The following is a 72,089-nucleotide window of genomic DNA, read 5'->3' as shown; positions in this document are numbered from 1 at the left end:
AAAACATTACATGTGATCATTTTTTTTTCTAGTCAAACATATTTTTAAGTAGTTTGACGTTTTTGTATTATAATATTTGAATCATATGATTATATTTGAATCTTATGTTACATCCAAAGTTCCAAACCAACTTTCTTATTAATATTTGAATACTTTAGTTTGTCGTGCCTCATTTCGACACCAATCATTCTTACTTGGTTGTCTCTATTACAACATGAAATGAAGTGGGTTTAAACATTTTTATCAACATTATTACATTAACAAGTCAGAAAATGATATAATTAATTAATTAAAAGATTCTTTTTTTAGAAAAAACAAGATTTAAAGGGGCCTTTGGAAAATAAGTTATTGGGATTTGGGTAAAAAGAGAGGATAGAAATGTGATTTTCAGTACACTTTCATAGTTGAGTATTTGACCAATAGTAATGTTTTGACTATGTTAAAGTCATGTTTTACAAGTCATCCAAAGTTCAAGTTCGTAATTGGCTATGCATGACTTGTTAGATTATTAAAAAAACATTGTCCTGCCGTTAATGGGTTAAATTAAAGATGGGGAATTACGAACACGCTCACGCGTCAATCATGTGAGTGCATGAAAAACATGATTCTTTCGTACTTAGGAATATAAGACAAGGTTAGAGGAATACATTCAACAACCAGTCACAACATCACTTTATAGAAACCCTTGTAAGTTATTCTCATCATATGTTGTTCAATACACCATACATGTGTGCAATCCTGAAGTAGTCTCTCATGATCCAACACCCATCCCCGGTTGAGCTATCCATCGATGAAGATTATGAAGGTGTTTTCTCTCTCCCTGCCACATACTAGACTCATAGCCTAGTATGCACATAGAGAGACCAAGCGTCAATGTCATACTTGTGTGATTTATGGTAACAATTTAGGGGCTGTTTGTTTACCTCTTACTGAGGCTCTTAATGGTTCAGCATTTAATGGTTCAGACTGTTTGTTTCACGCGTAGATGTCTGAATGGTTCAGACATTTGCCTCTGAATGGTTAAGATTTATACAGAGTCTGAATGGTTAAGACCTCTAATCTGAATTGGTCAGACACTTACCTCTGAACAGTTAAGCATTATACAAGCTCTTAATAGTTCAGACCTCTTACTGGTTCAGCACTTAGCCATTCAGCTATTGCCAAACAACCTCTTAGTCTGGTCACCAGGGATTGATGATGTATCATCAGTTGCAATGCATATATTCCATTATAGAAACACTAATACATTGAATGTATAAGTGATTTGAGGCTATATGATTGAGCATGCATGCAAGAGATGAATGTCACAAGTTTTTTTTTTTTTTTTTTGTTTGTTTGAAATGGTTAGAACACTAGAGCATTCACATTGGAGCTTTTATCTCCATCTATATAATTTAATTAAAAACCACATATTTCTCCAAGTTATGTTTACTTTTCAAAAACCTTTCACATCCAACTCTCTATCTATATCTTTATCATAGTCACAATCACTTATTTTATTATTTATTTCTCTTTCCTACACACTCACAACAAAAATATAGAGGCTTTGATATGAGCCTTTAAATATAGAGGTTTACTTTAATATCTATAAAGCTTTCTCTACTATTGAGATTCCAATGTAGTTGTGTTTTTGTTATTTCCTCTATTTCTTCCTCTATATTATATAGAATGTATTAATATAGCCGAAATAAATAATAACAAAAAAAGAAAATCAACATAAAAAATTGTCTACACCACCTTAACTGATCACTCCTAAAGTTTCCAAGCTAATAATGAATAGACGTCGTTATTACAATTCAATAGTCATGAATGCCCAATCAATTAAAGAAAATTGTTGTTCAACTATGACACAACAAGGACTAGTCATATTGTTGCAATCCAAATGGTTATTTTTTATTTGATATGATTTTATAACTAGTTAAGCATTAGACCGCCCGTAGGGGCGTTCTTTTCTAAATTGCCCAAACACGACCAAAACGCTCTTTCGCCGCTCCCCTCAGCGTGATCGGGCGTTATTCGCGAAAAAATTGTTTGTGGCGTTGTTTAAAACACGCCGAATTGATGCCTTGGGTTGTGAGTTTACCGTTCAACGGTAACTTTCTTTAATGTTTTTTTTTAATTCCCATTTAATACTATAAAAACCCCACTTTACATCCACTTTTTTATAAAAAACTCACCCTCCATCAAAGTTTCTCTCTACTTCTTTTACATTTTATAAAAGTATGAACCTATTCTGACCCCCATTTGGTGTTCCCTCAAGACCCGGGAACCCGAACACCACCCAACCGCAACAAAGCTTTAGCCTTCAAGACATGGACCCGAACATATTATCGTACGCAACTTACTTGAGTGGCTCTACTCCTTTCATGCCACCCACTTTTGGCTTTGGCCAAGCCGGCGGCTCGCAACCATAACAACAACAACCCGAACCCGATGTGGATATCGTGCCGGAGACGCAACCCAAATCGGAGCGAGAGACATCGAAACTTGGCAAAAGGTCGCATAAAAAGAAGGAACCAAACCAACCTTGTCGTAAGCATACTTACGTTAATTGGACGAAGGACGAGGAATTCACGTTGGTTCGGTCGTGGGTCGTTTCGGAGGACCCCGATGTTGGTAAGTTTTTTTTTTTTTTTTTTTACTTTTTCTCCTACACGTCGATATTATTTTATTTTTAGCGTACACATTTTTTTCTATTTGTAGCAAATTTTCAAACCGGACCCGAATTTTGGAATAGGATTCGTGCACTCTTTTATAGCACGTGGGGGTAAGGGTGAACATCGTGACAAGGATTCCATTTCTGGCAAATGGATCGACATCAACAACAAGTGTCACGCCTTCCAAGAAGTTTATCAACGTAACTACGATAATCGGCCGAGCGGAGAAGGTGACGTAGAGCTAAACGGTCGAAAACGTCATCCTCCGTTGACCCTGAAACACCAACTTCCGATGCCCACAACGTCGATCTAAATGTTCTTGTGGATGTTGACGAGGAAGTTGGAGAAGAGTTGGCCCGACAGCCCGGTAGAAGAAAAGATAAGCGAACCGGGAAAAAACCGGTGGAGTCGTCTTCCGATCTCGATTTGAAGCAAGATTTCGAGGAGATGAACCGTCGTCTCTAAGACATTCGTGACCTCAGCCACCAACGTTTGGACTATGAAAGAACGAGTCGCCGAAAACAAAAAGTTTAACGAGATGCAAGCGGGGAGGCAAACGGAAAAGGACATTGAGCTTTTGTCCAAACCGATCGACCACCTCCAAGGCGACCCGTTGATCGTTGGGCAAATGCATCGCCAAAAACTTCGGAAAAAATACAGGCTTTAGATCATCATCTTTTTTTTTAACTTTATCTTTTTTTTTATTTCCGTTTTTTTTTTTATGCGGTTTTTTCTAGTATTGTAATTTTTTTTTAAATTAATGAAGTATTTTAAGTTTTAAATTTAAAAAAGCAAATAATTGTGTAATGATTGGATGGGTGTTATTGGGTATTATTCCCATTACGCCACTTTTGTAATAATGCCCTCATGCTGACTGGACTGCCATATAGCAGAAAACACCCCAGGGTGGGGGCATTATTCAACTACGACTACGCAACAAGAGGTATTAAAAGATACTCGTATATATCCAAGAATCTGATTCAGATATGCAGCTTTGGTTATTTAACTTATTTCTATTCAGATAGTAATTAAAAAAAAAAAAAACAAATCATATATTGATACTTGAAAACCCGACATTTTTTTTATTTATCTTCAACACTTTAATAGTCGAATGTCTCAAAGCTTAAACTAGATTAAACTTAACTGTTCAATCTTATTGTCTTGATTGTATTTTTTGTTAGAACTTTGGAACATATTTGTAAATTTTGGATAGAAAATGTATCGTGTATTGGATAATCGGATAATCTGGTATACGTATGCGATTTCAACAGGGCCGGGTGGACGACGTCTCATGCCCAAAAACCTAAGGGGGGGGGGGCGAAATTTTTTTAATTTGATATGTATGATTTATGAATTTATATAATAGGACGGGTAGGACCCAGTTTTTTAATCTCGCAGAGGGCCTAATTTTTTGTTAACATTTTTAGAGACGGGCCTTTGGCCAACGGCCTGGATTTCAGTTATCTGGGACTTGGATATCTGAAATTATAAACATGCATTTTGGATATTAATAATGAATCCACGGTATAAAAATCAAATATTGAAATCCTAACAATTTTTTTATTCTTAAAATTATAAACCTCAACACCATTATATTATATTATATTATATTATATTATATTATATTATATTATATTATATTATATTATATTATATTATATTATATTATATTATATTATATTATATTATATTATATTATATTATATTATATTATATTATATTATATCTATCTATACTTTTTATAAAAGGAGAAATCCAAATGACATAAGAAAAGCTGATATGTCAGCAAGAGAGCATGTCCAACAATGCTTTTCTTATGTCATTCGCGATGAGGTGGCAGCGATAGAGGAAACATAGTGACATCATAATTCAAAGATCTGCCATCTAAATCACTGCCCCAATTTTTATTTTCAAAGGTCTGGCCCACATTCAATTATGAAACCGTTGATGTTCATTGAAATTTCAAACCACTGATGCTCATTAAAATGGGAGGGTAATTTGAAATTTAAAACTTCATAGGGATATGTAATTTGCATTTAAAGTCATCAGAGCTTCAATTATTCTCTCTCTCAAATATAAATTCAAATCCAAAGTCGATCATAATTTCAAAAACTCATTTCAATCTCTCTTGCTACTCTCTCTCAACTCTCTATCTCTAAAACTGTAGATACAGAGAAGAGGATGAAGACGACAGTGGCATTGCATTTATCATCAATTTGAATGGTAGTTTAAAAATAGATATTTTTTGATTTTTTTCTTTTTATCACAAACTGAAGTCTTGAGTTCGTTGGCCGAGCTTCCGAATGTGATCAAGGTTATAAAATGGATCTCAACTTTATTGATGAAGAGGTAATGTCTGTTTGTTTTTAAAATAAATCATGATCCTATGAAATTTGATTGATATGTTTGTAGCTTTTGATTTTATCCATGATTTGTTATTGTTTATTCAGATGCTTGCATTGGTGTACCATGTGATTATGAGTAGATTGATTTTGATATGTCTGTAAAAAGGAGAAATCTCAATGCAAATTAGAAAACCTGGTGATGTCTGTTTATTCATCATGGTTAATATCGATTTGAATATTATGCAGACGAACGGTAGTTTAAAAATAGATATTTTTTGTTTTTTTTCTTTTTTTCACAAACTGAAAATTTGGATGCTAAATGTTCTTCAGGTAGATCTTGCTGGATTTGTTATTTGGTGTTGAAGTCTTGGGTTCTTTGGCCGAGCTTCCGAATGTGATCAAGGTTATAAAATGGATCTCAACTTTATTGATGAAGAGGTAATGTCTGTTTGTGTTTAAAATAAATCATAAATCATGATTCTATGAAATTTGATTGATATGTTTGTAGCTTTTGATTTTGTCTTTGATTTGTTATTGTTTCTTCAGATGCTTGCATTGGTGTACCATGTGATTACGAGTAGATTGATTTTGATATGTTTGTAAAAGGAGAAATCCCAATGCAAATTACAAGACCTGGTGATGTCTGTTTATTCATCATGGTTAATATTGATTTTTTTTCTTTTTATCATGAACTGAAAATTTGGATGCTAAATGTTCTTCAGGTAGATCTTGCTGGATTTGTTATTTGGTGTTGAAGTCTTGTGTTCGTTGGCCAACCTCCCGAATGTGATCAAGGTTACAATATGAAGAGCATTTAATTTGTTTGATATGTTTGTAGCTTTTGATTTTGTCTTTGATTTGTTATTGTTTATTCAGATGCTTACATTGGTGTATGAGAGCTGTTAAAGAGGAAGCACTTATGTACTTAAGGCCTGATCAACCAAAGGAAACCACTGCTCAGTAACAGCAGTGGTCCAGTACCTACAGCGGATTACATAAAAAGAAGCTGATGGTGACATCATAATTCAAACATATGCCATCCAAACCACTGCCCCAATTTTTATTTTCAAAGGTCTGGCCCACATTCAATTATGAAACCCCTGATGTTCATTGAAATTTCAAACCACTGATGCTCATTAAAATGGGAGGGTAATTTGAAATTAAAACTTCATAGGGATATGTAATTTGCATTTATGATCGAATTTTGATTTGGGTTTGAATTTATATTTGAGAGAGAAAAGAATTGAAGTGGTGGTTTAGTATCTACAGCGGATTCAACATCAGTATTTATGTATCAGTTTTTCTTGTGTAACAGTGTTTAGTGTATCGGTGTTTAGATTTTGTTACAGTTTGAATATTATTGTTATTATATTATCATCTGTTGATCGTGGTCTATTAAAGCACTGCTCTTAAACATTCTTTGTTGAACTGCATCATCTGTTAGTCCATAGGAGAGGTTCTCTTTGGCAGACCTTTGCTTGAACCGTCTCGGTATTTATCAGCAGATGTTCATCATGAGGCGTGTGTAAACAGATGTTTGAAATCCTCTGTTGAAGTGTATCTGTCACACCCCAACCGATGGCGGAATCATCGGGGCATGGCACTGAGTGAAACAGATTGTCCAGAAGTTTCCATAACAATTATCATTACTATTTAATTTAAATAACACGTCCTATACCGTATCTCAAACAGTAAATAAATTATTACAGACAAAATCCAGGCAACTATTTATGTTCCACAACTCAGATTTAAATAAATAGCAATTTTTTATCTACTTCTAGAGACCCTTAATTTGACTACTACAGACAACTATTTGTTGGGCTCTAGAGCTTTATTTTAGCCTCGCTTTCCTAACAGATAAGCATTTTAAGCACCTGTCACATACGTTAAAATAAAATCAATACATAGAATGTAAAGGTGAGCATACAAGTTTGATAATAGCATAATAGAGTTCGAAATAGTTTACGCATAACCAGCACGTACACAGAGGAAAACGAAGCATGTTAATTATCGACATGGACCTATCGATACCAATGACTGCGGGTTGACTGCCCGAGGCAGTTCGCAATACACGATTACCACCGTAATCTATACAAGTAATTGTCCTTAACAACCCCCGTGTGAACGGGTGCTGAGTCCAAACTATAGTACTATCGTCGTTAAGGCAGGTAGACAGCATTCCACGTGTAAACATAACAACAAGCATTCATTTAGTCACGTAATACATGTGATAACGGTTAGCGTTTAAAGTACCGCGTAGTGTGTTCGATTGTGATTTAGAATAAGTAACGTATGTAACACCCAAAAGTGCGAAAGCAAAAAGGGATCGAGTATACTCACAGCGGTTGATGGATTGAAGGGAGCACTTGAGAGTAAGGTTAGCCTGAACAGTTCGATAGTATAAAGATAAGCAATGCGTAAAACGGAAACAAGTGTCGATGGATCGGACAGCCGGTCGATCGGACGGTAGTCCGATCGGACGGCTGGCCATGCGGTTGACAGTCCGTTCGAACAGTTGTCCGGTCAGATGGGAGTCCGATCGGATGGCTGTTCGAGTGGATTGTTTCTTCCTTTGAGAAGGATGTGTTTGTGTATGATGGTTTGACTTTTGAAGTTTCGTTGTAGCATTTGAAAACCTTGAAGTATCTTTACCTTTCAGGTTGGTCGATTGTACAGTCGTTCGATCGGCCGGCAACCCGATCAGCTAGGTACCTCAGCAAAACAAGTTCTGAGCAGGGTGTCACCTGATCGGACGGCTGTTCGATCGGGTGGCACTCCTAGTGCATCGAACATGTTGAAAAAACGATTAAGTGTTGAAGTCAAGTATCTCATGATCCGAAGAGTAGTCCAATTGGACGGTAGTCCGATCAGTTAGCCATTCGTTCAATACCCAACTTCAAGTTGATTAAGTGTGGGACCATGTGTTAGCCGATCGGCTGGCCAGTCGATCGGCTGACTGTCCGATCGGCTGGCTGTCCGTTCGGACAACAGTCCGATCGGTCAGCACCCTGACCTGGTCGGCCTGTTCGTCTAACACTTGGTTGTTCTGACTGTTTGTCATTTTATTGAGGTATTTTGACAACGAGTCAAACAACAGAAACCTCGTCTTTACTTGGTTCTCCTGTTCGGACAGGAATCACCCAAATTCGGTCGGTGAACGGTTCAAGGCGGTGTTAACGTTTAACCCGAAATTGGTGAACCTCATGGATAGATTCTGGATCTTGAGTCACGCAACCACCGAAATGGTTAGTAAGTCGGCACAAGCTCCGTTTCTATCGGTTTTGGAGGTATTGAGTGTAAAAGAGTTGAAAGAAAGTTGGAAAACCATCTTTCAATCCCTTTTTACCGTGATTATGTTTAGATCCGTGAAGGATCTTTGTTTGTTTATGTGGAAATCGGTTAGATTCAAGCTATTCTTGGTGGATTGAGGCCAAAACATGAAGTTCTTCAAGAACCCATGATGACATCATCCTAGAACACTTGAATCTTGATGATTTCACGGTTAAAAGTTAAGATTTGAAAGATAAAAAGGTGTAGGAGTGCGTGTAGATTAAGAAAGTACAAGATTTAGGACGAAATCTTATCGGAATCGAGAGAAATCTGAGAAAAAGTGAGCTGAGCGTGCTGGTCGGACAGAGGTTTCCAAAAGTAGAAAGTTTGACAATGACAGGGGTATTTATAGGATGCCAAAAGAGGTAAAGGCTGGCCGATCGGTCAGGCAGCACGATCGGCAGCCTGTCCGATCGGACAGCAGTCCGATCGGCTGGTAGCCTGATCGATCAGCGGCCTGATTCAAGTGTTCGGTGCGACGATTTTTGATATTTCGATTTCAATGGCGAGCGATGCGAGTGCGATAGAGTTTCCTATTCAAATTACTTTTAATCCCAACTACTATATCTAACATACAAGCATCTATATTTCGCGCTGTCTTTTCGCCACCAATTATCATAATTCGATTTCAATTGAGTTCGATTGGGTTTCGATTGCGATTCGATTGATTACCACACATAACATAAAGTAATCATGCACAAGTAACACGTAAGGCACGCACACACACGTATAATAACAACCAAAATTGCGTAATTCAAGTTTCGAGTTCGATGATGATTAGATTAGTTCGATTATTGGTCACTTGACTTTATCGCATTGTTACTTCCTATTATTCACAGCCGTAAAGCGTATCGTAACAATAAACATTCGATTACTTCAATTTCAATTAGTTACTCAACATAATACAACTAACGTAAACATAAAATAGACTAATTACAGTCAAAGAAGTCAAAACAGTAGTTGAACAAGGAGTGATAGATCGCAATTAGCGATCTTTTCTTACTTTGACTTCAATCTTGACTTTAACTTTGACTTTCGAAAACACAGGGTGTTACAGCCTCCCCTTGTTTAGGGAATTTTGTCCCAAAATTAGGCTGAAAGCTGCACAACACCGTGAATCACATTGGAGAACTTTCTCTCTCTAGACTTTCACTTAAACAACTGCGGGTACTTCGCCTTCATGTCGCTTTCGAGTTCCCAAGTGAACTCCGCGCCTCGTTTGCCTTCCCATCGGACTTTCTGTAACACCTCGAATTTTTGTGTCCAATAATGTATTGACACGTGTCTTAAGTTACACGTGGCGTATTATATTCAATAAAGGGCTAATGTTGACAAACCTTGAAAGTATATAAATTCGAGGGTTATAAATGTCAAACAAGGGTAAGTATACTGTATAGTAACCCTAAATGATGCTCGTACCTTCAAACGAATAAATCATGGATCGTACGGAAGCGAAACGCGGAAGAAAGTGGGAGATTACAAGCCGCGGGGGTTAACTGTGTCAACATGTTTAATTATACCTCTGAGTGACCCTTTGACGTACCCGAGGCTTTGTAACAGTAAAATACGCTCACTAGAATATACTGTATAAATTCCGTGAAGTTCCGTTTTAAAACGAGAAAGTTATGATCAAATTCGTACGAAAAGGGTTAAAAGCGTCAACACTGAAAGTTAAGGCTTTCCAAATAATTAATAAACTAACCGGGGACTTAACAATGCGGGTAAATAACACGAGGCCCTTAGTTGTAAATAATCAAGGGACAAACCGCAAAGTTACCCCTTCAAACCCGAAAGGTCAGGTTAATAATTACGAAAGATTTCGTTATTAATTACCAGATCATGATTACAAAAGATTTAAAAATCTGAAAATCTTGACCTCTCGCGGGCCGCGTAAGGTTTTAGAGTAAGTTGAAGCGGGCCGCGAGCCACCTCTTTAATCACGTCTGAATTTAAACTTCAGGCGGCCCGCGTTAAAATGTGCCTAAACTCCCATGCGGGCCGCGTGGGACGCCCAGATGCAGAAAGTTTGGACTTGCATGCCTTTTGAGCTTGTGAAGGATCAAACATGCAATAAGTGAGGCATGGGCACCCTCTACTCGACCCATAGCAACTAGTGACACCTGCCCATCATCCATGATCAGTTGTAGGGTGTGTTGTGATGATCTAAGAGCATTTCTTGCACTATAAATAGACCTTCAATGTTCACAACTTAAACACACCTCAAAAACACTCTTCTGATCATACTTGGAGCTCTCAAAGCTTTCTCTTATCATCCTACCCGTGTTCAAGCTTCTGTAAGTCATTTATATCCTTTGTGGGTTAGTTTTTGCTTAGTATATAGCTAGAAATCAAACCGTCGTAACTACGGTTTGACTTCAAGATAAATCCTTCATGGCTCAGTCTTATGCCGAATCAAAGGTAGTTATTTGTTGGTGTTTATGTGGGTAATAAACCTCTGAAAGGGTTCCCCATGATCACCACTCTAACTATGTCAAATGTCGAGTCAAACGTGCACCCAAAAAGTCAACAGAAAGTCGTTTTGCAACTTTGTGCATAATCTTTAATGTATATGCTATGAAACCTGTTTTGATGATCGTAAAACATGATATTAAGTATATAAACTTGTCTAAACTCGTTTGATTCGGCCATTGGCTATATTGACCCGGTTCGGAACCGAATGTCGCAAAAGTTTGACTTTTGTTTTGACCTCAGTTCTGACCCGTTTTAGTACAATGTAGATATGCCTTAGGACTCTCTTAGGACCAGGTCGCGTGATGGTATCACCCTCTGTGACCGGTTCGTTGTTTGTCCGAGTCTTTTACGCATTTCCGTTAATTACTTAAAAGTTGACCGTAACGCCCTTTTTAAAATAAAACGAGTATTTCGGACACGTGAAGGGACCATAACCTTGCTTACTAAATTCTAAGCATGTCCCTAAAGTTTCACGCCAATCCAAGGTCTAGAATGGGAGTTATGCTAAATAGCGCATTTATAAGAAACTTTTGTAATAAACGGCGCAATTAGCATAACGCCTACCTAAACCAAGATTCCGTCACCAAAACTTTTACCCACTGTATTAAAATAATATTTTGGGATTTTAAAAGATTTTTAATTAATTTTAACCTGCTCATAACCTGCGGTTATGGCTACGGTTCGGTAAATACCGAATATGCCCTTTTCGGCCAAAACTTGAGTTCTACAAGGTCTTTTGACCCGATTCCAGTTGCTACTGATTTTAAATAATAAATAAAATATTTTAAACTTATTAAACTGATCGGGAAACTCAGGTTCCCCGTAGAACTCAAAAATCCCTTTAAAAGTCTTTAAAATGACCGGAAAACCCCTACGGTGCGTATAATGAACTAAAACTCGTTACGGGCATTATGGAAGGTATCCTACTGATACCACAACCTCTTTAAAGTATATTGACTTAGGAAAACAGTGTAGGACTCCTACGGTTACCCGTTGCGCCTATTGCGCGCACGGTTCGACTTATGTAACTAGTTTACATAAATTAGCCGATACGGGTCAAACCATATCGTTTCGACCCCAAATCCAGAGTGTGAATATTAAACCCATATAAAAAAAGTCTCCGAACTTGTTGGGTCAGAATCACACTCCATTCTCGGTTTTCGCCTTTCACACGATTAAACCATATCTATCCCTCGAAACTAACCGGTCTAGGCTACGGCTAATAAAAAGACCCGTTAGGATTCTAATAGGTTATTTTAAAACCTTCGTTCCAGAATAAGGAGCCCCAGTAAAAGATATCAGTGACTTAATTGATTAAGGAATATACATTGCAAAGTTAAATACTTTTAACTTATTTTCCCTTATACGGGCTTGGGTTACGGTATATAAAATACCGCTTGATTGAGCATCAAATAATTCCATCGTTTAGGTGGTTAATTGAATAGTTTGATCGGCTCATTTAAACAATCTTGTTACTTAAAAGCCTTTGGGGGGTTAATGACCATGTCCCGGATATCCTTGGCATCATTCGAAGAAATGGCCACGACCATGACTCTCGGGTGTAGGCGTACACCCGGTATGATGTCTATACTATTAAAAGATGTAGCCGATGGTTTACCCGCCTCGGTTTTACGCAAATGTGGTGTGTCTATTGATCTTTAACCCGGCACGATCCGGGCTACTGAACGCAAAGAAGGAACATGTAATTCGTTCACAAGATTATAATATTAAATAATTTTCCCAAGTTAAACAAACATGTTTATGCCTCGTGCATCTAAACCAATTTTCAATCATTTACAAAATGAGTCAGTTGATCGTATTTACCAGTGTAAACTGACGTATTTTCCCAAAAAGATTAAGTGCAGGTACTACACGTAATTGGCTGGCATTAGCTCCATAGCATCATTAAGAAGTCTCGCAAGCTTGATGTCTTATCTATTGAACTACATTTTTATTTATTTTGATCCATCCTGTGGATACTATTCAACTACTTGTGATACATTGATATTACAGTAAATGGTTGAATTATATTTATCTTTATGCTTCCGCTGTGCATTTATATATTGTGGTTTGACTATATTGTTGCCAACTACGTCACGGTAATCCCCCACCGGGCCCACCGGTGATACACGTGGAAATCGGGGTGTGACAGGTTGGTATCAGAGCCAACATTGAGCGAATTAAACACTATCCTAATGTGTTTAAACTCAGTGACACAATTGCACATACTTGAGTCTAGACAAGAACATAGGACAAATTTGAATTGTTATTCCAACTTTGTCTTTTTCTTGTTGGTATTTAAAGTTTTATAAAGCAGGAAATATGCCGCCAGTGATTTTCCGAGGAAGAGGAAGGGGAAGAAGAGGCAGAGGCGAGATCGTTACTCACCACGATCACGAAGCCGGGCCTTCAAATACGCGAGCTCCTTCAACTACAAGGAGTGAAGAACCGCAGAGGCGAAGAGACCTTTATGAACCTGCGAGGCACTCTACCTCGCACAGCTCGACGCCATCATACCGGCACTCATTCGGGCCAAATTCAGAGAATGACCCCAACAACCCGCAACCCTCCTTCATACCTCTACAGCGTTCGGTATCACACCGAAATTTTGACGACCCTACTCCATACTTCAGAGGTCAGTTTAATCCAGCTGACTACAGCCAGGAACCTTCAGGTTTTGTTCCATTAGGGCCGCAAGATCACTTCTCCGAAGATCATATGGACGAGGATACTGATCCGACAGAACCTGCTCGTGGTACGCCCATGCACCCAATCGAAATCTCTGATGGGTCATCCTTCCATGGTGCACCATATCAGGGACCAGATAGCTTCATGGTGTTGTTTAATCAACATGAGTGGTACCATACACCACAGTCATCATAACAGCCGCAACATCCGTGAGATCCCTCCGAGGATCCACATTTCGTGGCAGTTACGCCACCACCTCCGCCACCGGTGCAACCAGTAATGCCTGATCCGCCAAGGCGTAGGAGGACAAATGCCCGTATGTCCACACGAGGAGGGGAAGATTTCCACTTCAGCACCCCTCGACACTCAAGTAGTAGCCACTACCCACCACTACAAGAAGAAGGACCTTCAAGTCCTGTACAGGAGGCGAACTCCGCACCAGCTGCACCAACTTCGCCACCCTTTGGGTATGACCACCCAATACCTGCGTACATGGGTCCAACGGCTTACAACCCGTTCGAACCGTCATCGCAAGCACATTACAACTACAACTATGAGCGCGACCCGTATGTGGTGTCGGCCAGGTATAATGCACGATATCCCGACGGAGCTCATGGGAACATGGGAGCACCGGACTACTCAGCTCATGGGTATCCAATACCTCCCAGACCTCCAGTTCCGCAACAGGCGCCACAACCACGTTTCTCTCCTCCCGAACAAGAAGAAATACTCCACCGTTTGAGCCGTGTGGAGAGAGAATTCGAGGAAGAACGAAAGAGCCACCGAGGATTCCTCAAGGGCTTAGCAAACCTACTAAAGGGCAAGAAGAAGAAACGTGACCATTAGTCCTTATGTATGTTCTAATGTAATGTTTATTTTAAAAAGAAGTCCCTGCGTGGACATTTATCGTATTTCAGTCCCTACGTGGACTTATCTTTTAGTCCTTGCATGGACACTTATCTTGTATTAGTCCCTGCGTGGACTTGTCACTTATTTTAAACCTCTATGAAGGTATGTACTATTTAAAAAGTCCCGTTTAGGGCGGTGTGTAATCGAATTAAAATTATGGAATGTTATATTATGAATTTCATTTTGTGATTACTATATATGAAATAAATCAAAACCATTCCTTTTAATTTGATCGGCCAAAATAAAGAATCTTAGAGTGAAACCTAGCCAGGTGTCTTTTAAGATCCGGCCAAGATGGTAAGACCTAATTAAAAGATTCTGATTCCCTGTTAACCTCTGTAAGCATGTTAACAAATCATGGCAGATGTGATTCGTTAAAGTCGCACACGTCATTCTTATACAAGAATCCTTTAAAGGATTCCAAAGCCCAAATTAATGATACAATAAATCATGGGTTGAATCATCAATAAAGATGACCACTCGTTAAACATCCGTTTGTGATGTAGTGCCTAAGGGCCGAATTATCAAACATCCGTTAGTGATGTAGTGCCTATGGGCCATAATTGCTGTCATAATAAGACAAAAGACAGTGGTGGTTTATGACTCCCTGTCAGAAGGAGTAAAAGGACTACGGTTCAAACCTTCATACCTTGATTCTCTGTAATCTCGGCTAATATTATAATAACGTCCTCGTGACTAGGCTTATATGCTACTAGCAATATTAATTGTAATTAGGATAAGTATGTTCAAATCCTAAATGTAAAGTGAGTAACAAATTAACCAAATATGGTCTTCAATACCATGGTTAATGAATTGCCATAAAAGACAATTCAATGATAAACTCCTAAATAGAATTTTCATTATCTTTTGCAGCAGATACAAGCTACTATGGCGAATCCAAATGGAGGAAGTAGTCATACAAATGAAAATGATTATGATAATGCCCAAATAAATTTAACGGGCGCTCAACTCAAGGCTCTTGTCGACAATGCTGTGCAAGCAGCCCTGGATCGACAATATACAGAGTCCCGAAGCAGAACAGTTTCCAAACCACCATCAAAGCCAAAGACACACTCAAAAACCCACAGCAAACCACTATCCAAACCAAAGAAGGACGACAATAAACACTCGTCCAAGCCCAAGAAAGACGACGACAATCACTTATCGAATGAAAATAGTGTTCGTCGCGAACGGGAGTATACTGATGCTTCCCGTGCCAGGGGCTGCACATACAAGTACTTCGTATCTTGTAAACCCCGAGACTTTACGGGGGAGAAGGGTGCTGTCGAGTGTATGACATGGTTGGACGAGATGGACACAGTTGTGGACATCAGTGGCTGCGCTGAAAGGGATGTAGTGAAGTTTGTGTCCCAGTCATTTAAGGGCGAGGCCCTAGCTTGGTGGAGGGCGCTGGTTCAGGCCTTAGGGAAAGCTGTGCTTTACAGCATGACGTGGGAGGAATTCGTTTCTCTCATCAGGGAAAATTACTGCCCTCAGCATGAGGTAGAGAAGATAGAGTCCGATTTGGTGTCATTGGTGATGACAAATCTGGCCTGCCAGGCCTACTTGACGAGCTTCAATACGATGTCTCGCTTGGTTCCTTATCTAGTCACCCCGGAACCAAGGAGGATTGCTCGTTTTATCGGGGGGTTAGAACCCGCGATAAAGGCTAGTGTGAAGGCCTCTCGGCCAACGACCTTCAGGTCCGTGACTGACCTCTCTTTGTCCCTCACGATGGACGCGGTCCGACTGAGATCGCAGAGGAACAAGGAGGCTGAAAAGAGGAAGCGTGAGGATGATACCTCGCGAAGGTCAGGAAAGAAACACCGTGGAAACGGTGATGGCAAGAAAGGGGGCGAGTCAAGAAAGGATGGGCAATAATCGGGAGAGAAGCCCAAATGCAAGAACTGCCAAAAATTCCACTTTGGAAAGTGCAGGTTTGGGCCGAACTCACAGTCGCAGTCAAAGACGTATGCTTGTGGACTGTGCAAGTCCAAAGACCACAAGACTGTGGACTGTAAAAAGATTAAGGACGCGACCTGCTACAACTGTAGTGAAAAGGGGCACATCAGGAGCAACTGCCCCAAACTCGCCAAGAAGACTGACGAACCCAAAAAGAATAACGCTAGAGTCTTCAAAATGGATGTGAAGGAAGCCCTGCAAGACGACAACGTAATAACAGGTACTTTTCTCGTGAATGATATTTTTGCAAGAGTACTGTTCGATTCAGGAGCTGATAAATCCTTCGTAGACCAATAATTTTGCAAGTTGCTAAACATGCCTATCAAAACCCTAAATGTGAAATACGAAGTAGAGCTAGCAGACGGCTCTGTAGAAACCGTCTCCAATATATTAGAGGGATGTATTATATCCATTAAGAACCATTCTTTTCCTCTATCTCTACTTCCCTTTAATCTAGCTGGTTTTGACATCGTTCTGGGCATGGACTGGTTAGCGCACAATCAGGCCCAGATAGTCTGCAATAGAAAATAAATTGTGCTAAAGGCCCCGACTGGTGAATCGCTCACCATTCGAGGGGATACGCAGTATGGACTGCCTGAGAACGTATCTATGCTTAAAGCTTCAAGATGCTTAAAAAGGGGTTGTGTCATCTACATGGCACAAGTAATTATTGAAGAACCCAAAGCAAGGATAGAAGACATTCCTGTCATTTCGGAGTATCCAGAAGTATTCCCTGAAGACCTACCTGGGTTGCCACCAGATAGGCAGGTGGAATTCAGGATAGATATCATTCCTGGAGCAGCTCCCATTGCTAGAGCACCATACAGGCTGGCACCGACTGGAATGAAGGAATTAAGAACCCAACTGGATGAACTGTTAGCAAAAGGATTCATCAAGCCTAGTTCGTCTCCCTGGGGAGCACCTGTCCTGTTTGTAAAGAAAAAGGACGGATCGATGCGTCTGTGCATCGATTATCGTGAACTTAATAAAGTCACGATCAAGAATAGATACCCATTGCCAAGAATCGATGATTTGTTTGACCAATTGCAAGGGGCTAGCTATTTCTCAAAGATCGACTTGAGGTCGGGCTACCATCAGCTGAAGGTCAGAGATGAAGACGTACACAAAACAGCATTTAGGACTCGCTACGGTCACTACGAGTTCCTAGTGATGCCCTTTGGGCTCACAAATGCACCGGCTGCGTTCATGGACCTCATGAATCGCGTCCGTAAGCCGTATTTAGACAAATTCGTCATCGTATTCATCGACGACATTCTCATCTATTCCAAGAACGAAGCTGACCATGAGAAACACCTACGATGTATTCTCGGATTGCTACATCGCGAGAAACTCTATGCCAAATTCTCCAAGTCCGAATTCTGGCTAAGAGAAGTCCAATTCCTTGGACACGTCGTAAGCGAGTGTGGTATCCAAGTGGATCCCGCTAAGGTAGAGGCGGTCATGAATTGGCAAGAGCCAAAGACGCCCATAGAGATCCGTAGTTTCCTGGGATTGGCAGGATACTACCGGAGATTCATTGAGAATTTCTCAAGGATTGCTGCGCCCTTAACTTCTCTAACCAAGAAGAAGGAAAAGTTTATTTGGGGCCCTAAGCAGCAAGAATCCTTTGATATTTTGAAACAAAGGCTGAGCAACGCTCCTGTGTTGACGCTACCAGAAGGTACCGAAGAGTTCGTAGTTTACTGCGACGCGTCACACACAGGCATGGGGTGTGTGCTCATGCAGAAAGGCAAAGTGATTGCCTATGCTTCACGACAGTTAAAGGTGCATGAAAAGAATTACACCACCCATGATTTGGAGCTGGGTGCCGTTGTATTCGCACTAAAACTATGGAGGCATTATTTATATGGAATCAAGTTTGTGATCTATTCAGATCACAAAAGCCTTCAACATTTATTCAATCAGAAGGAGCTAAATATGAGGCACCGCCTTTGGATGGAGACCTTGAATGATTATGATTGTGAGATCAGGTACCATCCCGGCAAAGCGAATGTAGTCGCTGATGCCTTGAGCCGGAAAGAAAGGATGAAACCCATCCGAATCAATGCGAGGAGGATGGAAGTAAAGAACAACTTGATTGAAAGGATATTAGCTGCACAGCGAGAGGCTGTGTTGGAAGCTAATTATCCTAAGGAAAAATTAGGAGTAACTGAGGAGTAGTTAACTCTTCACAAGGATGGGCTTTTAAGATTGAATGGGCGGATATGTGTGCCTATTTATGGAGGACTACGAGATGTTATCCTCCAGGAAGCCCATAGTTCCAAATATTCTGTCCATCCTGGAGCAGACAAAATGTATCAGGATTTAAAGGCAAATTATTGGTGGATAGGCTTGAAAAAGTCTGTGGCCGCTTATGTAGCCAAATGCTTGACTTGTGCGCAAGTCAAAGCTGAGCATCAAAAGCCATCTGGCTTGCTACAACAGCCTGAACTTCCTGAATGGAAATGGGAGTGTGTAACTATGGATTTTATCACCAAGTTACCAAAAACGAGCAAGGGAAACGACACAATATGGGTTATAGTCGATCGACTGACTAAGTCAGCTCATTTCTTACCCATCAAGGAGACTTATAGCTCCGATACATTGGCCCAGTTATATGTAGATAAGATTGTAGCTCTGCATGGCATACCTGTGTCTATTATCTCTGATCGGGATACTAGATACACGTCGCATTTCTGGAAAAGTTTCCAACAATCTTTGGGCACACGTTTGAACTTCAGTACGGCTTACCATCCCCAGACAGACGGCCAGAGTGAGCGTACTATTCAAACGTTAGAAGACATGCTGCGAGCATGTGCTATCGATTTAGGTGGTAGTTGGGATAAGAACCTACCCCTAATCGAATTCTCCTACAACAATAGCTACCATACCAGCATAAAGGCTGCGCCTTTCGAGGCATTATACGGTAGGAAGTGTAGATCGCCTGTTTGTTGGGCAGAAGTGGGAAAGGTCCAATTATCGGGACCGGAGATAGTTTTCGAGACAACGGACAAGATTGTCCAGATCCGGGAACGTCTTAAAGCTGCCCGTGATAGGCAGAAAAGTTACGTTGATCCGAAGCGTAAGGATTTTCACTTTGAGGTAGGTGAAAAAGTGTTACTAAAGGTATCACCCTGGAAGGGGGTGATGCGATTCGGTAAAAAGGGTAAACTGAGCCCGCGATACATAGGACCTTTCGAGGTTATCGAACGGGTCGGGTCAGTTGCCTATAAATTAAACTTACCGGAGAAGCTCAATGGAATTCATAATGTGTTCCACATCTGCAATCTAAATAAGTGCTTCGCCGATGAATCATTGGTGATCCCACACACGGATGTGCATATAGATGAGAGCTTGAAGTTTGTGGAGAAGCCTTTGTCGATTGAAGACCGACAGGTGAAAAAGTTCCGAAGAAAACATGTGCCGATAGTTAAAGTTAAATGGGATGCCCGTAGAGGTCCCGAATTCACGTGGGAAGTTGAATCCACGATGAAAGAGAAATATCCCTATTTATTTGAGTAAATCTCGGGTCGAGATTTATTTTAAGGGGGTGAGGATGTAACACCTCGAATTTTTGTGTCCAATAATGTATTGACACGTGTCTTAAGTTACACATGGCGTATTATATTCAATAAAGGGCTAATGTTGACAAACCTTGAAAGTATATAAATTCGAGGGTTATAAATGTCAAACAAGGGTAAGTATACTATATAGTAACCCTAAATGATGCTCGTACCTTCAAACGAATAAATCATGGATCGTACGGAAGCGAAACGCGGAAGAAAGTGGGAGATTACAAGCCGCGGGGGTTAACTGTGTCAACATGTTTAATTATACCTCTGAGTGACCCTTTGACGTACCCGAGGCTTTGTAACAGTAAAATACGCTCACTAGAATATACTGTATGAATTCCGCGAAGTTCCGTTTTAAAACGAGAAAGTTATGATCAAATTCGTACGAAAAGGGTTAAAAGCGTCAACACTGAAAGTTAAGGCTTTCCAAATAATTAATAAACTAACCGGGGACTTAACAATGCGGGTAAATAACACGAGGCCCTTAGTTGTAAATAATCAAGGGCCAAACCGCAAAGTTACCCCTTCAAACCCGAAAGGTCAGGTTAATAATTACGAAAGATTTCGTTATTAATTAGCAGATTCTGATCATGATTACAAAAGATTTAAAAATCTGAAAATCTTGACCTCTCGCGGGCCGCGTAAGGTTTTAGAGTAAGTTGAAGTGTGCCGCGAGCCACCTCTTTAATCACGTCTGAATTTAAACTTCAGGCGGCCCGCGTTAAAATGTGCCTAAACTCCCATGCGGGCCGCGTGGGACGCCCAGATGCAGAAAGTTTGGACTTGCATGCCTTTTGAGCTTGTGAAGGATCAAACATGCAATAAGTGAGGCATGGGCACCCTCTACTCGACCCATAACAACTAGTGACACCTGCCCATCATCCATGATCAGTTGTAGGGTGTGTTGTGATGATCTAAGAGCATTTCTTGCACTATAAATAGACCTTCAATGTTCACAACTTAAACACACCTCAAAAACACTCTTCTGATCATACTTGGAGCTCTCAAAGCTTTCTCTTATCATCCTACCCGTGTTCAAGCTTCTGTAAGTCATTTATATCCTTTGTGGGTTAGTTTTTGCTTAGTATATAGCTAGAAATTAAACTGTCGTAACTACGGTTTGACTTCAAGATAAATCCTTCATGGCTCAGTCTTATGTCGAATCAAAGGTAGTTATTTGTTGGTGTTTATGTGGGTAATAAACCTCTGAAAGGGTTCCCCATGATCACCACTCTAACTATGTCAAATGTCGAGTCAAACGTGCACCCAAAAAGTCAACAGAAAGTCGTTTTGCAACTTTGTGCATAATCTGTAATGTATATGCTATGAAACCTGTTTTTATGATCATAAAACATGATATTAAGTATATAAACTTGTCTAAACTCGTTTGATTCGGCCATTGGCTATATTGACCCGGTTCGGAACCGAATGTCGCAAAAGTTTGACTTTTGTTTTGACCTCAGTTCTGACCCGTTTTAGTACAATGTAGATATGCCTTAGGACTCTCTTAGGACCAGGTCACGTGATGGTATCACCCTCTGTGACCGGTTCGTTGTTTGTCCGAGTCTTTTACGCATTTCCGTTAATTACTTAAAAGTTGACCGTAACGCCCTTTTTAAAATAAAACGAGTATTTCGGACACGTGAAGGGACCATAACCTTGCTTACTAAATTCTAAGCATGTCCCTAAAGTTTCACGCCAATCCGAGGTCTAGAATGGGAGTTATGCTAAATAGCGCATTTATAAGAAACTTTTGTAATAAACGGCGCAATTAGCATAACGCCTACCTAAACCAAGATTCCGTCACCAAAACTTTTACCCACTGTATTAAAATAATATTTTGGGATTTTTAAAAATTTTTAATTAATTTTAACCTGCTCATAACCTGCGGTTATGGCTACGGTTCGGTAAATACCGAATATGCCCTTTTCGGCCAAAACTTGAGTTCTACAAGGTCTTTTGACCCGATTCCAGTTGCTACTGATTTTAAATAATAAATAAAATATTTTAAACTTATTAAACTGATCGGGAAACTCAGGTTCCCCGTAGAACTCAGAAATCCCTTTAAAAGTCTTTAAAATGACCGGAAAACCCCTACGGGGCGTATAATGAACTAAAACTCGTTACGGGCATTATGGAAGGTATCCTACTGATACCACAACCTCTTTAAAGTATATTGACTTAGGAAAACAGTGTAGGACTCCTACGGTTACCCGTTGCGCCTATTGCGCGCACGGTTCGGCTTATGTAACTAGTTTACATAAATTAGCCGATACGGGTCAAACCATATCGTTTCGACCCCAAAATCCAGAGTGTGAATATTAAACCCATATAAAACAAGTCTCCGAACTTGTTGGGTCAGAATCACATTCCATTCTCGGTTTTCGCCTTTCACGCGATTAAACCATATCTATCCCTCGAAACTAACCGGTCTAGGCTACGGCTAATAAAAAGACCCGTTAGGATTCTAATAGGTTATTTTAAAACCTTCGTTCCAGAATAAGGAGCCCCAGTAAAAGATATCAGTGACTTAATTGATTAAGGAATATACATTGCAAAGGTAAATACTTTTAACTTATTTTCCCTTATACGGGCTTGGGTTACGGTATATAAAATACCGCTTGCTTGAGCATCAAATAATTCCATCGTTTAGGTGGTTAATTGAATAGTTTGATCGGCTCATTTAAACAGTCTTGTTACTTAAAAGCCTTTGGGGGGTTAATGACCATGTCCCGGATATCCTTGGCATCATTCGAAGAAATGGCCACGACCTTGACTCTCGGGTGTAGGCGTACACCCGGTATGATGTCTATACTATTAAAAGACGTAGCCGATGGTTTACCCGCCTCGGTTTTACGCAAATGTGGTGTGTCTATTGATCTTTAACCCGGCACGATCCGGTCTACTGAACGCAAAGAAGGAACATGTAATTCGTTCACAAGATTATAATATTAAATAATTTTCCCAAGTTAAACAAACATGTTTATGCCTCGTGCATCTAAACCAATTTTCAATCATTTACAAAATGAGTCAGTTGATCGTATTTACCAGTGTAAACTGACGTATTTTCCCAAAAAGATTAAGTGCAGGTACTACACGTAATTGGCTGGCATTAGCTCCATAGCATCATTAAGAAGTCTCGCAAGCTTGATGTCTTATCTGTTGAACTACATTTTTATTTATTTTGATCCATCCTGTGGATACTATTCAACTACTTGTGATACATTGATATTACAGTAAATGGTTGAATTATATTTATCTTTATGCTTCCGCTGTGCATTTATATATTGTGGTTTGACTATATTGTTGCCAACTACGTCACGGTAATCCCCCACCGGGCCCACTGGTGATACACGTGGAAATCGGGGTGTGACACTTTCACAATAGGAATACGCGAGCGTCTGAGTTGCTTGGTTTGGCGGTCCATGATTTCGACAGGCTTCTCCACGAAGTGTAGCGTTTCGTTTATTTGAAGGTCGTCGAGAGGTACAATTAAATCATGCTCAGCCCGGCACTTTCGGAGGTTTGACACATGGAAAGTCGGGTGGACGTTACTAAGTTCCTCCGCTAGTTCGAGTCTGTAGACGACTTTTCCGTTCCTTTCCAGAATCTTAAAAGGTCCAACATATCGAGGCGCTAGTTTCCCTTTCTTGCCGAATCTGACCACACCCTTCCAAGGTGATAACTTTAGGAGTACGTAGTCGCCAACGTCAAATTCAAGGGGCTTGCGTCGTCTATCGGCATAACTTTTCTGTCTATTCCGAGCTTTCAACAAGTTGTCTCGAATTTGGAGGACTTTGTCAGTCGTTTCTTGCAATAGCTCAGGACCGGTTAATTGCGAGTGACCGATCTCGTGCCACACAATAGGTGATCGACATCTTTTTCCATATAAGGCCTCGAATGGTGCCATTTGTATGCTGGTATGATAACTGTTATTGTAAGAGAATTCGACTAACGGAAGGTATTTATCCCAATTACCACTGAAGTCTATGACACACGAACAGAGCATGTCTTCAAGAGTACGGATCGTTCTTTCAGTCTGTCCGTCGGTTTGAGGATGGAATGCGGTACTTAAGTTAAGCGTCGTACCAAGAGCCGCTTGAAACGTTTCCCACAATCGCGAGGTAAACCGAGCATCACGGTCAGAGATGATGTCGCGAGGCGTACCATGATTACAAATGATCTCGTCGGTGTAGATTCGGGCTAATCATTCTACCTTGTAGTCTTCCCGTATTGGCAAAAAGCGGGCTGATTTGGTCAAGCGATCAACGACAATCCAAATGCTGTCGTGACCTGATGACGTGTGCGGAAGTTTTGTTATGAAGTCCATAGCTATACTCTCCCATTTCCATATATGGATTGGGGGTTGCTCGAGTAAGCCAGAGGGCCTTTGATGTTCAGCCTTGACTCTTGCGCAAGTCAGGCATTTTCCGACATAGAGATCAATATCCCTTTTCATGCCCGGCCACCAGTACTTGTAGCGAAGATCCTGGTACATTTTGTCGGCACCGGGATGAATAGAATATCGGGACTTGTGGGCTTCGTCCATCAAAATCTTTCGCAATTCAGTCCGCTTAGGGATCCAAATTCAGTCCAGAAAATAGAAGATCCCATTCGATTTGCTTACAAGCTGAGCTCCATCGTGATAGATTCTCTCCCTCTTCAAGGTGCGTTCATTAAAACAGGCGTGCTGGGCTTCGCGGATGAGGGTTTCGAGATTGTATTGAGCTTGGGTATTGCGAATACTGAGCAAATAACTCCGTCTGCTGAACGCGTCGGCAACAACATTTGCTTTGCCTGGGTGATAACGAATCTCACAGTCGTAATCGTTGAGAAGTTCTACCCATCGGCGTTGACGCATATTAAGTTCTTTCTGATCAAAGATGTGTTGTAAACTCCTGTGATCGGTGAAGATCGTACACTTGGTACCATACAGGTAGTGTCGCCAAATCTTTAACGCAAAAACAACCGCGCCTAGCTCGAGATCATGGGTTGTATAGTTCTTCTCGTGGATTTTGAGCTGACGAGATGCGTAAGCTATAACCTTGTCCCGCTGCATAAGAACACAACCAAGACCAAGGTTGGAAGCATCACAATAGACAATGAAGTCGTTGTTCCCGTCGGGCAATGTGAGAACAGGAGCATTGCAAAGCATATGCTTGAGGGGTTGGAAAGCAGACTCTTGTTTAGTTCCCCAAACAAAAGACTTGTCTTTATGCGTAAGAGCGGTAAGCGGCACAGCGATTTTGGAGAATCCTTCGATAAATCGTCGATAATAGCCCGCCAGTCCGAGAAAAGAACGGACTTCAGACGGGTTCTTTGGCGTAATCCAACTCTTAACTACTTCAATCTTCGTGGGATCGACGTGAGTACCTTGACTATTAACAATGTGACCCAGAAACTGAACCTCTTCTAGCCAGAATTCACACTTGGAGAACTTGGCATAGAGTTGATTCCCCTGGAGTAGCTCGAGAACCAAACGCAGATGTTGCGCGTGTTCAGCTTTCGACTTTGAATAGATCAAGACATCCTCGATGAACACGATGACGAAACGGTCTCGAAATGGCTTACACACGCGATTCATCAGATCCATGAAAACTGCGGGTGCGTCGGTTAAACCAAAAGGCATAGCAACGAACTCGTAGTGGCCGTAGCGAGTGCGAAAAACGGTTTTGGGTATATCTTCTTCTTGAATGCGTAGCTGATCATAGCCTGAGCGTAGGTCGATCTTCGAGAAACATGTAGCACCTTGCAGTTGATCAAACAAATCATCGATACGGGGCAGGGGATAGCGGTTCTTGATGGTTAACTTATTCAATCCCTTTTTACCGTGATTATGTTTAGATCCATGAAGGATATTTGTTTGTTTATGTGAAAATCGGTTAGATTCAAGCTATTCTTGGTGGATTGAGGCCAAAACATGAAGTTCTTCAAGAACCCATGATGACATCATCTTAGAACACTTGAGTCTTGATGATTTCACAGTTAAAAGTTAAGATTTGAAAGTTAGAAAGGTGTAGGAGGGCGTGTAGATCAAGAAAGTACAAGATTTAGGACGAAATCTTACCGGAATCGAGAGAAATCTGAGAAAAAGTGAGCTGAGCGTGCTGGTCGGACAGAGGTTTCCAAAAGTAGAAAGTTTGACAATGACAGGGGTATTTATAGGATGCCAAAAGAGGTAAAGGCTGGCCGATCAGTCAGGCAGCACGATTGGACAGCCTGTTCGATTGGACAGCAGTCCGATCGGCTGGCTGTTCGATCGGCTGGTAGCCTGATCGATCAGCGGCCTGATTCGAGTGTTCGGTGCGATGATTTTTGATATTTCGATTTTGTAGGACCGTTTCGAGACCTGTCGAGTCGATCAGAAGAGTGCTTAGACTAGATCAGAGGCGGAATTCATTGATTTAGTCTTCGTAAAGCTTGATTTCACTATTTAACGTCTCCTTTATTGATAATCTGACAAATATACAAGATTCGGAGACAAACGGACAGGGCTTCGCTGTTTCACACACATACACCGTTCCTAGAACCGCTCATATGACACACATATATATAGGCTCTATGGTTCGCTTATATGGACATGTCCATATAAGCGGACCACTCATCATGTCACAAGAGCGAACCAACTAAGTGACATATGAGCGAACCCATGAAGAACATATAAGCGGACCAACTCATCTACCCTATAAGCGAACCTATCTAATACAAGTTTTCTCGTTTTCCGTTCACAATACAATCAGCCCTACCCTAAGACTCGAACGAAGATGTAGTCGACAGACAACTGCACCAACAGACTCCCCCTTGAATGTTGACGGAATCTTCAGTGAGAGTCTTCAATCATTCACAGCTCGTCAATCTTGTTCGATCTTCTTCAGGAACTCTGCCTGGAATCATATCTTTTTCAGGAACTTCATCCTGGAATCATGTGCCTGGATCTTTCTCTGGCTCTAACTTTCATCAGACTCCCCCTATCATCATGCTGGGATCGCCGTTTGGCATTTATTATCACCATTGAAATCAAATCCTGGCTTTATCAGTTTAAGCTCTCCTTAGGTTCTGCTATACCTCCTGGCTTTCTGTAGCAACAGGATCAGAAAGCTGCAACACTCAAACACTCTATTACAAACCAAAATAATTGTGTTTCAACTTACTGAATCAACTAATCATTTGATACTTTTTACAATTAAACACTGATCACAATTTTGAAACATTCCAATTTCTGATTCAATATAATGAATCATTTTAAACATTTCAAACCACTTAACCAACCTGTCTGTTCATCAAGTTTAGCTTTTGAGATTTTGAAAATCAGCTTTTCAACATCAGTTGTCGAAAATCTTTTTGGATTTTTCAAAATATGAAACGTAAATGCAAAGACAGAAATTAAAATGCAAAACAAACATGTTTTTGTGAGTTTGTGCAAGAGGATCATATCAGTTTTTTGAGACACATCACAAGCACCGTTAAGCTTCTAATCGTTTTAAGTTCTAAACGATTCACATAGATTGACGATATAGTTGTCCTCTTAAATTTTCATACAATTTTCAATCTATTCAGGATACTATTTAAGTGTTTTATGAACTTAGTTCAATTCATGTGTCCCACCTCTTGAATATACTCCCGTATCCAGAATCCCAATATTCAGTCTTACAGGTATGAATACTACAATGATATCTGTACATAAACTAGGGGAAAAATGCGAGAACTGAGGGATCTCAGGTCAGAACTTCCGTTCAGCAGAGAGATATCAGCTTCGACTTAGCAGTGTGTCCCCTTTAGAGGCTCTTTTTAGCTACAACAGATGATTATCAATTTTATTGTCTAATCAGCTGAGGGCTTTATGCTATGTTTCAAGCATTTTGGATAAAGTATTAACCAAGGACTAGGTCAGAACTACCGTTCAGCAGAAGTCCCGGAATAATACCCCAGACATCATAGAGTATAAACACCTAGTATATCAGAATACGAGACCTTTCAAACGAGATTTCAGGGGTTACCTATATATCCAAGTAGTGTTCCCCACGAATTTCACAAATTTGAAATTTTAGATTTATATCCCGAATATATCTACTAAATGTACAAAAACCTATCGTCACATCATCAGTGAGACCATTTATCACATTTGACATTACATTTCTTTAGCGTGCTGTGATAGTCCACTGATTTACTATCATTTCCTCTTATTACGCAACAAAACTCATTTTTAATTTTTCAATGTTTTTGACATTTTCAAATTTTCTAATTAATTTTTTAAAACTTTTCTCCCCCTAAAATCAAAATATGTTTCAATTTTGATTTTCTTGGAAAATTTGAAACAAACTATACAAAATTGACAACTTGATGAGAATCACTTCAATTCTCCATCCACTTGGCATAAACAATCAGAACTCCCTCTCACAACAAACTATTTTCCCATTATGATCTCAAAACACTTAAGTTTTTTTTAATCAAAATGGTTTTTCCGGAAAATATAAGTTTGTTTACCAATCATTGTAGGTACGGGGTTACGGTTCATCATCTTGTCTTTCAACCATAAGTAGGAAAATCCAAGTACAAGTTAATGTCCTTGATTTACCATTTGTAGGTTTAGCAATTAAGCTATTCAAACCTGTTTTTCAACCAATTACCATCTTTTGGTTGAATTCTCAAGGTGCCGATTCCTACTCCTCGCTTACAAACCTGGGAGTTCCGGCAGGTCCTGCAAACCTCAAACACAGATTAAGAAGGATGCCGATTCATGATCCACGATACCATCTTGGGATCTCCGGCAAGTCAGGGTTTTTCATTTGAAAAGATTCACCCAAGCCTGACTAGCCTTGGGTGATTTCGAATTCTTGTTCAACAATGGTGGAAAATTTGCATCATCCATTGTTAAACTAGAACTCTCCTTTTTTACCTCAACCAATGGCTCCTCTGGCTTTGACGAACCAGAATCATTGCCTGAGTGTGGCTTGTCTGACTTAGATGAACCAGATTCATCGCCGACACTTTTCTTCTTCTTCTCTCTCTGTTCTATCCTCAGATTTGTATCTGATAAATTCGTCTTGCTAGACTTGTCAATCGAAGAAGTCGATTCATCAGAACTCTTATTTTTCCCAACGGATGAACCCGAGGACAAAATCCTTTCGAGATACTCTCTCGCCTTCTTCCTCTTCTTCCTCGGTCTGTCTTTCTGCCCCTGTGAAAGTTTAACTTTCTTTTCCTGAATTGACAGTTTGACTTTGACTGGAATCTTTGTCGATTTCTGAGAATTAGCCCTCAATCTTTCATTCGATCTTCTTGGGCAATCTCGGGCAACGTGACCTTTGATGTTGCAGTTAAAGCACCTCATCGTCTCATAACTCCAATACTGGCAGTTAACAGCAATGTGTCCGTGATATCCGCAGCTGTAACACACTCTGTTATCATACCAATCACCATTTTGAGTCCAAACGCTCAGATCAAAGCATTGTTTGGCTTGGTGATATTCCTTTCTCAAATTTGCTGGATTTGGCTTTTGAGCACTGTGGTCCGACCTGCACCACTTATTACCAACATTTTTTGAGCTTTCATTTTTTACTTTTTGTAATTTTTCATTTCGATTGGATGCTCGATCTGATGAACTTTTATTAACTTTTTGTTTCTGTTCCACTTTCTTCTTCAAAGGTTTTTGCTTAGAGCATTCTCCCTTTTCAGTCGATTGCAGAACAGTTTTCTGAAATTTTTCTTTTGATTTCAAAAATAATTTTTGTTTTTCAGATTTTTTATTTTCAACATCAGATTTCACACCACAATCTTTAACTTTGACATTATCAAAGTTTGTGACATTGTCACTTATTGGAACTGAATTGATTGGTTTTGGACAGGGAAATTTCAAACTATCTGAAGCAGTCACAAAACCTATCAATTTCTTCTCAAGTTCATCAATCTTGCTTCTAGAATTCTCAGCTTCTTTTTCAAACTGAGATATTCTTTCAAGATGAGATTTAATTGAATTTTCATTCTCATTTTTCAAGTTTTCAAGAACAGATTTTTCATTTTCCAAAACTTTTATCTGTTCTTGAAATTTTGTCTCATTAGCTTTCAAATTTTTGTTCTCAAGTTTTATCCAGAAATCGTCATTTTCTGATGATTTCTGTTTGTTTTCAAAAACCTTTACATTTTCTTTCAAACCTTTGTTTTCAAACGTCAAACTGTTCAACCCATCCAACAGTTTGTCATTTTCAGCTTTCAGTTTCTCACAATTTTCCTTCAAAGCTAGAATTTGTTTTCATCAATTTGCTTCTCGTCTTCCAACTTCTTGACTTTTGATGTCAAACTTTCCGCATCCTTCAAAAGTTTGTCATTGTTAGTCTTAAAGTCGTCACATTTAGAGCACACTGATGCAGAACTTGATGATCCAAACTCTACAGATTTCTCAGCATATGAAATATCCTTTGTTTCCATCTTGTATGTTCCTGCACAAAAGAGTTTAACAAAATCAACAGGATTCATACTTTCATCAATATAGCATTTCCTTTTAATATCATATTTCAGAATACTCTTTGTTGCAAGAAACACACGAATTCTTCTATCAACTTCAATGAGTACATCCAACTCCAATCTATTTAAATTCTGTTCCATCTCGGACAAAAAATCCCTCCTTTTCTTTTCTTCATTACGAACTTCTGCATTAACCTCATTAAAGAACTGATGTGGATAAAGCTCTGGAAAAAAATCTTTCTGTTTTAGCTCAACCATGAACTCATCCCATTTAGCAGGTAATGCAGTTGTCAATTTCGATATCTGTTCATCATTTGTCATTCTAATACCCATTCTCCACAAATTGTCCATTAAAATTTTAAACCGTTTTTCTATCTCTTTCAACGTTTCATCTTTTTGACATATGAATAGTTCAAAACTTTTAGCCCAAATATCCAAACTCACATTTTTATAATCGGTATCCATAATCCTCATATACCAATTATTAAAATCTTCAAGCTTATTGTTTTCTTGTTCATCAAATACCAATGCCATTTTGCAAATAATCTCAAACACCAGAATGACAGAAAAGCGAACCACAATCAGTTCAATGAGCGAATCTGATCAGCAACTTATGAGCGAACCACAACTAGTCCTGTTCGAGCGAACCTGTTTTGGTCACAATGAGCGAACCAGAAAACAACCTAATAAGCGGACTAGTTCAATCACTAAAAGCGAACCAGCTGTTGACCCAAAGAGCGAACCAGAATGTAACCTTAAAAGCGAACCAGACTTATGAGCGAACCAACTAATCAGGGCCTTTGGAGCGAACCTATAATGAAATTTGGAGCGAACCTACCAAAATACGTCCCTAAAAGCGAACCTAAAATGATGCCGTAAAAGCGAATCTAAGTTCGAAGATCATTTCATCCATTTTTTGTCCGTATTTTGGTCCGAAACTTTCCAGGGTTTATCAATGTTCAATAATACACAATCGGTGAAATTTTGGTTCAATTTTGACCGTTAAAACTCCCTGAACTGGTGAAAGAAGGTGTAGAAATCAGAATTTTCGAGCGAAAACGAGCTAAACGATAAGAACTCTTCTTCCTGAGCTCTGATACCACTTGTAGGACCGTTTCGAGACCTGTCGAGTCGATCAGAAGAGTGCTTAGACTAGATCAGAGGCGGAATTCATTGATTTAGTCTTCGTAAATCTTGATTTCACTATTTAACGTCTCCTTTATTGATAATCTGACAAATATACAAGATTCGGAGACAAACGGACAGGGCTTCGCTGTTTCACACACATACACCGTTCCGAGAACCGCTCATATGACACACATATATATAGGCTCTATGGTTCGCTTATATGGACATGTCCATATAAGCGGACCACTCATCATGTCACAAGAGCGAACCAACTAAGTGACATATGAGCGAACCCATGAAGAACATATAAGCGGACCAACTCATCTACCCTATAAGCGAACCTATCTAATACAAGTTTTCTCGTTTTCCGTTCACAATACAATAAGCCCTACCCTAAGACTCGAACGAAGATGTAGTCGACAGACAACTGCACCAACAGATTTCGATGGCAAGCGATGCGAGTGCGATAGAGTTTCCTATTCAAATTACTTTTAATCCCAACTACTATATCTAACATACAAGCATCTATATTTCGCGCTGTCTTTTCGCCACCAATTATCATAATTCGATTTCGATTGAGTTTGATTGGGTTTTGATTGCGATTCGATTGATTACCACACATAACATAAAGTAATCATGCACAAGTAACACGCAAGGCACGCACATACACGTATAATAACAACCAAACTTGCGTAATTCGAGGTTCGAGTTCGATGATGATTAGATTAGTTCGATTATTCATCACTTGACTTTATCACATTGTTACTTCCTATTATTCACAGTCGTAAAGCGTTTCGTAACAATAAACATTCGATTACTTTGATTTCAATTAGTTACTCAACATAATACAACTAACGTAAACATAAAATAGACTAATTACAGTCAAAGAAGTCAAAACAGTAGTTGAACAATGAGTGATAGATCACAATTAGCGATCTTTTCTTCCTTTGACTTCAATCTTGACTTTGACTTTCGAAAACACGGGGTGTTACGGTATCACTGTTAGTCACAATAGATGTTAGCAATTTATACTGTGGAATGATCAGCAGATGTTATGTTTTGTAGACCTTTGTTTCAACAGCAGATGTTAGCTTTATGATACTTTTGTATTTATATTCAGCAGTAGAGGTTGTTTTATCAGCAGAGGTTATTTGCTGTAACAGTATTTGTGTTTATTATCAGAGGTTGTTTTATCAGTAGAGGTTATTTGCTATAACAGTGTTTGTGTTTATTACCAGAGGTTGTGTTTATCAGCAGAGGTTATTTGCTATAACAGTATTTGTGTTTATCAGCAGATGTTGTTTGGAACAACAGACTTTGCTTGAACAGATTTTCTGTTTGACAGATCTTTTGGTTTGTCAGACTTTATCTAAATAGAGGTTGAGTGTATAAATTTACAGAATATAATTCAATATATAATTTATCATGAAGAGCCAATTAAAATATGTGGAGAATGTACAACAAAGGTTTAAGGTAATATAAATAATAAGACAAGCATACATGATTATAATTTAAATATTCGTAAGTCGCAAGTTTTCAAAATATAGAAGTTTGATACATCACCATTCCGTAATTTATCTCAAATGAGATAATACCAACAACCACAACTATCTGTAGACTTTCTTTAAGATCAGCTTGGCTTTTTTTTTTCAAAGTAGACAAATTTGCATCTCATATTTCTGTAGATACCATTAGGCTTAGTGAACTTCTTGGTGAATTGACAAGCCGCGTATCTAAATCCCTTCCCATGCTTCTCCTGTCGAAAGTCAATTACAGTGTCAACTCCATTCAGATTTTCAACTGTCATCTTCAATGTTCTATGAATCTTTGATAAAGAAGCTACTTTCACATTCAAATGCTTAAAAATAAATATAAAATACCAATAATTAATAAGAAATACATAATGTATTTAAGTAAAGTAACAAAAATTAAGCTTAATTATAACAAACATTTAACATCCAAAGAATGAGGAATAATATATTAACTACCGTAAACTTACAAAATGTCTGCTGCAGTACCATACGATTTGTAAGGGGTATCCATCAGTATCAGCTTCATAATCTAAGACAGCGGCATCAAAATCTGCATCGTCGATATCATCGGATGATTCATTCAATACAACATAATCACTATCAGAATCTGTGTCATTGGATTCTTCAACATCCGACTGGTGTTGCAGATCCTCGGTAATTTGAGGAACTTCCAAATTGGGTGAGGAAGTATCGTCTGTCGGACTGTCAATGGATTTTTGGCAACAATCTCACATCCATTCAAATCAAAGGCAGTAAGCAGAAAGATGTAATCCGCTGCGTATCTTAAAACAAGTACAATTCCTGTTTGCATACCCATGTAGTGTACAACCTTTCCCATCCATCAGTTATAAAGTAACAATTCCGAAGAGGATCACGTTGAAGCAGTACATCAAAAGAGTCCCACTGATTCACATAGATCTTAAATGTCTCTTTAAGTTTAGCAGCTCCAATACTGACGTTGACTAACTCTTTGGGTATTAGTTGAACAAAAACATATAAAATTGTGAAATCAAACAAAGGTACAGTAAAATTAACAACTATATCACTAATTACTATAGTAAACATTTAAGTATTGGATTAAAATACCAAAACTTACCAACACGTCTTTACAAACATCAGTAAAACTGTGGGAGAATGAATCCATACATCCAAATTTCCTCTCAAACGATATTGATGTGAACATAGAAATCATTGGAAGTTTTGTTGGATAATGATGAACTTTTTCAAAAGGTGTCAGTAGATATGTATATGGTGCTGTTTTTTTTAAATACCAACAGACATCCTTCTTTCAATGAAAGGTCAGAGACAACTGAGGACCATCCTTCTTTTAGAGCAAAGTTCCATTTTGTTTTGAAAATCGGTAATCCTATCTCATTCCGTTTACACACTCTATAACGCCAGCGTTACCAGGAACTTCTTTGAGTAAATGATTGTTTGCAAAGTTTTGTGATATTATCTGTTGAGTTCAAGTATTTAAGTATTGGCAAATGTTATATGTGAATTAATTGTTAACAATAAAACTGTAGAAAATGGTTTTAATGTAATAATCTTACCAAAATTTTGGAATTAAGCAAATCCAAATCTATACTTTCTATAAAAGGAGAAATCTCAATGACATAAGAAAAGCAGATGTGTCAGCAGGAGAGGGTGTCCAACAAGGCTTTTCTTATCTCATTACTATATCATAAAGCCTAATATTAAAAGAGTTTAAAATTCAAAGTTGGCCCACATTTAGATTGCAAAGGTCTGCCCATTCAAAATCTCTGTTATAATACGAACCACGGTCCATTCAAGCCACTGTAATCAAAACTAATGTCCATTCAAAGGTCTGCCCATTCAAATGAATGTAATCAAACCACTGTAACCAAACCACTGATGATTAAAAATTCAAACTTCAAAACCTCTGACGATTCAATATTATGGCTCCAAATTCAAAATTCAAAATTACAGTGGCTCTAGATATATAACATATCATCTTCTTCAATCAATTACTCTCTCTAATCAAAATTACAGTGGCTCCAAATTCTGGCTCCACAATCAAAATTCAAAATTCAAACCATATTCAAAATTCTATAAATAAGACAAAATTATCTGGCTCCACATTCAAATCTCTCTCGCTGATATCTGCAAGCGTGTATCTCTCTCTCTCTCTCAAATGCATCTTTCTCGTGATTCAGCCGCTATTCTCCGATTACACTTCTTTGTTCGAATGTTTGATGATTCTGTTTACATGTTATCGTTCCGGTATCGTTGTTCCAACATCGTCGTTTCAGTGATGTTGGTCATCACACATCAACCTTTCAATATCGATGTTGCAATATAATTGTTGCAACATCGTGAAAAGTTGCAATGTGTTACATTCTTTGATGAGAGAGTTGCAACATCGTGAAAAGTTGCAATAGGTTTGTTTCTTATTTTTTATTAACTGTTAAGATGCATGTTTATATTATTAAAATGAAGTACTACAGAGAAAAATAGGAATTTAATGAAATATTTATAAAGTATTACACGCTAGGGTTAACACTTGCTAAGATTCCGTAGACTCTAGCCTTTCTCCATGTGATTTCATGCTCTCTTTTTAATTTCAGGTCAGTTAGCATGTTGCAGATTTTCTGATCCTGTTCTAGAAGTTGTGTAAGAAACTCTTCTGCATTCTTCTGGAAGTCTGATGGAGGAGAGTGGAGGACTTCATCGAGCAATGCTATGTTGTTCCAGGTTTTGTTGTTATTAGTGTTGTTGATTATGTCGACTTTCCTGTTTAGTTCTTGGTCCGCTCTTTGTTTTTTGAGTAACCACATCGAGAATTGTGTTTTAAGATCGCTGGTGTCTGACCAGTGGTAGAAACTGAACTTTGCCATGTAGATTTTTTGTAGGTTTTCTGATTTGGAACTATTTTTGACAGAAAGTGATTTGTAGGACGAGTTGTTGATGTTTTGAATCAAAACTAATCATCGGTTTTTTTGTAGAGTTTAAAAAACGCGTTTACATGGAAAATGAATCGTTTAATTGTAATTTTCATAATCTGCTTTTGTTCTTTCAATTTCGATATTTTGTCCCTTGGGTTTCTTGGTATTTAATTTTACGGTTTTCCAATAAAAGTTGGGGTTTTGAAAAGGTTTTTGCATTAAAAGACTGCTGTTTTGAATTTTACATTAATATGTTTATATATATTAAATCTACACGTTTTGATAATTACAAAGTTCAGTATATAAACTCATAGTCACTTCACCTGTTTTTCATCACGTTTTCCTAAGAAGATATCATACTTTCAGGAAAGTCGAGTAATATAGTTTATTCAAATGGCCTCATTCACAGATGCAAAATTGGATGATTTCAAGCAGCGTTTTGTCAGGCAAATCGAGGAACAGGTGTATGAAGACAGGGCTACTCTTCAAGAGTTGAAGAGATGTTTTGATGGATTGCAGGTTGGCCTGTTCACTAGAGAGCAGGTTTCCAGAGATCTTATACGCATGCCTTCAACTTCCGTTCGTGAGCTTTGTGTTGTTAGTAATATAAAGTGCGGTGATAGAGACGTGGAGTTTATGGCGATGCTGAAGGACATACATCGAGAGGTTCAGCAATCAATGGAGTTGAAGCTAAAGTTTCTTTATTCTTGCTGTTATTGTTAGATTAGAAATTTAATGTTGTTCAGTATGTGATGTAATTATTGGGCTTTTAATGTCATGAATAAATGAATAAATTTTAAACTTATGAATCTATGTTGCCTTTTAGTTTTACTTATTTAGTTTTTTAGTTTGATTTAGTTTAATTATTGGTAAGTCAACAGAAGTTTAATAATATAAAGGGTTGGTTTGATGGCGAAGAGATAATGTTGATGTTGAATTGTGTCTGAACATCTGTTTGGTAAGTCAACAGAGGTTTAATAGTATCAACGGTTGGTTTGATGGTTAATAGATTATGTTGATGTTGAATTGTGTCTGAACATCTGCTTGGTAAGTCAACAGAGGTTTAATAGCATCAGGGGTTGGTTTGATGGTGAACAGATGAGTGCAAAGATAAAACAAATGTTCAGAATTTGATCATTGATAGTAGTTTTTTGAATAATCTGCTGATGATGAAACAACTGTGTATGCTAACGACTGTTTGATTTACAACTATTGACTAAATGACATAAATTTAAATAGTATTAATCTTTGTTGTCGCATCTTCATTTTAATTATCTCAGTCATTCCTAACAGTGGTTGGGCTAATAGCAGATGTTAGACTTACCACTGTTGAGTTACACTGATTGAAAACAACTGTTTTTGAAACTTATGCTTGCCTAAAAACACATCCACTGCTAAATGGTACCGACTGTTCATTTACCATAGTGCTGACTGCTGACTGTCATGCATTATGATAACAGAGGTTCTGACGTGGACAGATGTTAGCTAAAAATAAAACAACTGCTGAAAGTTATCATATGTTGTCATAACTTCTGTTTATCACACAACTGTTTGACTTACACTGTTTCCAACGACCAACAGAGGTTTCCAAACACATTTTGTTATACATCTTTTATTAAGTTTGTAAATGTAAATAACAAATTCAATAAGGGGTCTATGTGTAATTATTTTTCATTTGTTGATAATATGGGAAAACGAAAACACAACTGTCATTATTTCTTTAGCATTATTACACATCAAACATCTATCATTTGACTTCTTTTAAAAATCTCTTCTTCCCAGTCATTTTCTAGGGTTTCAACTTTCTTATTCTCCGTCTTCTACACTTGAATCACTTGAGGTTTTGTTGTTTTTTCTTCAACAACTGGTATGTAAATTCATATTGTAATACTTTATATTGTTTAACCGATTTTAAATAAAAAAAAATTCAAATTCTATCTTGCTACAAATACGATTTTAAGTTTATTGCTATATATTCAAGAAGGGATTAGTTAGGTGTTTGAATCATTTGTTGATAACATATTAAAATAGTTATTATTTGCAGAAAATTTTTAACTCATACTCTGTTTGTATGATTAATTTCAGTAGATACTCTGTTAATACAAAAAGTTAATGTTCATCTTCGAAGCCAACTTTTTAATTTCAATGTTTTAATATCTTTACTGATTCAGGTTTTGTCATGTATACTACATTTGTCAAGTTTCTTGATAACCCAGAATCTTTGAAACTGGTATGACATGTTTTTATATACATAATTTATTTTTGTTGAGATATATATTTAACGGGAAAGGTTAACATACAAAAGGGCTTATCATACTTCACGTACGCGACACTGGTAACCCTCGGATCAGGGCTATAATCACGCATGGAACAAATAATAACGCATGGGATCAGTTACTAGGTGATAATCACGCATGGGAGTATACCTAATCACGCATGGGAGCCTAAATAACGCATGGAAATGTAATCACGCAAGTTGTTTTTCTGTCGCGTACGTTAACGTACGTTAAGCCCTTTTGTACATTATACTTTCTCTATATTTAACAATTGTTATGGTTTATATTTTCTTACACTACTTAAAAATTATATACAGGATGTACCTATAGCCTTTGCTAATCAAAAGTGGGGAGATTGTTGGCAAAAAAATAAGTTGCGAATCTATCATGAGTCTGGTAAAAAAATGGGTTATGAAGGTTAGAACAGAAAATTCAACACCAATAATAACTGACGGTTGGGACAATGTTGTTAAAGATCTCAATCTGCCGAGGGATACTTTGTTGGTTTTCAAAGCGTTAGGTGATTTTGGGTTTGAACTTTCATGTTTTGTTGATGGGATGTGTGGTGAATCTTATTTCACATTTAATCATTATGCAAGATTTGGTTTTACGGTATGACTATTGATCTTAACTTCAATCTTTTTGCATCTTAAATGTGTCAACACTTATTCTCATAAGTTACATACTTCACATATAGTATTCATTATTTTTAATTCTATGCAGGTAATCGAAGACTGCTTCATTAAACAATTTTATGTAAACAGCCCACCAAGTGGCAAATTTCAAATCTGTTATAAGGGTTCCTATTGGAATGTTGAGGTGTCTAAGGTTGATACAAACTTTGTATTTGCTAGAGGATGGCCTAAAATGTGCAAGGATGTTGGGATACTTGAGGATGATTTGCTTGTGTTTAGCAGAATTGATGATGTTGTTTTTGAGGTAGTAGTTTATAGAGATGAGACTGAGATTTGCTTTTCGAAGAAAGCTGAATCTGACGATGATAGTGTACTTGAGATATCGAAGGCTGATTATGTTGAGAATGCATTCAAGGTACGTATGTATTTAGCATTAGCAGTAAAAGTTTTAATTATTTTAGTATCATATTAATTATTTCATTAATGTTGACCAGGACATCTATGAGGATGAAGAAGTTGTGTCTGTAGGTGAAGGAAGAACCGTTACTCAGGTACTTACTAAATTATTAAAATTATTTATTTTTAATTTAACACATATAAGAATTTAATGTTTTTACAACTATTAGTAATGCTGTTTACTGATGTTACATTTATCCAATAATGTATTATTTAGAAGAAGTTACGAACGAATGCCGAATGCATGTTAAAGAGACGCATGTCTTCACGATTGAATAAAACACAAGATGTAAGTTTACCGTGTTAAAGATTGTTATATTACTATGGTTATTAAAGTTACTCTATGACAACAGGTTAAGAAGAAAGGTAAAGTTACATCTGAGAGAAAGGAGACGGTCAAGAATATGACTAAGGGAAATGCTGCCTTACCTGTCGACACAAGTGATCATATTGGATGTTCTTCATCTGCTCACAAAGTTAAGGTATTTATACTCGCCACTTAATCAGTATATCTTATATAAACTGTTTCTTTTGTTCATATATTCAACATTCCTTTAATTCACATGTATATGTTTACTTTTTCATCAAGGGGAAGAGAGCCGCCAACGTTCAGAAAAAGCTTATTTGTAGAAATAAGATTATAAAGACTGCAAAAAACATTCTGGACATCCTCTCGACTCTGAGTTCTTTCATTTTGATCACAAAGGAGACTTTTATAACAAACTAATGATTTATGTTTATTTGTCTGACTATTATTTTTTTCCACACAATACATGTAGCGTCTTCCTGTTGAAGTTGCCAGATGAACAGGTCTTTCTGTTGATCTTCATCCTTTGAAAGTTCAAAACATGGTTGGAGTTGTGGAGGTTTATGATGTTAAGTCGGAGTTAAATGATTTGAAGCCACGTTATGCGTTGGACGGCTGGCGAAAGTTTATGACTGAGAATAAGTTGAGGTTTGGTGATATGTTGCACTTCACATACGTGTCTTCGGAACAGAAGATCATATTAAATCAAGTTACCTCAGTTTAACAACGACATTTAAGTATGTTCTGATATCAGATATTAAAATTATGAATTTTTTGATGGTGATATTGTATGTTTTTTAAAATTATTAACTTGATGTTTTGCTGCTATGTATAGCTAACATGATAAAACACTGTTATTAGCACTTTATGTTTTATATATAGATGATATCATGCTTCTTTTTGCTAATAGTAACTGCAATTAGTAGAAACTTGGTTTATTAATCGCAAATGTGACATTCTTCTGCATTTATGGGTTTATGAATTCAGAATAATGGATGGATGTATATGACTGTATTTGGCATGATGATGTTGTGTTTCATGTTGTCAAAACCAGGGTTTGAACATCTGTTTGACTTTTGGTCATTAGTTAATGGAAATACAATAACAAACAGTGGTTTGAACATCTGTTTGACTTTTGGTCAATAGTTAATAGAAACCCATGTTAGGTTCAACAGTGTTTTGAAGAGGAAAATAGTGTGAGAAGATAGTAGATCTGATTAAGTTAAACATCTGTTCAGATTTAAACAGATGTTTGGCCTTTTATATCAGAGGTTTGGACTTAAACAGATGTTTGTGCTTAAACAGATGTTTGGTCATAAACAGATGTTTCACCTTAAACAGATGTTTTGCCTTAAACAGATATTTGGCCTTCTATATCAGATATTTGGACTTAAACAGATGTTTGGCCATAAACAGATCTGTGGCGTTAAACCAAACATCTGTTTAAGGTCAACATCTGTTTGACTATTAGTCAACATCTGATTTACTTTTGGTCAACATCTGTTTTAATTTTGGTCAACATCTCATTTAGTATTCAACAGAACTTTGAATAACTCAATATCTGTTTAATTTGTTGTTTCGTTTTCTTGAATTCTATGTAATTTTGTAAAGTAGTACAAAAACAAACATTTTTTACAAAATCCCAACTCACCGTATCATTAAAGTAATTTTGTAAAGTAGTTTGCTATCAACATAATGGAATTGCTGTTGAATAAACCTATTGACCATTAGTGTATATCTCTTTTATAAGTCTGCACTAATTATTTTTTTTACTCTCTGTCAATATGGGCTATGCATGGTTTTCTAAGAAACGACCCGTGTTTACACACGGGTCTTACTGCTAGTACATATAATAAAAGAAACCTCTTTGAGGACACGTGTCAATCAACGAGGCTATCTAAATAAATGACTCCTGATCTGATTAAAAAAGTTTTTTTTATAAATATTATTTAAGTGTGATAATATCTTTTGTTCAATATTTGAATAATTCATGGTTGTTTGTTGCCTAATGATTTAAAGATAATTTAATCTATTAAAATTTTTAAATCTTCAATTCAAACTTTATCTAACATTGTTGGGTTTTGAATTATTTATTCAAGAAGTCATTTACCATGCCGTGGCATCATAGATGAGTTACTACCTTTTCTAACAAAATCAATTCTTGAGTTTTTTATTTCTAATTTTAATATCCTTTCTTTTGTTTAATTTTTTTCTACCGTATATTATGTTGATTTACTTACTCTTTATTAATTTTTCAATGACGAATGTTATAATAACTTTACTTCTAAATTACACTAAATAGATCATAATCTATCCATACTATTATGTTGATTCACTCTCTTTATTAATTTTTTCAATGGCGAATGTTACTTTTTTTTGACGTATAGTGCATTCATAAGTTCTCATATCTTTTAAAAAACTTAAACATATTAAGCATAGGTACTTGGTGTCTTTATAGATAGATAGATATATTTTTCATATAACTAAGTTTTTTCATTAGCCATTTTGGAACAGAATGTTTCCCAATAACGAAATCGTTTGTTTTTTTATGATATAACTTTTTCTTATTATCACGAAAACTAAACTTTGTATTAATATATTATCATTAGTTTTTTATGATATAACTTTTTTTTCTTATTTGGTACATCAAATTAGGTTTATTCAACCCGTGTAATACATAGGGTTTTAAAAAAAAAATAACTTTTTTTATTATTTACTATACAAAATTACATTTATTTAACCCATGTATTACACAAGATTTTTAAAAATATAACTTTTTTTTATTATTTGGTATATAAATTACATTTGTTAAATCCATACAATACACGAGTTTTTTAAGGATATATTATTTTTATTATTTAGTATATAAAATTACATTTAGTAAATCCGTGTAATACACGGGGTTCTAACCTAATTATGTATATATAGAGTTTACGAAGAGCTATGAATAGTGATTTTAAATTTATAATAATATATAGTTTTTTAATATTTTAATATTAAAATAGTTTATTATGTTTTGATATATTTTATTGTTTTTCCCTTTAATAAAACCACATTTCTTTTATTACTTAATTTTTCTTTTCAATAAATCATTTTTTTAAATCATATTTCCTTTATCAATTAATTTGATATTTCTTTAGTAACTTATGTTTGTTAATCTTTTTTTTCTAAAAACTTAAGTACGTAGTTTTGCTTATATTTTTCTCTTTACATTCCGGTATTAGTTTTGTTAAAAAGAAATTTATATTAAAAATAGAGTATTTATTTGGTAACTTAAAACGGTACGATAATAAACTAAACCAATTCTAACGGTTTGGCTTTCTAAACAACATGTTTTATTGATAAATAACATTTTTGTTTCATTTCACCGCAACGCACGACCGTTAACAAACCTAGTATATAATAGATATGTTTAAAAGAAAATACAATGTCAAAATTAGTGAAAAGGCAACGGAGCAAATATGCATCAGATAATAATTTTTCTTTTGGCTCATTTGTACTAAATTTCAACCAAGATTTGATCAATCTTGGATAAAATTTCTTAATAGATTACAGATTGTTCTAATTCCTTTAATGTTCTTTGTTAATAAACTTAGTTTTTTTTTATATCCATCTATACAACTAAAAACATGTGATCACATGCTTTTGGATTCCCTTTCAAGACAACTAGATGCATGCATGAATTACAATACTTTCCATTTTCATCTGATAAAACGCTCAACAATATATGTATCAAACTTTTTAACTCGTGATCATTGATGATCATAACAAAGTTTTAAATATGTACATGAACATATTGTACAACTTTATTAAAGTATTTTGCATGGCACATTGAATATTTCTAGGCATGGCACATAATTGAATACAGAATCAGTAATATGAGCGAATAGATAACGGGTCAAAATATGGTTAGATTAAAACAAATGCATTACAATTCAGGTTTTCCGATATGTTAATCGACTAGAGTATTAAACTATTAAAGTAACGTTAAATGAAAAACCTACACTTGTATACTTGGTCTACATAAAAAATTACTTCTCACAATAATTTAAGAAAATTATAAGTTATTATAAGCTATCAGAAATAATTAACCTTTCATATTTAAAAATATTATCATAATATCAACAAAAATAAAAATAAAAAACTTGTTAAAATGACATCATAGACAAAAAGGATATATTCACTTCATTCACCCGATAGAAGCATTTCTCAAGTCATATATGATTTTATAGAAAGCGTTGTGAATAATAGTAGGTTCAAGTGGAACAACCGAATTCGATTTATAGATTTAGTATTTTTGTGCTAAAAATACAAAATGTATATAAATTATAAACCTTTAAACTTGTCTATCGAGTTGCTGTCAACTGTCACATTGAACAATTGTTTCCTTGAAACTTCGAGAGAAGACGTTGAAGTCTTGAAGTCTAAAGTCACGTAAATTGGCCTTGAGTTTTATTATTTATTAGTTTAGGCTACAGATTTTATTAATTTGAGCTTATTAATTATACATGGACTTATTAAACAAAATAGGTTAAGATTAATTGGTTAAATTATTATCATTATTCATGGGACATGTCACATGTAACACGATTACTTAGGACAAATAATACCAACATTAGACTGTCGACACTCGGGGCATTTGTTTGCTCATATATTCCTAGGTGGCAAGTGGCAACAAACGAACACGCTATCCACTAGGGATGAGCATTTGGTACTGGGTATATTCGGTACCGGTACCGGTTCTTATTTTCCCCGTTTTTTGATACCGATACCGAACCAGTGTATTCGGTATCGGTATCACTTTTCCCCGTTTTTTGATACCAGTATCGATTCAGTACCAAACAGGTACTATGCTCATCCCTACTATCCACTGGCATCCCATTGCAACATCTTATTCTTGAGTGTTTTCCAAGGATACATCCATGGTTACAAATGGCAAAGAACGTAACAAGTGAGGCCGGGAGTTGGGTTTTAATTTTTCCATTTTTTATTTAGAATCTAATATTATTTAAAATAATAATAATTTTTATACCTTTAAACTTTTATGTATTGTAAATACAAAATATTAATATATTTGTAAACTTTAAGGAAATAATTTAATTAAAAAGTATATAAACTTTCAATGTTAATTTATATATAGATCAACTTATTAAACTTTTATAATATCAGTTTATATAACTTTTAATAATTTTATTTTTTAAACGACTATATATGACAATATCAACTAATTAAACTTCTAAATATATTTCATTGTATTTTTATTTTAATTATATAAATTTGTAAGTTATTTGGTTTAATATACTATACAATAACTAAAAACTTTATTACAATAAATATTTTAGATATAAAATATATATTCAAAATGTGATGATAATGTGGAATGGAAGTATGTTGTGAAGGATGACTCGGGGAGAATGCGTGATTTTTAAGACCGAATGTTTTGCTAATATAGTCGGTAGTAGATACGTTAACACGCATTTGTGAGAATTTTTATGGCGGATATTTTTATATTGTTAAATTTTAAGTTTTGTATATTACATTGGTCAAATTAATCGAGCAACCCCATATGGCTAACTAGGGCCGCTCGTGATCACCTTAATTAAATAGAAGTGTATTTAACTTATCGGGCACTTTGGGTGATTGAAATTCAAAACTTTAGAGATGTCAAGTATGTAAATACTTTTTAGTTATAGTTAATTACAGTATTACACAGATGATCTGATAATGTTATATTACAATTTTACACAAAAGGTTTAAGTAATTACACTTATAGTCATCATAGTTCATTCAATAATAATTTTTTTTTGTCTTTGACCTTAACTAAAATTATCTATTAAGTTTTTTATGAAATAGCAATTATATCCATCTTTTATAAATTAAGATATGAATGAAAGAGAGATCAAGGAAGAAGGTTTTATAAGACTATCTACATTTAGGGGAGGTTGAAGAGATGGCTGTGGTAGTTGGGTGTAAAGCTGAGTCTCTTTCGTTCAAGTATCTTGGTTTAACTGTCAGGGCTAACATGAACAGGATTGTCAATTGGAAACCGGTTTTCGATATTTTTGAGAAGCGCATATTCTTATGGAAAGCCTCCTTTCTTTCTATAGGTGGTAGAGTCACTTTGATCCGGTTAGTTCTTGAAAGTTTTCCTACTTATTACTTTTCTCTTTATCGTGCCTCGGTGAAAGTTGTGGAGGACCTGGAATCATTGATAAGGAAATTCCTTTGGGGGGGGGGGGGCTCCTCGGAGGAAAAGAAGTTGCATTGGGTCGCTTGGGATAGAGTTGTGTCGCCTAAAAAAGTGGGAGGCTTGGGGCTTCGTTGCCTCAAAGATGTGAATATGGCGTTGTTATCAAAGTGGGGATGGAGATATAAAAATGAAAAGGAAAAATTTGTGGGTTAAAGTTATAAATGCTCTTCATGTCGGAGGTTCCGATTGGGATTTTTTTCCAGCTAAAAAAACTTGTCAGAGGTTCCGATTGGGATTTTTTTTTCCAGCTAAAAAAACTTATGGTGGTGCTTGGTGTAACATTGTTTCGTTTCTTAGGAAGCCTTTGGTGGATAACTTACCTATGTGTAACCTGTTTAAAGGTTTGGTGGGTAGGGGAGACAATATTATGTTTTGGCTTGATCCGTGGTTATTTGACATTCCGTTGAAAGATAAAATCCCTTCTCTTTTCCATCTTGAGGTGATCAAGACCTGTAGTGTGCGGTATTGACTTGACGGTGAAAGCCTTTGGTTATGGAAACATGACCCGGATTCAGAAGCTGAAAGGGTAGAATGGCAGTCTTTAAGTGCGGCCCTGGTTTCGATCGGTTTGTCTGACATTCCAGACAAATGGAGTTGGTTGGGTTGCGGTTCGGGAGGTTTCTCGGTGGCTGCCGTGAAAAAACATCTGGATTCTAAGAAAGATTATAGCAGCCGGCATGTCATGAATTGGTGCAAGTGGGTTCCTAAAAAATGTAACATATTTGCTTGGCGAGCGGAGTTGGATACGATTCCGACGGTTGAGGCGCTTGCTAAGAGGGGCGTTGTGGTGATCGATGATATGTGCAGCTTGGCTGGGTTCGACTCCGTTAATCATCTTTTTACCACCTGTCCGTTGGCTTTGGGTTTATGGGAAAAGATCAGCTTGTGGTGCCGGGTTTCGAACTTCTTCATTTTTTTCTTTAGAGACTTACTTGAAGTTCATAATACGGGTGTTAGAAGGTCGTCGGAAAGAAAGGTTTTACATGGAATTGTGATCTCGGCTTGTTGGGTGTTGTGGAAGGCTAGAAGCAACCTTAGATTCAATGGTAAAAGGTGCAGTGTCGATGAGGTCTTTAGCGAAGTTAGGGTTGTTAGTTTCTTTTGGTTTAATCATAGGGCAAAGAAAGGTAAGTTAGATTGGGGAGAATGGTGTAAATTTGTGAATATGTAGTTGCTTGTTTGTTCTTCCCGTCCCAGTTTTCGGGTTCGGTGTTGTTTTAATGAAGTTTACGTTAAAAAAAAAAAAATAAGACTATCCACATTCACAATCCAACTCAACCCAACCTTTAATAAAAAAATTAATTCCTCTCTCTTCCACATAGACAACACAACCTAACTCAATTTTTAATACACATTCACAACTCAATCCAACCTAAATTTTTATTAAATAAATGTAAATAATAACTGAAACAGTTATTTTTTTAAACAAGTAAAAGTTACTTATTTTTAATATTAAAAGTTAAAAGTTAAACAATCAATATATATAATATACTGGAAAATATATTTTTTTCAAACGAACTCCGTTTTTAAAAGAAATTATATCGTAATATTCACAAATTTATTTTCAGAAAATACGGTGTATTTAGTTTTGTTATTGAGTTTAAATATTAAAAACTATTTGAGTAATTAAATTATTGAGGGAATTGGTAGTTAGAAAATAAAATAAAAAAAGAAAATTAGAAGATGGAACCAATCCAATTTTGACAAGTGGTAAAAGAGCATGGACAACCTCTTGCAACCTTGGGTTGTTTAGCCAACCAGGTTGGTTGTGGTAAAAAATAGAATTTTTCTTTTTCTTTATATTTAGGCAACCTAGGTTGAGAGAAAGTCACTGATGTCACTGATGATAGTCTAAAATTCAACACATTAAATTGGTTTTCTTAAACCCCGAATGTTGTAGAAATTCTTATTATAAATTGAGATATGAATGAAAGAGAGATTAAGGAAAGTAATTTATACATGTAAGACCCATATCAACACATTAAATTGGTTTTCTTAAACCCCGAATGTTGTAGAAACTAGTATCTTTAAGAAAAGTGATATATCTATATAACACCCATATCAAATACTATAAAAAAAATTACATGTGATATGATATATATATATATATAAATGAAATACCTGCAAAAAGTAAAGAAATATTATTATTTACACATTATTTGCTTTTATCTAAACAGACAAAAATTATAATTAGTTTTTTTATTTGCATATTAGCCTTTTCAATTATTAATTAGTTGTAAGTGGATTGGGTGAACTAGGTTGCGTAGGATAAAGACATGGTTAGAGTGTCTAATTCAGTAATAACAAATTATTCATCATAATGTCCATAATCCAACATTCCAACCTTCTTATATATATTTTTTTTAACGGCAATTTATTGTACTAGGTTAGAACCTCGTGTATTACACGTGTTAAATAAATGTAATTTTTGAATCAGCCTTCTTATATTTATTGTACTAGGTTAGAACCCCGTGTATTACACGGGTTGAATAAATGTAATTTTATATATTAAAAATTATATCTTTATAAAACTCACATATTGTACGGGTTAAATAAATGTAATTTTATATATCAAATAATAAAAAAGTCGTATCTTTAAAAAACCCGTGTATAATCGGGTTGAACAAATCTACCAAATGATAAAAAAACTACATCCTTAAAAATCCTGTATATTACACGTGTTGAATAGATCTAAAAAAGAGTTATATCTTTAAAAACTATGTGTATTACACAGATTATATGAATGTAATTTTTTATATTAAATACTAAAAACGTCGTATTTTTAAAAAACCTATGTATAGCCGGGTTGAAAAATCTACCAAATAATAAAAAAATATCCTTAAAAACCCCATGTATTACACGTGTTGAATAAATTTAATTTTACATAGCAAATGATAAAAAAGTTATATCTTTAAAAACTTCGTGTATTACACGGGTTATATAAATGTAACTTTGTATAGTAAATAATAAAAGTTAAATTTTTAAAAACCCCGCGTTTTACACGAGTTGAATAAATATAATTTTGTATACCAAATAATAAAAAAGTTATATTTTTAATAAATTAGGATAACATTTAATATTAATTTATTATTTATATATTTAATATAAGATAAGTAGGAAAGAGATGTATTTGTTTTAAAAATATATTAAATTAACAATTTAGATTTGAGGATAATATTTCATTAAAGTATTTAATATTTATTTATTATTTATTTATTTAGTTAATATAAGATAAGTATATATTTAAGGATGCCTTTAATGAATGACACGTGTTCAAAAGTTGGTTTCTTTTATTATAGTAGACTAGCGGTAAGACCCGTGTGCAAACACGGGTCGTTTCTTAGAAAACCATGCATAACCGATATTGACAGAGAGTAAAAAAATAATTAGTGCAGACTTATAAAATTGATATACACTAATGGTTAATAGGTTTATTCAACAGCAATTCCATTATGTTGATAGCAAACTACTGTTGTCTATTAATTGTTAAAAACTTTTGTTGCTTTCCAACAGACTTTTCTAAAAAATGTTATCCATTATCTCCAATAGAGCTTGCCAGATGGATAGATAATAAACAGATATGCATGTTAGTCAACCTATGTTAAAAAGGTCAGTCAACAGAAATTACAAAGGTTAGTAAACAGATGTTAAGAGAATAATGTTATTAACAAAGAATTTAGTACTCTCATTAAAAATGAGAGCTACAAACATGGGTCGTTTCTTAGACAAGCATGCATAACACATATTAATAGAACATATAGATACGTGCATAGATATTGTAGCAAAACGTGTTATCTATTATAGCTAAAGACAACTATAAACATAGATTATCGGTTAATATATCAGTTACATACAATTTAACTGTTTACCCAAAAAGACAATATAAACTGTTTATAGACATACGTACTTCATAGAATTTGAATACAACTTAAAGTTCAACAAACGTTAACTACAAACACACAATCACATGCCTTAACAACTTTCAGCAAAACTAAATCAAGGAATCAGCAGATTTTAGAAATCAGCATATCTTTATTCTCTCATCAACATTTCCCGGATTTGCCCTTTGAATTGGAGCTCAAAATCCAAGGAATCAGTATCATCTTCATCCCTATCAAGCTGAAGGTTAAAAAGATCTTGGAGGTCAACTGGATTCAGACCAAGTGCATTCTCCCTTGATATCTTTTCAACACTACCATCAGACTTGATCAAAGTTAATTCATGGGTCTATTTGTCAGACTTCCACTTTAGTAATTTTGGGTCTGATGGGTTTCTTGGGAGAAGTTTATTTGAGAGGAGTTTGGCGATTGAGGCCTGTTTGCCAACTTCTAAAGTGTTTGAGCAACTTGAGCTTGTAATTGCAACGAAGCATCATCCAATCCATATCGTAACTGATTTCTGATAGACTCTTTTCTGTACTCAGCATACCTATTTTCATCTTCCTCATCCATCAGTTGTTGTCTTTTTCTTTGGTTCAAGGCAGCGATGGATACATCAGCTGATGAGAACGACTTTTTAGATGTAACGGTCTGCCGACGTATAACAGTCGTTTCATCTTTGTATACTGGCTATTTAGGAAGGGATGGATCTGTCTTTCTTCGCTCTTCTAACCTACTGTAAGCTCGATCAATAGACTGCCTAGTCCATTTTCCAATTTATCTAGCAGTCCCAACCTTAGGTGCTACAAGTTCTGCCTTCATTCTCTTATACTTCAACACTTCATCCACTTCAACCTTTTTGTATTGTTTCCAGTTGAGAGCAGATTTTGGCATTTGAGGATCTTGATTCATCTTTTCAATTCTATTAACTTCCTCATTAAGAGCCTCAAGGGGCCAGTATTTGAAATCAGACCTGTAGGCTTCGTAGGGCTTGGTTTCCATGATAGTGTTCAAGAAATCATTCCTTAATGTCTTTTCTAGCTCAGCATTTGGTGATAGATTTGACATAGTCTTACTCAGGTCTATAGCAAAATCTTCCAACTTCTTGACTTCACCAAGCTAATGTTGCATGTGAGCTGATAACTTAGTGTCTCCTAGCCCTTTACACTCTTCATTTGCCTTATCTTCTGCTTGCTTGCCCTTTAGCTTCAGATATTCATAAATATTCTTTGGAGTTTTGAATCCCTAAAGAGATGGGAAGGCTCTTTTGGATGGATCATCCTCTGTGTAAAATTGAGTCATTTCATCTTGAACTGCAAGCAGTTCCAGAGGGAAAGTTACTGCCAATGGGTTGATCTTTGTTGATGGAGGTGGGACGAATGGTTTGGGTGAAGTTTGAATGAACGGAGTAGCTGATAATGGAGTTGGTGCGGGTATATCTTTTTCTTCCTTCTCTTCTTCATGCACCATGAATTTTCTCTTTCTTGTGTAAACAGATTTTGGAGAAGGAGGAGTTAGTGATGAAAAAGGTGCCATGACTGTAAGGGTTGATTGTGATGGAAATTGAAATTGGGTAGAATCAGTGGATTGACTAACAATTGTTGAAACAACTAGTGTCTCAACCGTTGTTGTCTTAACATATACTGAAACATTTGTTGCATCAACAATTGTTTTAGTCGAGGTTGGCAGTGGTGATGAGGATTTTGTATTCTGGTTTTTGACAGGTGGTTTTTCTGGTGTATCAGAATCCGACTTCTTAGGTTCAACAGTGGTTTTGAGTTTCGCAGCAGTGGTTGGTTTTTCTGGTGGTGATATTGGTTTAGGAAATATGACAAAAGAAGATTCATTATCTTTCTGTGATTTTCTTCTATTTGAAGTTCCAATGTTGAGCATTTCATCTTCCTCTTTTGTATGCTTCCCCTTCTGCTTTCGTTCAATCTCCTTATATGTCTGTTTGTTAACGGAATCATCAATTCCCTTTTTCTTACCAGTATCAGATTTTCCAGGAGATTTTGCAGAAGTTTGCTTGGCAGGCTTTGGATTTTGTTTTGGCTGATTCCTTGGTGTTGGTTTGCCAAAATTTTTCATGGAATCCTTTTCCCTCTTTTCAGCATCATCTTCATCGTCTTTTTCAAACACAGGTGCAGGGGTAGTACCAGTTAACTTTGCAATGCATTCTTTTATGCCCTTGATGTCAGCCTGTGTGTCTTTGTATCTTGCTTCAACCATAACTCTAATTAGCTTCATGTGGGAATTAAGTTGAATCTCAGCCAGTTCCCTTTGAGCTGCAAGAATGGGTTGTACCAAATTCCAAATCTCTTGGCATAACTACTGATGAGAAGGTCGACTTTTGAAAGCATCCACCAACTGCTTCAATTGATCTTTCATATCAGCAACAGTTGTTTCCAAGTTAGATATCATGTCTGTCAAATCCTGGTATTTTAATCCATCACCTAACTTAATAGGATCATCTGAATTCCCACCAGAGGTGGTTGTATCTGCTTTTGAAAGAGGATGCTCCAAATTTTCATTAGCAGATGCCCCTTGTTCTTGGTTCTGGGGACTTCCCTCTGCATCAGTGGTTACCTTAGTGATCTCACCCGTGGTTAACTTGAACTCACCAGTGGATACCTTGATAGACACAGCAGTGGTTGCCTTCAAGGGAGTCTGACTGATGAAACTACTGTCCAAATGTAAATCAGTGGATTTGACATTTGTAGTAGCTGCTCCACTTGAAATACCATCAAGAATTTGCTAAAATTCAAGAGGTGTAGCCTCCTCAACTATTTCTCAGTTAGGTAATTGAAAAGGTTCAGACATAGCTATTGTTAAAGTTAAACTCTCAGTAAAGTGTTCGTGAGAGGGATTGCTATCACTCTGAATGTCAATAGCTTGAAGCAGTGTTACAAACTTTGGTGGAATGGAAGATGAAAGGATTGCTGTCTAAAGAGACATTGCCGCGTGAGAAGGGCTTTTAAGTATACTCTCATATGAGGGTATGACATCATATTGTGGTGTCCCTGTGAATACAACATGTTCCTTTTGTGAGGAATCATAAGGAGTTTGGTTTATGGGTTAAGATCTTTTCACATGTTGTGAGGAAGTAGCAACAGTGGTTTGTAGTGACATCTGTGTTGTCACGGGGTTAACCTCTGGGATCTCATCTTCTAGAGGACCTGTTTTGCTGGTTTCGGTGGGCTTTTTGGATTTTGTTTTAGTTTTTTTGAGTTTTGTTGGTGGTGGTTTAACAACAGTGGTTGTAGTGTTGTGATCACCAAGAGCAGTGGGCTCAGCAACAGACGTTTGAGGAACAGTTGTAGACTCATCTAAAATTTCCTCATTCCCCTCTGCTTCAGTTTTGAAAACATCTGACTCTTTAGCCATAAGGCGAGTAAAAGTTTCAGATGTTAGACTATTCATTTTAATAGCTTCACCTTTTTCAAAAGCTTTTTGAGAAACATGTTTTTGCAGGTAGTAGCTTAATAGTCTAGGAAACATAAGAAAACCAGCAGTTTTCCCCTTTTTAATAGCAGCAGCTTTCCCCTTTTTAATAGCAACAATTTTGCCCTTTTTAATAGCAGCAGTTTTGCCCTTTTTAATGTTTTTTAAATTTGCAACCAAATCAACAAACAGTGCTTGGGAGTAGTTAAAATCAGGATTTGTCAAAATTGCATACCCCAATGACTGAATTTTCAAAGGTATTTCATTAAAAGAAGTAGTTTTATTTGAGAGACAGATTAAGAGAGTATGGAACAGGAATTTCATTGGCGGTGGAAAATTACCTTTAAACATAGTTGCTTGATTCAACTCTCCATCATATCCCCTCCCCATCAAGTATGTTTGAATCTCATTTTTCGGCAAAGAGGTCTTACCTGCCAAGTCATTTACCTCAAATGTTGTTGATATGGTACTGGGGGTAATAGCAACCGATTCACCTCCGACTTTTGAAGTTATACTTACGGCCACATTGTTTTGTTCTTCAATATTCGCATTAGCCCAAAAATCGCGAAGCGTCTCTTGGAAAATGGGTGCGTCGGCGGTAAGAATGACCTTATATTTTGATGATGTAAGAACATCAATCATTGAATGATAGAGAGTATTGTTCTCGGTTGTCACACCCCGATATTTTCACATATTACCGGTGGGCCGGCAGGGAGTATCGTGACGTAGTTGATATCATCATTGTCAATACACACAATATAATAGCATAGCGGAAGGCTTGGTAAATAAACTATTACAAACCATAATGTCTGAGTGTCCAAATAAAAGAATATACAGACTGGATTGTAATAGGCTTGGTAAATAAACTATTACAAAATAACAGACTTCAGGTATCTTAGGGATTTGCAAGATCCTCTTATATGACACCTAATAGCTCCAGCCTATTACGAGAGGTACCTGTCAATCAGTCTTTAGAAAATACGTCAGTTTACACTGGTAAATACAATTAACTGACTCTTTTGAAAACATTTATGAAAATTGATTTAAGTGCACATGGCACAAATCATTTATAACTTGGGACAATTATTTAAAGATAATCTTGTATACAGATTTACATGTTTATTATACAATTGGGGCCGGTTGGAAGCCGGTCATGATTAACCGACTCACCACTTATAGAACCCACAAAGGAGTTATCCCTAACATGTGGGTTTATATTTTAGCATTTGCATCTGTCAGGTGTATGCCTACACCCCGTGCATAGGTCATGGCCATTTTCAAATGAAATGAGCCGAGGATATCCAGGACACGGTCGAATTAACCCCCAATGTTTATGTTATTAAACAAGACAGATTAAAACAGGTTATGTAAATTTATTAATCACAATCTGATTAAATGATTTCATACCCGACCAAGCGGTATTATTATAATACCGTATCCCAAGCCCGTATAAGGGAAAATAAGTTAAAACTATTTACCTGAGCTAATGTGAAAAGTAACTCAGCAGTATAATCCTAAGCTGTATGATGGTACCTTCTACTGGATGTTATTTAATCTGTATAGAAGGTTTAATAACCTATTAGGATGCTAACGGGTCTTTAGTTAAGTCAAAGACTTAGACCGGCTAGCTAGAAAAAAAAACTTTATGGTTCTAAACGCTAGATTAAGCGGAGACCGGAATAGAATGTGGTTTAGACCCGACAAGCTTGGATACTTGTATAATATGGGTAAACTAATCACATTATGGAATTTGAAGATTTAATGATAAGGTTAAACCCGTTTCGGCTATTTTATGTAAAATAGTCACATAAACCGATCCGAACGCATAAACACGTAACGTGTAACCAAATGAATTATATACAGGTCTTACTTGTTATTATGCTTAAAATATGTTAATACATCAGTAGGATGTTAACATATATGCCCAAAAAGTAATTTAAACCAAGTTAAGTCCCATAAGGGCATTTTGGTAATTTTAATGCTTATAAAAGAGATTTTATAATAAACAGAAGTTCTGGTCTTTTGAAATCAATAAAAATATTTAATTTATCTCATTACATCAGTAAGATATCATACATATGTGAAATTTACTATTTATGACCAAACTATGTCCCGAAAGGGCATTTTGGTCATTTCACATAGGCTTTTAAGGACATTTTTGGAAACCTGAGTTCATAACTTATACTTACTGTAATAATATTTAAATTTGTTTAGAAATTCAGTATGTAACAAGTCTTAGATGTTAAATATGGTTTTAAACCATACTATGCACCTAGTTAGTGTAAAACTCGCTAATTGACGATAATCAAGATGTTTATATACATCTGAGATTTTGATCAGTTTTAAATGCTCAAAATAATTTATTTAATGTATGAAATCAGTAGGAAAAAGTTGGCATTCAAATCCTTTGTTAATCTCATTTTATGTCTAAAAAGGGTATTATCGTCATTAACCGAATTACACATGAACTCTATATTTTAAACAGATAATAATCTGACCAAAAATCTTAAAATTCCTTAAAAACAATATCTTAACAGTAGGTAATGAGTTTTGGTTCAAAATCCAAGCTTAAACATGTATTATGCATGATATCGCAAATTAACTAATAAAAAGCTTCTAATTACGATATCGCGCATAACTCCTATTTGAGACCAAGAACTGATGTCAAATTTTCGGGACAAGCTTATATATCAGTAGCAAAGGTTTTTGTCCACTCACATTTCTTAAAATCTCATTTGTGCGTCAAAAGGGCATTCATGGCATTTTTAAGCACATTAACGATCAAGAGCATATAATTCAAACCACTAAGAACCATGCAATGTAACTCCAGAGGGTTATACTACTGAGTAATGTGGTCCTAATGGAAGCTTAAAACATGGGAGAATTAAGCTTAAACGGGTCAGAACGGAAAGTAAAAGCAAAAGTCAAGCTTTTACGACTTTCGGTTATAAACTGACCTTAGACTGATAATTGTCGGATTAGGACTGATATAACATGCTCTAATATTAATTACCAAGTCATTAGAATGTTAAATTATAATTTAGAACCTCTGTTTTATTAATTTAATTCATTTTTAAACTTTCTGTCCAGTTTGACCCGACAATTAACTAGTCAAACGAAATAATTAGGAGGTGCCCTTTTAAGGGTTAATCACCTACCTTAATATGGTTCCATAACCACTTTCGTTTTGATCAGTGGTTGGACCATATGTGATTAAACCGAAAGTCAAAGCTTAATTACGATAAGTTTGACTTTTCGATTTTTAAACTAATTAAAAGGACTAAGCAGGTATTAAGACTCTTACTAATGGTCCTTGCTATCTTTTCTACACTTGTAATTCTTCTCCTAATCCTTGCAAGCTCTAGAACTTGTTGTTTAGAAAGTTGTTACAAATGTGAGTTCATGAAACATGAACTAAGGCCACTTATATTGTAATTTCCAAGTTCCTAGATCATTGGCAGCTGTTAAGGAAGTTCCTAGGATCACCCCAGGTGCCCTAGTGGTTTAATAAAACTGTTAAACAGTCCCTGGTATCGAGTTGAATGAGGTTAAGTCGGTTAAGATGATAACCTGCAGCTGTCCAAAATTTTCTGCCCAGCGACGAGCCTTACGAACCGTAAGCAAAAACCCTTACGGTCCGCATCCACCTCTTACGGACCGTAAGTCCAAACTGATGCGGTCCGTAACTAAACCTGAACTACATCGCTCAGTTACAGCCCTTCCGGACCGTAAGCCTAAGCCCATACGGTCCGCATCCGACGACCAGAAGACAAAAATTTGAGAGTTTTTATATTTGATCATGCAACCTTTTTAAACTCGAATCTATAGTCATTTTTAGCAGGAATGGTCCACATGATTAGGTCTGCATTGTTCAGAATACATTGCCATGCATTTGTGTTTTCCTTGGAGTCTTTTGAGATGGCCCTTGAATGAAGACTTGTCGGTTTTTGCACATGTAATCTTATTTCTTGAAAGTTGAACAATTCATCACAAATTTAACCGGATACTTATGAATTCCTTATCAGACTTTCATGAGAATGTATTTATATTTTACAAAGCTTTGGGAACATTAAAAGGTTACTCAGAGGTAGAATTAACATGTTGACACGTTTAATCCCTGTAGCTTCATAATCTTCCGATTACATTCACAAACGGCTTCTTATATTCAATTAATCATTCGATTAAGAATATATTCTCCACGTACTGTCATCCAGAGGCTCAAGTTTGGCGTGTTGACACTTTTAGTCGCTTCGCATTCATAATTTCACTGTTTGTCAACTTTAGTCCTTCAAACTCAATCTTTCACATATTTAGAGTTTAGGACACGTGTCTATACATAATTGGACACGTTTTTACGTGGTGTTACATCGGTTTTCTCAAAAATAGCAAGGTAGTTATGCGAATTTTTCATCAACAAAGTCATGATCGGAATTGAAAGTTGCGAGAGGTTGACGAAGAAGTGTTGAAGAAGAAGGTGGAAACCGCTATGCTGAATTTTAAACTCGAGACAAACGTAAAACCTCTGTTTGGGGATGAAACAGGGGTTTATAAAGTGAAAAGGTGAATGCTGATGTGTCTGAAGTTAGAAAGATCTGATGGCTAACATTTGTCCACGTCACAACCTCTGCTCTGATAATGGATGACAGTTGTTGCGAAAACCACTGTTGGCCAACAACAGACGTTAGGCAACATTAGTAACTCAGCAGTCCTCAGATTAAACAGAACTTATGAGAACAGACAATACTCTTCAGCAATATTTGGAAACCACTGTTGGGCAACAACAGATCTTATACAACAATAGTAAGTCAGCAGTCCTTTCAACAGACTTTTAATATAAACGAATAAATTGATATTAAATATCAGCATCCATTTAATGCAAAACATTTAAAAAATAAATTTTCATGGGAAAACTATAAAATTAAATATCAAGAAACTGAAAGGACAAATTTTAAACCTCTGCCATAAAAAATTAAAAAAAAAACTCTTCATTTAAAGACCAACAATAATCTACATGGCAAACAAAGGCTACTACCACTTCATCGGACACAAATGTTGTAAACAGTGGTACATCAACAGTTGAGCAATAGCAGATGCTCAGAACTGTTGAGCAGTGGTAAAAAAACCTCTTCATTTAAAGATGTTGAGCAATAACAGATGTTCAGAACTTCTATTGTGTTAATCATTGACAATTCTTTGGAAACTGCTGTTAGGAATAACAGATGTTCACACCAGTAGCAACTCAACAGTCGTTACAAAAAAACAGGAATTATGAGAACAGACAATACCTTTAAACAGTGGATAAATCTTTTGCCAAACAGATGTTTTAAAAACAGTTGTTTTCAACAGACTTTTAAAGATTTTTGTCAATTTTTTTCAAAATACCTATTTTTTAAGAATGTTCAGAACTTCTATTGGGTTAATGGTTGACATCCTTTGGAAACCGTTGTTGGTAATAATAGATGTTGGCAATAGTAGCAACTCAATAGTCGTTACAAAAAACAGGAATTATGAGAACAGACAATACGTTTAAACAGTGGATAAATCTTTTGCCAAACAGATGTTTTAAAAATAGCTGTTTTCAACAGACTTTTAAAGATTTTTGTCAATTTTTTTCAAAATACCTATTTTTTAAGAATGTTCAGAACTTCTATTGGGTTAATGGTTGAATATTCTTTCGAAACTGCTGTTGGGAATAACAGATGTTGGCAACAATAGCAACTCAACAGTCGTTACAAAAAACAGGAATTATGAGAACAGACAATACCTTTAAACAGTAGATAAATCTTTTGCCAAACAGATGTTTTAAAAACAGTTGTTTACAACAGACCTTTAAAGATTTTTGTCAATTTTTTTCAAAATACCTATTTTTTAAGAATGTTCAGAACTTCTATTGGGTTAATGGTTGACATCCTTTGGAAACCGCTGTTGGGAATAACAGATGCCCTTGAACAGTAGCCCTATCCTCATATACTTGATCCTCAACTTGCTTGATAAAGTGATACTTTAAATTATAAGAACCTACAGAAGGATATGATGACATTTTTAAAACTTGTATATTTCTTCAACTCTGATGTAAAAGAAGGATATAATGGTAGTAAAACGTGATGAAAAGCTTCTGCACTGTTTTTGAATTCCGAAGTGCAAAAAGACATCACCAAAACACCTCTTCAGCTCTTGAACAGTAGCCCTATCCTCATATACTTGATCCTCAATGATGTGCGTAAGTGTGTATAGTTTTTAATGTATATTTTAAGCCCTTTTACACTTTTTAGCCAAGTTTTAAATTTATAAAACACGATATTTACTAACACTAAACACACATATGGGCAAGTGCACCAATCGTGGACGTAGTATAGTGTTGGTAAGATACCGAGGTCGTCCAAGGACACAAGAGCTTTTAGTACCGATTTTTCTTCAACGTCTAATCAAATCAAAAAGTTAGAAAAAGGTTTTTAAACTAGAAAAATAAAACTAACTAAAATGCTGAAAAATAAAAAAAAGTAAAAACAGATAGACAAGATGAATCACTTGGATCCGACTCGTGTGTAGTGTAACCTTTGATTATTTCCGCACTTTTGCACATTTTAAGAGATTATCTTAGTTATTGTAGTAGGCCCCTCTTTTGAAGGTGACGTTACCCTCAACCCAGTAGTTTGAGTCAGCAAGGATACAATCCTAAAGGGTCGGATTATTGAAAGATAATTAATTAAGTTATTAATGCATAATGTGGTAGGCCCCTCTTTTGAAGGTGACGTTACCCTCGGCTAAGTAGTCTGAGTCAGCAGGGATACAGTCCTAAGTAGCCGGGTTAAAGTTTTAATAGTAGTTTAACTTATGAGGGGATCAAAGAGTTTGGACCCCCGCCATCCAATACCGGTGGGTATTGAAGGAGGTCCTACTAAATTTGACCCAGGTCCTTTGCAGGATCTATACACTGAACAATGGCAAGACTCTTACCAAACCATTCCCTTAACCCCCGACTAGGTAGCGAACATATCTCCATATAGACCGTGGAGATATGAATGGTGAAAATCTTTTATTTTATATAGACAGTAAAATAATGCCAAGACACCACGGACAAACGATAAGGAAGAATCACCTTCAACATAAGAAACTAGTTATTAAAGTCATTAATACATAACCAAATAAAAAGTGCAAAAAGATTAAAAATAAAAAGTATTACACTAAACATTTGTCTTCACCAAGTGATGTAAGAGACTTAGGCAAACATGGCCTTTGATTGTCAAGAACTCTTACGATCAATCTTGGATCCCGAGATGACTCACACACTCTATGATGGACAATGGATGATGGCGGTGGATGATGGTGTTATGATGGTGGTGGGTGGTGGGTGAAGTGTGAGAGAGGTGGTGTGCCAAGGGATAAGTTGCAAGTGAACCAAGCACTCCTATTTATAGGCTGAACAGAAGCTCGGGCACGGCCCCGTGTCCATCCTCCTCTCTTTCTTCGTTAATTGCAGTTTGTCTGCATTAGTTGACCACGCCCCCGTGTCCGCTGAGCACGACCCCGTATGCAGAAGCATATCTGTACTACCAAGATTTGGCTGGATTCTGAGAATCTTATAGTTGACCACGACCCCGTGTCTGCTGAGCACGGCCCCATGGTGGGCGATGGAAGCTTCTACAACTTTGTCTTTTCTGCTGACACTTGGGCACGCCCCCGTGCTCACTGAGCACGGGGCGTGTTCAGCCTTCTGTTCTCTTGTTTTGCTTGGAAAGATGTTGTCGGGGGGGTCGGGCCTGCCACGTTTGTTCCTTTTCTTTTATTTGTGTTAGATTTAGCTGCCTTTTGCTTCTTTTGTTTATTTGAGCTCATTTAATCCTGAAAATACAAAAGGAAGACAAAAACATACTTTTTCCAACATTAGTACTAAAAAAGGGTTAGTTTTATACCACAATTGATGTAATTTATATGTTGCATTTTGTGCACATCAAATACCCCCACACTTGAATCTTTGCTTGTCCTCAAGCAAAACTCTTTATAATGTGGCTTTACACTCCCAAATGGAATGGGTAGAAGAGAAGGTTTTTGGGCTTGTCATAGAGTGTCGGGATTTCCAAGATTCATTATTAAGTTTTATTTTTATTTATTTACAATCCTATTCGTCATGATTTATTAAAAACGTTTCATAAGATAAATTACTTATTAGGGCATAACATGCCTTTTTAAAATTCCATTTATATACAAGTTCACATACCTCACGGGGGATCACTCAACACTCGGCCGAAGGTGTATTTTTTAGTGAATCACTCGAGAGCGGCATGGAACTTACTCCTACCATATGCTTGCCAAGTAATCAATCCTCCTCATTTTTAACTATAGACCTTTGTAAATATCAAGAGGTCTTTTTGGGTGAAGGGTTAGGTTTGGGCTAAAGGTGGGTGGTTGGGTTAGTGGTTAGTAAAGGGGCGAAAAGCGTAAAAAGCGTCGGTTTTTGTAAGACTTGATATTTTTCAAAACTGTTTATTTTGATGAAGCATTTCAAACAAAGTTATTTTTGATAAACTTGTTTGTTTATTTCTTTGGCTTCATTCTCATTTTTTTTTTCAAGTCATAAGAGAAACCGAGCTTTGTTAGTAAAATAAAGGGTTTAAAAGGAAAAGGGTTTAGGTGGGTAAAAGGGTGTTTGAATTGGATTAAGAAACGAAAAGGTTTAGGCTCAAAGGGGTTAACTAGGGGGATTTTGGGTAGGTTAAAAAAAATAATAATGGTGTAGAAATAAAAAGGGTTAGTCTTAATGCCTCCATCATTTACTTACTCGGGTTTAAGTTGGTAAGGACCGGGAATGTATTGTCGTGGCAAGTTCTAGAGTTGTAAGAACCAAGCGGCTATTCACACAAGAAACGAAAAATGAGCATTTAGCTTAAAGATATGTATTTGTATGCTCAATAAAGGCTCAAAAATCACTTTTGTGGGAATGGGTTTTTATGTGACCAAGTATATATAATCAAATTTTAACTAAGTTTGTCATGCCGTTTCATAATTTTCTTATGTTGGTTCTTTTTATCACGACGCTATCGGTTGTAAATTTGTAAAAATATAACCTTTTTAGAATTTTGAAATTCCCAACTTAAACTTAGACAAGTAAAAAAATTAAAATTTTTGAAAAAAAATTTGGGGTGATTTGTAACAACCCGCACTTTCGTGCGTTGTTATTACTCATTATACTCGTTACGCCTAGCACCAGATAGTCGGATCATAATGTACCTATATCAGTTACATCGCTATATCGCAATATTTTCGCATATTCTATCACTATCACGCCACATTACGCTTGCTGACAACCACGAAGATGTCAAGTGAGGACCAATTCTACCCTCCTTGATAGCCGTGATGCTTCGAAAGGAAATCGAATGTTCGAAAATGAAACTCAGTTATTGTATCGCAACTTTGAAATAGGGATATGTACATACGACCCAACGTAACTAATTATAATAAATATATGAAATATGGATGAGAAGGTGTATCCAAACTATCGCAACGCTTAATGATCGGAACGGAACGCCAAAACTCAGCTCACCGGAGGCATCTGATCGAATGGCACTTCGATCGGATGGCCATCCGATCGGACAGCCATCCGATCGGAGAGCCAGCCGATCGGAGAGCCAACCGATCGGACGACCATCCGATCCAAAGCACCACTTCACCTCCTTGCCTATAAATACCCCTCAGTCACATCAAGAACACTTGATGTGACTGCTGCTGTTCGACCAGACGCTCCGACCCCTTCACCTCTCGATTTCTTGCGATTCTTGTAAGTTTCCAACTCAAATCTTGTACTTCTTTGATCTATACGCACTCCTCCACCTTTCTATCTTTTGAATCTCAAGTTTTAACCGTGAAATCGATGGATTTGAGGTGTTCTAGGGTGATGTCATCGTGAAGTTCCTATGAACTTCAAATGTTGGCCTCATTCCATCAAGAACAACTTAGATCCGAAGGATTTCCACAAGAACAAACAACATTTTTCCACAGATCTACACATAATCATGACTGAAAGGATTGGAAGATGGTTTTCCAACTTTCTTCCAACTCTTTTGCACTCAAGCACTCAAGACCGGTAGAATCGGAACTTATACCGACCTTCTACTCATTTCTAGTGTCGTGTTGGTTCAAGATCTTATTTCTAACGAAGAGACGACCAATGTCGGGTTAAACATGGAAAAACGGACAAGAACGGCCAGATCTGATGGAATGGGGTGGTTCCCAGCCGTTAGAACAAGTCAGGCTTGATGGAATTTCAGTCGTTTAGCACGTCACCGCAACGTCTCAACCAAAACCACCGAAAGACCTTCAAACTTTGTTGAATACAGCTGGACGGGCCAGCCGATCGGACAGGCAGCCGATCGGACAGCCCAGCCGATCGGACATGCCATCCGATCGGATAGCAGCCCATCTGAACGGGCTGGCATTCGATTGGATTATCTTCTGCTTCTTGTTAATCTCGCTATCATTTAACGCGCTATCAAACGCTCACGCAACCAGTCTGTAATCAGGGTATTCTCAAACATTTTCCGCCAATCCAACCAAGCTGTGATAGCCTACAAAATACGCACTGTGAGTATACTTGAACCCTTTTTGCTTTCGCACTTTTGGGTGTAACATACGTTGCTATCAAATCAAATTACATCAAATGCTTAAACTACTTATCACTTGCGAATGACTTACATGCATAGTTATACGTGATGCTAGTTACATATGTGCTAGGACTTATACTCGCGACGTCCCACCATGACTAGTATAGTACTATTGCGCCTGACGGGGGCTAGTTTAGCAATCGCGATCGAAGCTCGAGGACTTAGCTGGTAGTATCAGCTTTGTGAGTATATATGTCGTGTATTACGTTTATGTATGTGGAAATTCGCAGCTTTTATCTATTACACTATTACATTTCAAACCTGTATACTCGCCAATACTTTTGTATTGACATTATTTTAACGTATGTTGCCGGTTTAGTCGCAGTCTACATCAAATCAAGCTAGGAAGTCTAGAAACATACCTAAAATCTAGGTTGTCGGATTTGAATTGTTTGAGAGAACATGAAATTCATGACAGCTTATGTGATTGTAATTGTTTATTAGTATGGGTTAATGAACGCATTAAATATTGTCGCAATATAGTTGTTACGGATTCTCTTGAGCAATCTGATTCGCTTAGTGCCGCGCGATCTAGTTGAGATCATGTGTGAAAACCAAGGCTGACACAATACACCTGTTTACGAAAATACTCGCATATCACAACCGAGTGATCTAGTTGAGATCAGGTGTGAAAACCAAGGACTCTTAATAAGATTGCTCATTCAGCGCATTTTCTAGCACGAGAACCTTTCGTTGAGTTAGGAGTGACATCCACATCTCGACGAAAGCCTCCATTTCGAAAATTCTAGTAGAACTCTCGGATGTATTCGATGAGCACAACCACAATTGGGAATAAAGCTGTTAAGTTAGGGGTGAAACCCGTACCTTAATGAGTCGTTCCACTCTCTAAATTGGTTTCGAAAAGCTCTCACCAAGGACTCGACTATAACGATAACTCGAGCCACGCAATGACTAGGAAGACGAATGCCATGAGCTGCATCCCAGTGGAAGCATAAGTCTTCTAGGTCAACGCGCATGCACGAACTTGTTGAGTATAGATGGGTTACCTTGGGTAGTCGACGCCTAAACACCCGAGGCACTCCGATGATTTTACTAAGCCTACGACTCGCTGGTTTTACGCTTTGATGAACTTAGTTACGCTTTATGTTTTTACTTTACGATTTATCAATTGTCGCTCCCTGTTTTACAAAACGCACAACTCGCACAGCCATCGCAATCTAAAACGAAAACCGAATGTTCGCAACAAAGCTAATGTCTAGTTTCTCGATTACGCTCTCGCTCTCCCCCTCTCATCGCGTCCTCGCGCAATCTACATCGATATGTGTGTAAAGTATCAACTACAACTATCTATATCTAAAATACAAGCAAATCAATTGTGTGAGAACCCAAGAACTTCGTGTCTCCTATGTGGCTCCTATGTGAAATATAATATATATTACTCGCTACAAGTTTTAATCGCGCTCAATCGCAACGCAAAACTCAAAATCATTATGATCGAATCTCACTCCAAATATCTCTCTGTCTAGATGCCTTCCAACAACTCTACCTCGAGACGAACAGCTAGGAGAAGAGCCAAACGAAGCACCGAGAAGAGGATTGCCTCGCTTGTGACCAAGGAAGTGGTCAAGGTCATTCCTCAAATTGTCGCTCAAGTGCACTCTCTCAGAAACTCTCGAACCCCGGAAGACTCTAAGACGGAAGCGCCGCAATCTGCTTTCCTCTACAAACACTTCAAAGCCTGCTACCAGATGGAGTTTACGGGTGAAGGAGGTGTGACCCAACTACTCCAGTGGTTCGATTCTATCGATGTTACCCTTCGTCAAAGTGGGTGTCCCGATAGTTTCCGTACTACAAGCGCAACCGGAGTATTTCAATCACGAGCACTCGACTGGTGGACTGCCGAACGCAACAAACGTGGGATCTCCGCAGCTTACGCTCTCTATTGGGATGAGCTGAAAGAGCTCATGAAGGAAGAGTACTGCCCTCCCCACGAAGTCCAGAAGCTAGAAGACGAATTCTGGAAAATCAAGCAAATAGAAGGTGACAATGCTGGCTACACCGCAAGGTTCAAACAGCTTAGTGTAATCTGCCCAATTCAAGTCAACACTTCAGAAAAAGCCATTCCAAAGTACATTCGCGGCTTGCCTGAGTGTGTGGGAGATTTTATCGAAGCTGCAAGACCTGCTACCATCGAAGAAACCTATTGCTTAGCCGCAGAAATCAATGACAAACGAGTCTTGGACGGATCCTTCTCCAAGAACCCTGTCAAACAGGTGCATCAAGCAATCGTCATCAACTCTTCTGAAAATTCTCCCAGCAAATCTACCAACGATTCCTCTGAGGACTCCTCTAACGATGCCACCAGCGAATCAACAGACGAATCCGACAACGACACCTCATCTCAGGATCACAACGAGCCCAACCGCAAGCGAAAGGACCCAAGTGTTGATGAAATTCCAAATCCCACTCTGCTACGATTTACCCCCATTCTGGTGAAGCGCGCCTACACCGGAAGCCATCCCCAGTGCCTCATGTGTACGTATCATCACCCGCCAGGAGCTAACTATCGCTATTGCGACAATTGCAACTGGTATGGTCAATTTACCCAGAACTGCCGCACAGGACCGCAACCTTGAGGAATATCAACAATAACCGCAGTCTCCGCAGAAGTCCTCCACAACGACGTTATTTTACTTCTAAGGTGGTTGTAGTAATTCGACTTTTCATCGTCAATTTCTTTTTATGTGTGGAAACTAATTCTATCTCTCAACGCACGTGGATTCTATTTCTCTCTTACTCGCACACAATCTATATGCTAGAACTATGTACTATATAATGTATTTTACCCCTACTATGCATTCTTGAGATAAGGTACGATAAACGTGCAAGAATCAAGCTAATCACGGGTGCACACGGGATTATTTTGGTTAGTGCACGGAAATCGTAGTAAGTTTCAATGATGCCTTAACATTCAGGGCATGGTTAAGCGTCTTGACCATGTCTGACGAAGTGTGACACTAATTCACGGAACAGAGGCGCATGGTTGAAACATGGCGGTGTTTCGCTGTGCCAACCGAAGTTTTGTGAAGAAAGTGCCATGTGGAGTTGGAACGTAGACCTATTATACTATTGTGGTTATTTTCGACACACTAAACTATACATCGCAAGGCGTAACAATCTCAATCACAAACCAAAGCGTGTACTCGCAAGATTTTTCGTAAGTCAACACACTTGCAATCGTATTATCGCATGGAATCTATCTCGCAAAATCGAAATTGTATATGATGTGTCACGCTAGAATCTATCAAATGCTTATTATGTGTTTTAATCCAAACGCTCACTATGTGGCTCGAAATCGCAATCATATATTGTGCGTATCTCGCAATCTCTACTACTACTGTGAGAATCGTGTATCGGGAATCGCTTGACGAGTATCGCACGCCACCCGTCGCTTTTCGCCGTAACGCTTCTCGCACCTATCTCATCGCTTCGATATTCTCAACGCTTATCGCTATTGGTGTTTTCTGTGTTATCTGCGCTATGTTAGCACTCACGACCTTGCTTCACGAGACGAAACTAATAGGGCTAGGACATAGTGGTGTTTTAGCCGTATTAACAGACTTTCATGGAAAAAAAAGGGCCATGTGGGCTAGTGTTGGTTTAAAATTGTGGTGTTATTAAATCTAATCGAATCGAAAGTCTCCATCGCTTGCAACGAATCGATTATCGCTTATCGCTAGACGGTTGTCATTATCAATTGACGCTATCGCTCATCGCGTACCGCGGATCAAGGCAACGATTAGAACAAAAGGAAGACAGCGCTTACTACGTAACAGGACGCATCTGGGTCCCACTTTATGGAAACTTACGCGAGCTTGTAATGGAAGAAGCACATAAGTCTCGCTACTCGGTACATCCAGGTTCGGATAAAATGTACCACGATCTCAGAACCACATATTGGTGGCCTAGCATGAAAGCCCACATAGCAACTTACGTTAACAAGTGCTTGACTTGTGCGAGAGTACGGAATATCAGAAACCCTCAGGTCTACTTCAGCAACCAAAGATACCACAATGGAAATGGGAGGAAATTTCCATGGACTTTGTTACTGGCCTGCCTAGATCTCAACGTGGGAATGATACTATTTGGGTGATCGTGGATCGACTCACAAAGTCTGCACACTTCATGGCTATTATGGAAACGGATAAGTTCTCCACTCTAGCAGACGTTTATCTCAAAGAAGTGGTTTCGAGGCACGGAGCGCCAACCTCTATTATTTCGGATCGTGATGCACGATTCACTTCAGAACTATGGCAAGCAATGCACAAAGCTTTTGGCTCACGATTAGACATGAGCACAGCTTATCACCCTTAGACGGATGGGCAGTCTGAGCGCACTATCCAGACTCTGGAAGACATGCTTCGGGCATGTGTTATCGATGTCGGCAACAGCTGGGAAAAGCACCTCCCTTTGGTGGAGTTTTCATACAATAACAGTTACCACACCAGCATTCAAGCCGCTCCATTCGAAGCATTGTACGGACGTAAATGCTGATCACCTCTTGTTGGGCAGAGGTGGGTGATAGTCAGATCACAGGTCCAGAACTTGTAGTTGATGCTACTGAACAGATTGCACAGATACGACAACGCATGGCGGCGGCTCGTGACCGTCAGAAAAGCTACGCTGATAAGCGCAGGAAACCACTCGAGTTCCAGGTTGGGGATCGAGTGCTACTCAAAGTCTCACCTTGGAAAGGTGTGGTTCGTTTTGGCAAACGATGCAAGCTCAATCCGTGGTATGTTGGACCATTCGAAATCATAGAAAGAATAGGCAAAGTGGCCTACAAATTGAACCTACCAGCAGAACTCGGTGCAGTTCACAACGTCTTTCACGTGTCGAATCTGAAGAAGTGTCTGTCAGATGAGACCCTCATAGTTCCTTTGAAGGAACTCACTATCGACGAACAGTTGCGATTCGTCGAGGAACCTGTTGAAACACGGACCGGGATATTAAGGTCCTCAAGCAAACCAGAATACCTCTTGTTCGAGTTCGTTGGAACTCCCGTCGTGGCCCAGAGTTCACCTGGGAACGAGAAGACCAAATGAAACTCAAGTATCCCCAGTTGTTCGAAAACAATGCAACCACTACTGAGGCTGAAGCTACTACAGAATTTCGGGACGAAATTCCAAATCAACGGGGGGATGATGTGACACCCCAGGAAAACCAGTAAATTGAACAACACAGCTAGCTTCCTCAGTAACTGCATGCTAAATTTCAGGACGAAATTTCTTTCAACTTGGGGATAATGTGACAACTCGTGTTTTAGAACCTCCTTGCTATGCTTTGATGTACTTGTTTGAACAATACGTGTACTTGGTTTCAACAGAATGTTACGTTTATCATGCTATGTGCTATATGTGTAACGTGAATATATGTATATATACTAAACCGTGGTCGCACAACACTAAGTTAGCCGAACAAAATCTGACCGACCGCACAACACCCTCCTTAGGTCGCATAATTCCACACGGCCACACATGATTGTGCTCGGCCCAAATACAACTCAACGGAAGCCCAAGCCGGGCCCGACCCTTATAACCCTCGAATAACATGTAACTCCCATTATCTTCATAATACAAGATAAACACTCAAAACCCTAAGCTCTCTCCTTCATCTCTTGGAAACTCGACGGCAGCCCCTCCCACTCGAAGCCCTTCCCGTCGATCTAATCAACGTATTCGAACATCACGGTTAGTGTTCGCTGTTATTTGTTTGATAGATGATGTTGTGGTTGCTTTGATTGTATGTGATTACACTAGGGTTGTTCATGCTAGAAGATTTAAGGCATAAGAATTCGGAATATGCGATGTTTGATTCGATCTTGGTACTGTGATGATTCGTGATTAAATAGAACTACATGATAGGGTTGTTATGATTGTTAACAGGACCGAATCGAGTGATGCTTATGATATGAATAAATCGGTTGATGAATGATTTGTGGTAGTGAATGATTTAATCATCTTGATGTTCATATGTGTCTAGAAAGTTAAACAGTTTGAATTAATATTAGTGTTCAAATAAATTAATTAAGAGCCTTTGATTTAATCGATCATGGTAATGGTTGGAAACTGTTAGAATTAGTCTTGCAAGATAATTGGAAACAAGGTAATTGATCGCATAGTTTTAGGAAACATGTAACTGATTGCCTAGATTACCGGACTAGTCACGGATCGCACAAGCTTCCCATCGCACAAGTCTCTTGATCGCACAAGAGGTTCCGGTCGCACAAGACCACACACACAAGGGAATCGCACAAGCTAATTAAACTAGGGTGCATTGACAAAAGCATCTTGTACGACCTCACTAAGCACAGCCGCACAACATCTTGTGGATCGCACAAGATTGTGCTGATCGCACAAGATGTTGGGCCGCCCAACGTAATTTGTTATGATAAGCAGTTGGGCCGATCAGCCCAAACCCGATCACACAAGTCTAACCGGGGCGCACAAGGCCAATGTTTTTTATTAATTGGTCTGAAAGTTTAATGGGCTTCAAATCTGAATCGCACAAGATGATTGGGCTCGCACAAGCTCAACGGCCCAATCATCTGAGTCGCACAAGTTCGAGAATGTTATGTTTTGACTGTTAACGTGAAAATATGTGTTTGCCATGATCAATGCGTGTTCGTAACCTGTTAGCTCTTATGTGAACATACGTGCATTACTTGAAACCAAAATCTGACTTGTATGGTAACCATGTTAGGACGTGGTTGACCCCTCTTAGCTCAAGTAACCTTTTCGTGTATCTGCCGAGCAAACCAAGGTGAGTTCACATTCTTACCAAGGCATGGGATTCCCGGGGTTGGGAATGGGTTTGAATAATGGGATTGAACAATTACTTGTACTTACACGGCTACTAGACTATCTACCATCGTCCTCGGGTTAAGCAGGGCACTTACGTAAAACCTACGTAAACATGTACTTACCACTGTCCTCAAGTTATGAAGGGCACTTACGTAAAACCTACGTAAACTCACACATACTACTGTCTTCGAGTTAAGAAGGACACTTACGTAAAACCTACGTAAACCCCACGCGTACCACTGTCCTCGGGTAAAGAAGGGCACTTACGTAAAGCCTACGTAAACTTCGTACGTACTCCTGTTCTCGGGTTAAGAAGAACACTTATGGTTACAAATAGTCTAGTAAATATAAACATGGGAAGCCCCCACTAATATTACATACAAACATGGGAAGCCCCCACTTATTACTGTAAAGGTTTGGGAACAAGGGTACTGGGTAAACTCATGGTTACAAACGAATTTACGATTTCTGAATGAACTCATTGGCCGAACAACCAACTGTGAACTCGCTCAACTTTGTTGTTGACTTTCTGTTACATGCCTTGCAGGCCTTTAGGTGAATAGCTATGGAACTTGCTGTCTGAGAAGCTGGAGTGGTCATGGGTCGAGTTACATGGAAACGCAACACAAGACTAAGCGCTATTACATGTGGTTTATAAATACTTAACGAATTAAATATGCTTCCGCTGCAAACTGTGTTATATTGTAACGTTGTAACCCTTATTATTAATAAATGAAAGTTTCATTTAAATATACTCGTGAGTTCAATGTGATTGGTGGCTAAGATCCTGGTCAGTCACGCCTCCAAGCGGTGGTACTCCGCACGTGGATTTTGGGGGTGTGACAGATTGGTATCAGAGCCATTGGTTATAGTGAACTGGGTTTTATTTAAAAGGGGGAATATGTTTTTGTAAAACCAGACTATAACCGGAAGTTTCTGAGAACGTGAATACGACCATGACACTTAGCTCCAGACTGCAAGGTTCGTCTTTCTTATGCTCATTGTACTACATAACCAGTAAACACCTACATTAGATACTGCATGTGATTGCACGATTAGCACAACAATATGAATCCATGTACACTTACACGCGTTATGTGACTGATAGGGTGGTATCTCCCTAAACCTTCACGACTTACACTTCGTAATTTTACCCGAGTTTGAGGAACCATTTGACATGAGTTAGGAGGAGCTGAGATGAGCATGCAAATCACAATATTATTGTGGGTGCACACATAATAATACTGTGGGATGCATGTGAGTCTCAGTGAGGCTTAACAAGTGGAAAAGGGGTTTCGTTCCGTTATTTGATCAATATGAAACATAACCAACCTATAGGGGCCATGGCAGTAATTGCTCCCTACTTAAACTTAAACGTGAACCTCTCATTTATCATTGGATT

This window comes from Helianthus annuus, chromosome 7 (genome assembly GCF_002127325.2).
Source record: "Helianthus annuus cultivar XRQ/B chromosome 7, HanXRQr2.0-SUNRISE, whole genome shotgun sequence".
Classification (NCBI taxonomy): Eukaryota; Viridiplantae; Streptophyta; class Magnoliopsida; order Asterales; family Asteraceae; genus Helianthus; species Helianthus annuus.
The sequence above is the reverse complement of the archived record's forward strand: the minus strand, read 5'-3'. Positions refer to the sequence as shown.